Below are 69,551 nucleotides of genomic sequence, written 5' to 3' on the forward strand. Positions count from 1 at the left end.
CGGGTGATGTGGAACATTGCACAATTATCAGTGAAAATGCCAATTCTGACATTATGGTTGAGGGAACGTCATTGGTGAAGCACCTGAAGGCGGTTGGACTGAGACCAATACAGTGAGACTCTCCTACAGTGAAGCACCGGGTCGCAGAGGTTTGATGTCCAACCACTGCCACCATTTTCCTTTGTAACAGGTCCAACTGGGAGTTTGTTGTTTCTCGTAACCCTCATTGACTTCAGGTTTGCTCGGGCTCCTTGATGCCACATATGGTCAAACACTGCCTTGAGATCAGCTGAGAATCAGGGAGGAAGTTATTGCTGTGTAAGTGCCTTATTGTGGCACTATCGATGACACATTCCATCACTTAACTGATGATCGCGAGTAGAGTGATGAGGCGTAATTAGCCTGCTTGGATTTTATCCAGTTTCTGTGGACTGTGCATAACTGGGCAATTTCCCAAACTGCTCGGCAGATGTCAGGGTTGTCGCGTGAGAAACGTGACTAGTGGTGCGACTAGTTCTGGAGACCAAGAATTGCGCAGAATAGTGTCAGGGCCCGTAACTTTTGCAGTATCCCTTGATTGGATATCACACAGAGTGAATCAAATGGGCTGTGGACTGGCATCTGTGATTAAGGGGACCCCCGGAGGAGGTCGAATCGGATTATTCACATGAAACCTTTGTTTGATTTTTTTTTGCAAAGGGTTCAGTACCGTCTTTTGCAATGACTGGCTCTGACATCACAGCGCATGGGGATATTGTCGATGCCTCCTCCTCCAGTTCAGTGTTTAATTGTCCACCGCCATTCAAGACTTGATCTTGAATTTAAATCTCAACCATCGTTTGTGGACTGGTTCATCTTTGGACAGTCCATGGTTAGGGTCTGAAATGAACTGCCTGAAAGGGTGGAGAATCCAGGCTTAATCAGGAGAGAACTGGATAAGCAACTGACGAGAAAATAAAACAAGGAGATTATGAGGAGACTTGAAAATGAGAGGTGGTGTTCGTGCAGCGCGCCGATACGGACAGACGAGTCCCAATACCCAACTGCTGGATTGCAACCATTCTATGATATTTTGGTCTCACTGATGTTTCCCAACAAATTACCATGGTGAAAGAGAGCAATCATGTCCATGAGTATGACTGAACATCACCAATATCAGTAAGACTAGGAACTTAATTTCTGAGGAACATGAAGCCATTCACTGGACCAATATGAGAACCAGGGATGGGATGTCTAATGTTTGAAGGAAGACTTCCTTGGTTGTTTAGCACATCTTCCAATGATGATTTGCTATTCTGCAAAATCAGACTTGTCCTGACTTGAGGTTCCAATTAACTCTCAGCTTTGATTACATTTCAACCACAGGGAATTAACATAGTTGTCGTCATCTGTTTAAGCAAACTTCAAAAAACACATTTGGAATAATTCTTCAACCTCAATATCCCCGTGGGGATCGTCGGGGTATAAAGTAAGTGGACTTGTAATGCCTAACCTGAGTTTATTTCAGAGATATTGTCTCCTGCACGGAAGAGAAGATTTCCTACGCACAGGAAAATGCACCGTATAATGATACCGGTCAGGAAAATATACTATACGATTCTTGCGATAATTGGTGTACCTGGTAAGTGTCTCTAAATAATAATAATTAAATAAACAAATTGCATTCACCTGAGGAAGAAGCTGTGCTCCAAAAACTCGTGATTCGAAACAAACCTGTTGGACTCTAACCTGGTGTTGTCAGACTTCTTACTGTGCTGGCCCCAGTCCAACGCCGGCATCTCCACATTATAAATAATGAAGTTGTGTAAACCTTTGTTTGAAATGATTTCTGTTATTACGCTGTGAATGATAATGTCCCAGCGGATTAAATTCTCACAGTTATACAGGCACACACTCAGTAATATAATAACGTTAATTAAATGACCTGAATTACCTGAGCTGTTTTATTCTGTTGTCTCAATTGTTTCTAGTTCACAGGCACTCCACAGTATAAAGTAACTGCATTCAGTGAAATATTCTTTAATGTTGAAACAAATTTAAAGCAGGTAACCCTGTGAGTTGTAAGTATTACTGGGATTATTTATAGTTGTTGAATTGTGGATTCAGTGGGTGAATTATTGCAGTGGAACATTTCACCCTTGTAAACGTGTTATACTGAGAGGATCTTTGAATGCAGAATTATACTGATTTCTGTCACTAACCAGGGGCGTCATTCTCCGACCCCCCAGCGGGTCGGAGAATGGCCGCTGGCCGCCGTGAATCCCGCCCCCGCCGGTTGCCTAAGTCTCCGGTATCGGATATTCGGCGGGGGCGGGAATCGGGCCGCGCCGGTTGGCGGGCCCCCCCGCTCGAGTCTCCGGCCCGGATGGGCCGAAGTCCCGCCGATAAATTGCCTGTCCCGCCGGCGTAAATTAGAGTAGCTATTTACCGGCGGGGCAAGGCGGTGTGGGCGGGCTCCGGGGTCCTGGGGGGGGGGGGCGGGGTGATCTGACCCCGGGTGGTGCCCCCACGGTGGCCTAGCCCGCGATTGGGGCCCACCGATCCGCGGGCGGGCCTGTGCCGTGGGGGCACACTTTCCCTTCCGCCTCCGCAACGGTCTCCACCATGGCGGAGGCGGAAGAGACTCTCCCCACTGCGCATGCGCGGGAAACTGTCAGCCCCTGATCTCAATGACCCTGTGTTACTGTGGCCATTTTTGGGAGCAGAATTGTACAGATTGCGGGTCACTAACAACTGTGCCTCCCTGACCCCATATGTTTCTGGGTTCACCTGTCAGTGTAGAATTGTACTCAGTGTGGGTCACGAACAAGAGTGGATTACATGACCCCGGTTGCCATGTGTTACTGGGAGCAGCTGTCAGTGTAGAATTGTACCCAGTGTGAGACACGAACTATAGTGTAATACCGGTCCCCAGTTAGCATGTGTTACTGGGAGCACCTAAATTTTGCTGACTGTAAGGCACTAATACAAGTGGAATACGGTGACCCTATTTTGAAATGACACTTTATTTGGAGAATATCTCTCCAATTAATGGAGCTCCATCTGTGTTTCACCAATACAATAGTTTAAAAACAGGAAGAGCTTTTCTGTTGGCTCGTGATGTGTGGCAGTGCACGTATAAAGAGAAATGTCTTGATATTTTCCTATTTCCCATTGTTGATGTAGAATTGTCTTGACTGTGAATCATGAGTAATAGTGGAAGACCTGACCCTACTGATGATGTATTACTGAGGTTTACTGTCTGTCTAGAATGTGGGCCACTAATCAGAATGAATACCTGACAGTAGTGACCCTTTATTACTGGGAGTTCCTGTCAGGGAATAATTCAACTGTGTTTGTCGCTATTCAGAGTGGAATACCTGACTCCAGTGAAGATGTATCATTGGGACTATCTGTCCGTGTAGAATTGGACTGTGTGTGGATCATTAACCAGAGTGGAATATCTGACCGCAGTTAGTGTATGCTACCGGGAGTATCTGTCAATGTTACAAAGCACAGAGTGTGGATCACTAACTGGTGTGTAACACCTCACCATGGTTAGGATATTGTTCCTGCAGAATCTTCCTTTGTTCAATTACGTTCGGTGTGGGGAACCATCTTATTCTTACTCTGGGTAGGGGTAATAGAACATAGAACATAGAACAATACAGCGCAGTACAGGCCCTTCGGCCCACGATGTTGCACCGAAACAAAAGCCATCTAACCTACACTATGCCATTATCATCCATATGTTTATCCAATAAACTTTTAAATGCCCTCAATGTTGGCGAGTTCACTACTGTAGCAAGTAGGGCATTCCACGGCCTCACTACTCTTTGCGTGAAGAACCTACCTCTGACCTCTGTCCTATATCTATACCCCTCAGTTTAAAGTTATGTCCCCTCGTGCCAGCCATATCCATCCGCGGGAGAAGGCTCTCACTGTCCACCCTATCCAACCCCCTGATCATTTTGTATGCCTCTATTAAGTCTCCTCTTAACCTTCTTCTCTCCAACGAAAACAACCTCAAGTCCGTCAGCCTTTCCTCATAAGATTTTCCCTCCATACCAGGCAACATCCTGGTAAATCTCCTCTGCACCCGCTCCAAAGCCTCCACGTCCTTCCTATAATGCGGTGACCAGAACTGTACGCAATACTCCAAATGCGGCCGGACCAGAGTTCTGTACAGCTGCAACATGACCTCCCGACTCCGGAACTCAATCCCTCTACCAATAAAGGCCAACACTCCATAGGCCTTCTTCACAACCCTATCAACCTGGGTGGCAACTTTCAGGGATCTATGTACATGGACACCTAGATCCCTCTGCTCAGCCACACTTTCAAGAACTTTACCATTAGCCAAATATTCCGCATTCCTGTTATTCCTTCCAAAGTGAATCACCTCACACTTCTCTACATTAAACTCCATTTGCCACCTCTCAGCCCAGCTCTGCAGCTTATCTATATCCCTCTGTAACCTGCTACATCCTTCCACACTATCGACAACACCACCGACTTTAGTATCGTCTGCAAATTTACTCACCCACCCTTCTGCGCCTTCCTCTAGGTCATTGATAAAAATGACAAACAGCAACGGCCCCAGAACAGATCCTTGTGGTACTCCACTTGTGACTGTACTCCATTCTGAACATTTCCTATCAATCACCACCCTCTGTCTTCTTTCAGCTAACCAATTTCTGATCCACATCTCTAAATCACCCTCAATCCCCAGCCTCCGTATTTTTTGCAATAGCCTACCGTGGGGAACCTTATCAAACGCTTTGCTGAAATCCATAATGACAGCACCTTTTGCAACTGAATAATTGCCTTCTTCAGTCCCGAGAGTGGCTGAGTCAGGAATGAACTGAATTAAATTTTAAATGACTTCAATATTATGAAGTTAAAACTCTGATGATTATGAAGTTACAGATGTTACAGCAGAGAAACGTGGCATTTGTGCCAACTGAGTTCCATCTGACTTTGTGCTGCGCACCTGCCTCCTCTGTTCCAGCTCATCGAATCCCATCAGAATGCATTTCCATCCCTGTCTCCTTCATGCACTGAGCTCACGTCCTTTAAATGTTTCGATTCTGAACTATTCCGTTTCCCAAGAATTCCCCATTCTCACCACTCGGAACAAACAGTTCCGCCTTTACTTTCTAAATAGACACGCTCACATGTGGAAATAACTTCTACATATGCCCCTCTCAAATCAGTCTATAATTTTAGGGTAATCTATTGGGTCATCACGCAGTCTTCTCCCATCCTTAGAATAGTGCCTCAGTCGGTTCAATATTTCACCACACCTATCATTTCCAATGGTGGCATTATTACTGAAAATACCGTGTGCACCTACTTCAATGCCTCAACATGATTTGTAGGCTAGAACCGTATATACTGTGCTAAATGTGCTATAACCTTGGTTTTACATAAGCTAATATGACCTTGTTTCTTTTAATGGTCTTCTTGTAGGCATGCACCCAGTGCTTTGAGCATATTAACATAATCAAAATAAACTCGCTTTCATTTCAATAATTGATGCATTTGCAACCCCGGTATCCTAATAATAGTCAGTGATTCAAATGAGAGTCCACTGTCTAACTGAATGATTTGAGCCAGGGAGGAATGTCTCCTATTCCGGGGACTGATCCGAATCCTGGATGGGTTACAACCTCGGGAGTGACCGAAGTCCAGAGAAGGGTTTGCCAACCGATCAAGTTTCTTTGTTTCATGATTAGAATATTAAACATGCCTCACAGAATCACAGAAAAATACAGTGTAGAAAAGGCCCTTCGGCCCATCGAGTCTGCACCGCCGCATGGTCTGCCCATCCTAATCCCATTTACCAGCACTTGGCTCATAGCCTCGAATGTTAAGAGATGCCAAGTGCTCATCCCGGTAGTTTTGAAGGATGTGAGGCAACCTGCCTCTACTACTCTCCCAGGCAGTGCATTCCAGACCGTCATCACCCTCTGGGTAAAAAGTTTTTTCCTCAAACCCTCCCTGAACCATCTGCTCCTCACCTTGAACTTGCGTCCCCTCGTAACCAAGCCTTCAGCTACGGGGAACAGCTGTTCTCCATCCACCCTGTCCATGCGCCTCATAATCTTGTACACCTTGATTAGGTCACCCCTCAGTATTCTCTGCTCTAGTGAACACAATCCAACCTATCCAACCTCTCTTCATGACTAAAATGTCCCATCCCAGGCAACATCTGTTGAAACGCCTCTTCAGGCGCTCCAGTGCAAACACATACTTACTATAATGCGATGACTAGAACTGCACACAGTATTCCAGCTGTGGCATCACCAATGCTCTACATAACTCCAACATGACTTCCGTGCCTTTACTATCTATGCCTCGATTGATAATTGCAAGTGTACCATATGCCTTTTTCACCACCCTATTAACCTGCCCTTCTGCCTTCAGAGATCTAATTACAAACACGCCAAGGTCTCCTTGTTCCACAGGACTTCCCAGTGTGGTGTCATTCATTGAATATTTCCTTGTCAATTTGCTCCTTCCAAAATGTAACGCCTCACACTTTCCGATAACATTCCCTCCCTGTGACAACTTGCTCAATAACCTCACAATCTCTCTCCCAGAGTTCCATAGCTGCCTCCTCATTCTCCTGGGTGAAGATAAATGTGAAATATTAATTTAACACACTACCAATCCCTCTGGCTCCACCACAGATTCCCCCCTTGGTCCCGAATGGACCCTACTGTTTCTCTAGTTATCCTCTTCCCATTGATATACTGAGAGAATATCCTCGGATTTTCCCTACTTTTACCAGCTAGAGATTTCTCATATCCCCTCTTTGCTTTCTCAAGCTCAATCCTGCCCTTTCTGTACTCCACGAATGTGTATGTTGATTTGTTTCCCTTGTACTTATGAAGGGCCTCTCTCTTCCTTCTCATTGTATCCTGAATATCTCTGGCCATCCATGCTTCTCTGGGCGTGTTACTCCTTCCTGTTACCCTAAAGGGAACATGTTGGGCCTGTACCCTCCCCATTTCCTCTTTGAACCCACCAGCCCCCCCCCCCCCCCCCCCCACTGCTCTTCCGTAGATCTCCCCGCCAGTAACTTTTCCCAATCTAACTTGGCCAGATCCGGCCTTATTTTATTAAAGTCTGCTCTTCCCCAATCCAACAAAACTTTCTGCAATTTGCTAATTTCCTTGTACATAATAAATTGACATTGCACCATGTTGAGGTCGCTATCACTAAAATGCTCCCCCGCCATCACGTCTACCACTCTGTCTGGCTTCATTCCCCAGCATTAGGTCCAGCACTGCAACATCACTTGTTGGACCCTCCACACATAAGTTTTATGAACTCTGCTCCATCTAAGCCCTTAACACAATGACTACGCCAGTTAATATTGGGAAAGTTGAATTCACCCCCGTATAATTACTCTGTTATTTTTACATCTGCAAATTACGCCCATATTTGCTTCTCAATTTCCCTCTGGCTATTCGGGGGTCTATAATAAACACCTAGCAATGTGGCTGTCCCTTTTTTATTCTAAGCTCTTCCCACAAAGCTTCAATTAATGCAACCCCCAAGATGCAACACTAGGCAGCACGGTATCAGAAGTGGATAGCTCTGTGGCTTCACAGCACCAGTGTCCCAGATTCGATTCCCCACTGGGTCACTTTCTGTATGGAGTCTGCACCTTCTTCCCGTGTCCGTGTGGGTTTGCTCCGGTTTCCTCCCACAGTCCGAAGACATGCAGCTTGGATGGATTGGCCATGATAAATTGCCCTTAGTGACCAAAAAAGGTTCGGGAGGTTATTGGGTTACGGGGATAGGGTGGAAGTGAGGGCTTACGTGGGTCAGTGCAGACTCGATGGGCCGAATGGCCTCCTTCTGCACTGTATGTTCTCTCTCATCTCTCCTTACTGCAGTAATTGTCTTCGTAACTAATAGTGCAATTCCTCCCCCTCTTTTGCCCCCTCCCCTGTCCGTCCTGAAGATTCTGTATCCCGGGGAGGTTAAGCTGCCAATCCTGCTCCTCTCTCAACCACGTGTCCGCGATGGCTACTATATCATAATTCCACGTGTCAATCCTCGCCCTTAACTCATCCGTTTTACCTGTAATACTCCGTTAATAAAGCAGAGGCCATTCAGCCTCCTCTTACTCTCCTGCAACTTACTGCCACTGTATTCTCTCTGACTTGATTGTTTTTCTGTGATACACTCTGTCCCTATTCTGGTAACAGTCTGCGTCCCCTTCCCCTGCCACCTGCAAGTGATCTGCTGCATGTCCCAGCTGCTTATCTGTTAAGCCTGGAGGTTTAGATCGGAGACAAGGTGAGGTCATTATTGCGATTTTTTTACCTCTTAAGCAATCCCAAATCCAATGTTTGCGTGACAAAAGCAGTCCTTACTACATGGGCTCAGAAACCAGGAATGTTTATTGGTAATTTTCAGTCTTCCCTCTTTCTCTGACAGCGAATTTAATGGTAATTGTGGTCGTGTCGCAGGGAAAGTGTGGCCTCTCCGCTGGTACCGTTCGTTACCTGGTAGCCACGGCAATGGCAGATCTCCTGTCAATTATCGCTGAGGTCATACTCAACCGAATCAATAATTATTATTTCCCAATGGTTTTAATGGAATTCACCCCTGCGTGTCGAGTTCGATATGTCCTGCTCCGTATAGGCATCGACTGTTCTGTATGGTTCACCGTCACCTTCACTTTTGATCGATTTGTCCTTATTTGTTGTCAGAAGCTGAAATCTAAATATTGCACCAAGACAACTGCGGAGGTGATACTAGCAACAACCGGCATTTTTCTCTGTTTAAAAAACATTCCCCTGTACTTCAGATTTGAACCCAGCAGGATAGTTAACAATGTTGAAATCAGATGTTCTAATAAGCCAAGCTACTTTACTGACCCGGTTTGGATTGGATTCAGAATGTTTGATAAGGTTTTAACTCCTTTGCTGCCATTCGGTTTAATTCTGCTGCTCAACGCTCTGACAGTCAGACACATTTTAGTGGCCAGTCGAGCCCGGAAGGCACTAAGGGGTCAGAGGAAGAGAGAGAATGTCAGTGACCCAGAGATGGAGAGCAGAAGGAAATCTATGATTTTACTCTTCACTCTATCGGGCAGCTTCATACTCCTGTGGTTTATGTATATTTTATCTTTTTTTGATGTCGATGGATATTTAGATAATAGTTCTTCTTATATCTTTGAAAAAGTCTCATACATGCTGCGGAATTTAAATTGCTGCACCAATGCGTTTATTTATGTGGTGACTCAGTCCAAATTTAGAGAACAGGTTGTGAAGTTCGTGAGATATCCGGCTGTGTCAATTATTAAATTAATGAAGAAACAGAAACACTGAGAGGAGCTCAATGGCCCAGTGCTCAAGGGTAACAGAGGAATGCAGGAGGACTGGAAGGAAACCCCCCGAGGAGGGAATACGACAGATCGGGCCACGATGGATAAGCGCTGACATTCAGAGGAGTGGCTGTAAAGGGGCCAGGAGGACAGGCAGCACAGTCTCTGAATATCAGGAAATACTGATGTGGAGATGCTGGCGTTGGACTGGGGTGGGCACAGTAAGAAGTCTGACAACACCAGGTTAAATCCAACAGGTTTGTTTCGAATCACTAGCTTTCAGAGCACTGCTCCTTCAGCAGGTGAGTGAAGAGGTGGGTTCCACAACCCATACATTGACAAAATCACTCGACACCAGCATCCCCCATGACGACGGCATTGCTGCAACAGCCTCAGTCCTCAACACCAACAACTGCCAATCTCCAGACGCAATTCTGCAACTCATCCGCTTCATCCTGGATCACAACGTCTTCACCATCGACAACAAGTTCTTCGTCCAGACTCACGGAACAGCCATGGGGATCAGATTTGCATCCCAATACGCCAACATCATCACGCACAAGTTCGAACAAGACCTCCTCACTGCACAGGACCTTCAACACCAGACACATTGATGACATTTTTTTCCTTTGGACCCACAGCGATGAATCACTGAAATGACAACACAATGACATTAATAAGTTCCATCCCACCATCAGACTCATCATGGACTACTCTCCAGAATCAGTTGCATTCTTGGACACATGCATCTCCATCAAGGACGGTCACCTCAGCACTTCCCGCAAGCCCAAGGACAATCTCACGATGCTCCACTTCTCCAGCTTCCACCCTAAACACATTAAAGAAGCCATCCCCGATGGACAAGCCCTCCATATGTACAGTATCTGTTCAGTAAAGGAGGAACGTAACAGACATCTATAGACACTGAAAGACGCACTCGTAAGAACAGGATATGGTGCACGACTCATCGATCAACAGTTCCAACGTGCCACAGCAAAAAACCGCACCAAGCTCCACAGAAGACAAACATGGGACACAACCGACAGAGTACCGTTCGCCGTCCAGTACTTCCCCAGGGCAGAGAAACTACGACATATTCTTCGCAGCCTTTAACATGCCATCAATGGAGACGAACATCTTGACAAGGCCATCCCCACACCCCACTGCTTGCCTTCAGACAAGCACACAGCCTCAAACAGGCCAACGTTGTCTACCTCGTACGCTGCAGGAAAGGATGTCCCGAAGCGTGGCACATTGGCGAGACCATGCAGACGCTGCGACAACGAATGATCGGACATCGTGCGACAATCGCCAGGCAGAAATGTTCCCTTCCAGTCGGGGAACACTTCAGCAGTCAAGGGTATTTAACCTTTGATCTTCGGGTAAGCGTTCTCCAAGGCGGTCTTCAGGATGCACGACAATGCAGAATCGCCGAGCAGAAACTGATAGCCAGGTTCTGCACTACAGCCTCAACCGAAACCTTGGACTCATGTTGCATTACATTCATCCCCCACCATCTGGCCTGGGCTTGCAAACTCCTACCAACTGTCCTGGCTTGAGACAATTGACACCTGTTTAACCTGCGATGATACTTCTCTCCAGTTGCTCCGTCTGAACCTGTAAAGACATAATTACCTGCAAAGACTCGCATTCAAAGTATCGTCTTGCATCATTGACTTTGTCTGTATATGTGGATGTGGAACTCACCTCTTCATTCACCTGAGGAATGCGCTGCGCTCCGAAAGCTACTGATTTGAAACAAACCTGTTGGGCTTTAACCTGGACTTCTTGATGCATCAGGAAATACAACAGCAGGCCCGTGCCTCCTCCACCTCCTCTGTCTCGATTCTCAACACCTTCAGTCGTCTCAGAAGAAAGAATAGAGCTTTCACAAATACAACAGGCTGCCCATTGTGGAAACCTTGTGTGAATACATTTTATTTATTTATTATTCTATTTATTTATATGTGCCACTTTCATTCGCCCGCCTGATCATTGCGAACTCTCTCTCTCTCTTTCTATCCCTCCTCTCCCCTGGATAGACAGACAGTGGGTGGAGGGGGGGTGTGGTTATAAGGACCTCAGTGGGGAGCTGAGAACAGTAAGGGATGCGAGGGCAGTGAATGGATTGGCAAACGGTACTGACAACCCTTAGACTTAGCTTGGGGCTTTCTTGACGACTCCATCCCTCTTCCAGGGAACTGTCTGCAGCTGGCGCTGCCTGTTTGCAGACTGTTCATATCTGACATCAGACAAGTTTCTAACCAGATATCCACCACTCTCCTTCTCACTGCCAACACCAATATGTCTCTTCACAGTCCATTGTTCCCACCTTCAACCCTCAGGCTCCACTTTTGCTTTCTGCCTCCTGCTCAATACTCACTCTCCTACTTTATCTCTCACTCAACATCACACTGAATTCCTCTCCCACTACCTTTCCTCACTCTCCAGCATAATCAGTCCCTCTCGCCTCCCTATAATCATTTCCACACATTTTATTTTATTTCGCTCTCCCACTCTCTATTTATCAACCATACTGCTTGCTCCCCTTTCTCTCAGTCTCACCCTCTGTCTCTCCCCTTCCTTGCAATCTGTCCACACCCATTGCGTTTCTTCCAATGCAGGCCCCTGAATGGGTCTAACGAAAACGTGTAGAGACCCTTATTTTGCATCTAATGGGCACTTTAATTGCCCTGGAAATGTTGATGGGACAATCTAAAGGGGCATTTACTCTTCAATTACCTCTTGATATACCTGCCCAGGACGTCGTTTTTGGACAGTTTCGGGGACTGCAATCTCGAGAGAACCATTTGATGGAAGTGCTTGACAGGGACAATATCGAGGGAGCTTTGGATGTATCTAGCTCCATGTTCCCTGGGAGGGACATTGTAGAGCTAGCTTTACTTTGTATCGAACCCTGTGTTTGGGGGCATTTGATAAGTGCGGTGCAGAAGGAGATTTATTCTGTGGATAATCGAGTGTAAATACATCCCGTGAGTATTCAATGTCAACACTGCGGACATATTTGTACTCAGCGTTCCATCCAAATTCTTCCCCTTCCAATAAATAACAATAAAAGCTAAGGAGCATTCTCTGACCTGTGATATATTTAGTCATGGCTTACTTTTCTGCATGTTATTTTTATCACAATCTCAGCTGGGACAGCACGTGACACGTGAACAGGAGAACACATGAACATGATATTTGAGGCATGCACTTTCAGCCACACTCGAGCCTGGTTCAGGGGAACCACCTGTGCAAAGTAAAGCTCGCTGAGGACCCCTAGATGTGGGACGAGGAACAACAAATATCTGTACAGAGTGGAGGGGCGACAGGGAAGGTCATGATGAGGAGGAGAATACACCAAATCCTACAGAATCTTACATACAGGGTCACAGAGTTGCTCACTTGGACAGGGATTGCAGAAGAGCAGAACTAGATTGACATGGGTGAGCAGTATGTTTGCAGTGTACATGACTCACAAAATGCAAATCGGATGCTCAACTTTATTACAAGTATAAAAGATGAGATTCCTTGATGTACATGGCATTGGAGAGAACACAGTGTTGGTCAGCTCCAATTAGATGACACTCAGAATCGTTTCACTTGGCTTTTTCCTGTTATGAAGGTGTTGGTTAGGAGGAGAATTTGCCCATGTTGGGCAATACTCATTAAATCTTTGAAGAATGAGAGGTGCTCCTAGTGAAACATGTCCCATTCCGAGGAGGCGTGGCAGGCAAGATTAGGAGAAGATGTTCCTCTCATTTCAGTAATCTGGAGCTTCGTGAACATTAAAAGTGGGGCGAGGTTAAATTTAAGATGGAGCGGAGCGGGAATTGGTTCAACCTGAGGGTCGCTGGTATTTCCATTCCCTTTCCCAGCCAGCAGTGGAAGCTCTGACCAGAGGGACTGTCAGGAAAGTGGAACTAAGATCACAATCAGGCCATCCACGGTTTCGCTGCTCGATGGGCCGAATCGCCTATTGCTGATCCTGTGTATTACTATATTCATGATTCCAATTATTCTGAATTTATTTTAATTTATTCAAGATAATATTCGAGGTTGGAGTACATACTCCCAGTTCAGCCATTTTAACCATTGTGTTATTCCAATCAATCTGCACATCACAGCCCGTTTCTAGCATCAGAACCGTGTGAGTTCAAGTCAGCATTGAAGAGCGGCCGCATTGTCAGATCGTAAGACTTGGGATAGTTCCACATAACAAGAGGTTTAGTGCTGTGAATAACAACTCACAGTCTGAGGCTCAGTGCTGGGGACAGGGCCACACAGACAGAGGCTCAGTACTGGGGATAGTGTCACACAGTCAGAGGCTCAGTACTGAGGATAGTGCCTCACAGTCAGAGACACAGTGCTGGGGTCAGGGCCACACAGACAGAGGCTCAGTACTGGGGATAGTGCCACACAGTCAGAGGTTCAGTACTGGGGATAGTGTCACACAGTCAGAGGTTCAGTACTGGGGATAGTGCCACACAGTCAGAGGCTCAGTACTGGGGATAGGGCCACACAGTCAGAGGCTCAGTACTGGGGATAGTGCCACACAGTCAGAGGTTCAGTACTGGGGATAGTGCCACACAGTCAGAGGTTCAGTACTGGGGATAGTGTCACACAGTCAGAGGCTCAGTACTGGGGATAGTGCCACACAGTCAGAGCCTCAGTACTGGGGACAGTGCCACACAGTCAGAGGATCAGTACTGGGGATAGTGTCACACAGACAGAGGTTCAGTACTGGGGATAGTGCCACACAGACAGAGGTTCAGTATTGGGGATAGTGTCACACAGACAGAGGCTCAGTACTGGGGATACTGCCACACAGTCAGAGGCTCAGTACTGGGGATAGTGCCACACAGTCAGAGGCTCAGTACTGAGGATAGTGCCACACAGTCAGAGGCTCAGTCCTGGGGATAGTGCGACACTGTCAGAGGCTCAGTACTGGGGATAGTGCCACACAGTCAGAGGCTCAGTACTGGGGAGAGTACCACACAGTCAGAGGCTCAGTACTGGGGATAGTGCCACACTGTCAGAGGCTCAGTACTGGGGATCGTGCCACACAGTCAGAGGCTCAGTACTGGGGATAGTGCCACACAGTCAGAGGCTCAGCACTGGGGATAGTGCCACACAGTCAGAGGCTCAGTACTGGGGATAGTGCCACTCTGTCAGAGGCTCAGTACTAGGGATAGCGTCACACAGTCAGAGGCTCAGTACTGGGGATAGTGCCACACAGTCAGAGGCTCAGTACTGGGGATAGAGCCACACAGTCAGAGCCTCAGTACTGGGGACAGTGCCACACAGTCAGAGGATCAGTACTGGGGATAGTGTCACACTGACAGAGGTTCAGTACTGGGGATAGTGCCACACAGACAGAGGTTCAGTATTGGGGATAGTGTCACACAGACAGAGGCTCAGAACTGGGGATAGTGCCACACAGTCAGAGGCTTGTACTGGGGATAGTGCCACAGTCAGAGGCTCAGTACTAGGGATAGTGCCACACAGCCAGAGGCTCAGTACTGGTGTTAGTGCCACACAGTCAGAGGCTCAGTACTGACAATAGTGCCAGACAATCAGAGGTTCAGTACTAGGGTTAGTGCCACACAGTCAGAGGCTCAGTACTGAGGATAGTGCCACACAGTCAGAGGCTCAGTACTGGGGATAGTGCCACACAGTCAGAGGCTCAGTACTGGGGATAGTGCCACACAGTCAGAGGCTCAGTACTGGTGTTAGTGCCACACAGTCAGAGGCTCAGTACTGGGGATAGTGCCACACAGTCAGAGGCTCAGTCCTGGGGTTAGTGCCACACAGTCAGAGGCTCAGTACTGGGGATAGTTCCACACAGTCAGAGGCTCAGTACTGGTGTTAGTGCCACACAGTCAGAGGCTCAGTACTGGGGATAGTGCCACACAGTCAGAGGCTCAGTGCTGGGTATAGTGCCACACAGTCAGAGGCTCAGTACTGATAATAATGCCAGACAGTCAGAGGCTCAGTACTAGGGATAGTGCCACACAGTCAGAGGCTCAGTACTGGGGGATAGTGCCACACATTCAGAGGCTCAGGACTGGGGATAGTGCCACACATTCAGAGGCTCAGTACTGGGGATAGTGCCACACAGCCAGAGGCTCAGTACAGGGGATAGGTCCACACAGTCAGAGGCTCAGGACTGGGGATAGTGCCACACAGTCAGAGGCTCAGTACTGGCGATAGTGCCACACAGTCAGGCTCAGCACTGGGGATAGTTCCACACATTCAGTGGCTCAGTACTGGGGATAGTGCCACACAGTCAGGCTCAGTACTGAGGATAGTTCCACACATTCAGAGGCTCAGTACTGGGGATAGTGCCACACAGTCAGAGACTCAGTACTGAGGATAGTGCCACACAGTCAGAGGCTCAGGACTGTGGATAGTTCCACACTGTCAGAGGCTCAGTACTGGGGATAGTGCCACACAGTCAGAGGCTCAGAACTGGGGATAGTGACACACAGTCAGAGGCTCAGTACTGGGGATAGTGCCACACAGTCAGAGGCTCAGTACTAGGGATAGTGCCACACAGTCAGAGGCTCAGTACTGGGGATAGTGCCACACAGTCAGAGGCTCAGTACTGGGGATAGTGACACACAGTCAGAGGCTCAGTACTGGGGATAGAGCCACACAGTCAGAGGCTCAGTACTGGGGAGAGAGCCACACAGTCAGAGGCTCAGTACTAGGGTTAGTGCCACACAGTCAGATGCTCAGTACTGGGGATAGTGCCACACAGACAGAGGCTCAGTACTGGGGATAGTGCCACACAGTCAGAGGCTCAGTACTGGGGATAGTGCCACACAGTCAGAGGATCAGTACTGGTGTTAGTGCCACACAGTCAGAGGCTCAGTACTGGGGATAGTGCCACACAGTCAGAGGCTCAGTGCTGGGTATAGTGCCACACAGTCAGAGGCTCAGTACTGATAATAGTGCCAGACAGTCAGAGGTTCAGTACTAGGGATAGTGCCACACAGTCAGATGCTCAGTACTGGGGATAGTGCACACAGTCAGAGGCTCAGTACTAGGGATAGTGTCACACAGTCAGAGGCTCAGTACTGAGGATAGTGCCACACAGTCAGAGGCTCAGTACTGGGGATAGTGTCACACAGTCAGATGCTCAGTACTGAGGATAGTGCCACACAGTCAGAGGCTCAGTACTGGGGGATAGTGCCACACAGTCAGATGCTCAGTACTGGGGATAGTGCCACACAGTCAGAGGCTCAGTACTGGGAACATTGCCACACAGTCAGAGGCTCAGTACTGGGGATAGTGCCACACAGTCAGAGGCTCAGTGCTGGGGATAGTGCCACACAGTCAGAGGCTCAGTACTGGGGTTAGTGCCAGTCAGAGGCTCAGTACTGGGGTTAGTGCCACACAGTCAGAGGCTCAGCACTGGGGACAGTGCCACACAGTCAGAGGCTCAGTACTGGGGATAGGGCCACACAGTCAGAGGCTCAGTACTGGGGATAGTGCCACACAGTCAGAGGCTCAGTACTGGGGATAGTGCCACACAGTCAGAGGCTCAGTACTGGGGATAGTGCCACAGTCAGAGGCTCAGTACTGGGGATAGTGCCACACAGTCAGAGGCTCAGTACTGGGGATAGAGCCACACAGTCAGAGGCTCAGTACTGGGGATAGTGCCACACAGTCAGAGGCTCAGTACTGACAATAGTGCCAGACAATCAGAGGTTCAGTACTAGGGTTAGTGCCACACAGTCAGAGGCTCAGTACTGAGGATAGTGCCACACAGTCAGAGGCTCAGTACTGGGGATAGTGCCACACAGTCAGAGGCTCAGTACTGGGGATAGTGCCACACAGTCAGAGGCTCAGTACTGGTGTTAGTGCCACACAGTCAGAGGCTCAGTACTGGGGATAGTGCCACACAGTCAGAGGCTCAGTCCTGGGGTTAGTGCCACACAGTCAGAGGCTCAGTACTGGGGATAGTGCCTCACAGTCAGAGACACAGTGCTGGGGTCAGGGCCACACAGACAGAGGCTCAGTACTGGGGATAGTGCCACACAGTCAGAGGTTCAGTACTGGGGATAGTGTCACACAGTCAGAGGCTCAGTACTGGGGATAGTGCCACACAGTCAGAGGCTCAGTACTAGGGATAGTGTCACACAGACAGAGGCTCAGTACTGGGGATAGTGCCACACAGTCAGAGGTTCAGTACTGGGGATAGTGTCACACAGTCAGAGGTTCAGTACTGGGGATAGTGCCACACAGTCAGAGGCTCAGTACTGGGGATAGGGCCACACAGTCAGAGGCTCAGTACTGGGGATAGTGCCACACAGTCAGAGGTTCAGTACTGGGGATAGTGCCACACAGTCAGAGGTTCAGTACTGGGGATAGTGTCACACAGTCAGAGGCTCAGTACTGGGGATAGTGCCACACAGTCAGAGCCTCAGTACTGGGGACAGTGCCACACAGTCAGAGGATCAGTACTGGGGATAGTGTCACACAGACAGAGGTTCAGTACTGGGGATAGTGCCACACAGACAGAGGTTCAGTATTGGGGATAGTGTCACACAGACAGAGGCTCAGTACTGGGGATACTGCCACACAGTCAGAGGCTCAGTACTGGGGATAGTGCCACACAGTCAGAGGCTCAGTACTGAGGATAGTGCCACACAGTCAGAGGCTCAGTCCTGGGGATAGTGCGACACTGTCAGAGGCTCAGTACTGGGGATAGTGCCACACAGTCAGAGGCTCAGTACTGGGGAGAGTACCACACAGTCAGAGGCTCAGTACTGGGGATAGTGCCACACTGTCAGAGGCTCAGTACTGGGGATCGTGCCACACAGTCAGAGGCTCAGTACTGGGGATAGTGCCACACAGTCAGAGGCTCAGCACTGGGGATAGTGCCACACAGTCAGAGGCTCAGTACTGGGGATAGTGCCACTCTGTCAGAGGCTCAGTACTAGGGATAGCGTCACACAGTCAGAGGCTCAGTACTGGGGATAGTGCCACACAGTCAGAGGCTCAGTACTGGGGATAGAGCCACACAGTCAGAGCCTCAGTACTGGGGACAGTGCCACACAGTCAGAGGATCAGTACTGGGGATAGTGTCACACTGACAGAGGTTCAGTACTGGGGATAGTGCCACACAGACAGAGGTTCAGTATTGGGGATAGTGTCACACAGACAGAGGCTCAGAACTGGGGATAGTGCCACACAGTCAGAGGCTTGTACTGGGGATAGTGCCACAGTCAGAGGCTCAGTACTAGGGATAGTGCCACACAGCCAGAGGCTCAGTACTGGTGTTAGTGCCACACAGTCAGAGGCCCAGTACTGACAATAGTGCCAGACAATCAGAGGTTCAGTACTAGGGTTAGTGCCACACAGTCAGAGGCTCAGTACTGAGGATAGTGCCACACAGTCAGAGGCTCAGTACTGGGGATAGTGCCACACAGTCAGAGGCTCAGTACTGGGGATAGTGCCACACAGTCAGAGGCTCAGTACTGGTGTTAGTGCCACACAGTCAGAGGCTCAGTACTGGGGATAGTGCCACACAGTCAGAGGCTCAGTCCTGGGGTTAGTGCCACACAGTCAGAGGCTCAGTACTGGGGATAGTTCCACACAGTCAGAGGCTCAGTACTGGTGTTAGTGCCACACAGTCAGAGGCTCAGTACTGGGGATAGTGCCACACAGTCAGAGGCTCAGTGCTGGGTATAGTGCCACACAGTCAGAGGCTCAGTACTGATAATAATGCCAGACAGTCAGAGGCTCAGTACTAGGGATAGTGCCACACAGTCAGAGGCTCAGTACTGGGGGATAGTGCCACACATTCAGAGGCTCAGGACTGGGGATAGTGCCACACATTCAGAGGCTCAGTACTGGGGATAGTGCCACACAGCCAGAGGCTCAGTACAGGGGATAGGTCCACACAGTCAGAGGCTCAGGACTGGGGATAGTGCCACACAGTCAGAGGCTCAGTACTGGCGATAGTGCCACACAGTCAGGCTCAGCACTGGGGATAGTTCCACACATTCAGTGGCTCAGTACTGGGGATAGTGCCACACAGTCAGGCTCAGTACTGAGGATAGTTCCACACATTCAGAGGCTCAGTACTGGGGATAGTGCCACACAGTCAGAGACTCAGTACTGAGGATAGTGCCACACAGTCAGAGGCTCAGGACTGTGGATAGTTCCACACTGTCAGAGGCTCAGTACTGGGGATAGTGCCACACAGTCAGAGGCTCAGAACTGGGGATAGTGACACACAGTCAGAGGCTCAGTACTGGGGATAGTGCCACACAGTCAGAGGCTCAGTACTAGGGATAGTGCCACACAGTCAGAGGCTCAGTACTGGGGATAGTGCCACACAGTCAGAGGCTCAGTACTGGGGATAGTGACACACAGTCAGAGGCTCAGTACTGGGGATAGAGCCACACAGTCAGAGGCTCAGTACTGGGGAGAGAGCCACACAGTCAGAGGCTCAGTACTAGGGTTAGTGCCACACAGTCAGATGCTCAGTACTGGGGATAGTGCCACACAGACAGAGGCTCAGTACTGGGGATAGTGCCACACAGTCAGAGGCTCAGTACTGGGGATAGTGCCACACAGTCAGAGGATCAGTACTGGTGTTAGTGCCACACAGTCAGAGGCTCAGTACTGGGGATAGTGCCACACAGTCAGAGGCTCAGTGCTGGGTATAGTGCCACACAGTCAGAGGCTCAGTACTGATAATAGTGCCAGACAGTCAGAGGTTCAGTACTAGGGATAGTGCCACACAGTCAGATGCTCAGTACTGGGGATAGTGCACACAGTCAGAGGCTCAGTACTAGGGATAGTGTCACACAGTCAGAGGCTCAGTACTGAGGATAGTGCCACACAGTCAGAGGCTCAGTACTGGGGATAGTGTCACACAGTCAGATGCTCAGTACTGAGGATAGTGCCACACAGTCAGAGGCTCAGTACTGGGGGATAGTGCCACACAGTCAGATGCTCAGTACTGGGGATAGTGCCACACAGTCAGAGGCTCAGTACTGGGAACATTGCCACACAGTCAGAGGCTCAGTACTGGGGATAGTGCCACACAGTCAGAGGCTCAGTGCTGGGGATAGTGCCACACAGTCAGAGGCTCAGTACTGGGGTTAGTGCCAGTCAGAGGCTCAGTACTGGGGTTAGTGCCACACAGTCAGAGGCTCAGCACTGGGGACAGTGCCACACAGTCAGAGGCTCAGTACTGGGGATAGGGCCACACAGTCAGAGGCTCAGTACTGGGGATAGTGCCACACAGTCAGAGGCTCAGTACTGGGGATAGTGCCACACAGTCAGAGGCTCAGTACTGGGGATAGTGCCACAGTCAGAGGCTCAGTACTGGGGATAGTGCCACACAGTCAGAGGCTCAGTACTGGGGATAGAGCCACACAGTCAGAGGCTCAGTACTGGGGATAGTGCCACACAGTCAGATGCTCAGTACTGACAATAGTGCCAGACAATCAGAGGTTCAGTACTAGGGTTAGTGCCACACAGTCAGAGGCTCAGTACTGAGGATAGTGCCACACAGTCAGAGGCTCAGTACTGGGGATAGTGCCACACAGTCAGAGGCTCAGTACTGGGGATAGTGCCACACAGTCAGAGGCTCAGTACTGGTGTTAGTGCCACACAGTCAGAGGCTCAGTACTGGGGATAGTGCCACACAGTCAGAGGCTCAGTCCTGGGGTTAGTGCCACACAGTCAGAGGCTCAGTACTGGGGATAGTTCCACACAGTCAGAGGCTCAGTACTGGTGTTAGTGCCACACAGTCAGAGGCTCAGTACTGGGGATAGTGCCACACAGTCAGAGGCTCAGTGCTGGGTATAGTGCCACACAGTCAGAGGCTCAGTACTGATAATAATGCCAGACAGTCAGAGGCTCAGTAGTAGGGATAGTGCCACACAGTCAGAGGCTCAGTACTGGGGGATAGTGCCACACATTCAGAGGCTCAGGACTGGGGATAGTGCCACACATTCAGAGGCTCAGTACTGGGGATAGTGCCACACAGCCAGAGGCTCAGTACAGGGGATAGGTCCACACAGTCAGAGGCTCAGGACTGGGGATAGTGCCACACAGTCAGAGGCTCAGTACTGGCGATAGTGCCACACAGTCAGGCTCAGCACTGGGGATAGTTCCACACATTCAGTGGCTCAGTACTGGGGATAGTGCCACACAGTCAGGCTCAGTACTGAGGATAGTTCCACACAGTCAGAGGCTCAGTACTGGTGTTAGTGCCACACAGTCAGAGGCTCAGTACTGGGGATAGTGCCACACAGTCAGAGGCTCAGTCCTGGGGTTAGTGCCACACAGTCAGAGGCTCAGTACTGGGGATAGTTCCACACAGTCAGAGGCTCAGTACTGGTGTTAGTGCCACACAGTCAGAGGCTCAGTACTGGGGATAGTGCCACACAGTCAGAGGCTCAGTGCTGGGTATAGTGCCACACAGTCAGAGGCTCAGTACTGATAATAATGCCAGACAGTCAGAGGCTCAGTACTAGGGATAGTGCCACACAGTCAGAGGCTCAGTACTGGGGGATAGTGCCACACATTCAGAGGCTCAGGACTGGGGATAGTGCCACACATTCAGAGGCTCAGTACTGGGGATAGTGCCACACAGCCAGAGGCTCAGTACAGGGGATAGGTCCACACAGTCAGAGGCTCAGGACTGGGGATAGTGCCACACAGTCAGAGGCTCAGTACTGGCGATAGTGCCACACAGTCAGGCTCAGCACTGGGGATAGTTCCACACATTCAGTGGCTCAGTACTGGGGATAGTGCCACACAGTCAGGCTCAGTACTGAGGATAGTTCCACACATTCAGAGGCTCAGTACTGGGGATAGTGCCACACAGTCAGAGACTCAGTACTGAGGATAGTGCCACACAGTCAGAGGCTCAGGACTGTGGATAGTTCCACACTGTCAGAGGCTCAGTACTGGGGATAGTGCCACACAGTCAGAGGCTCAGAACTGGGGATAGTGACACACAGTCAGAGGCTCAGTACTGGGGATAGTGCCACACAGTCAGAGGCTCAGTACTAGGGATAGTGCCACACAGTCAGAGGCTCAGTACTGGGGATAGTGCCACACAGTCAGAGGCTCAGTACTGGGGATAGTGACACACAGTCAGAGGCTCAGTACTGGGGATAGAGCCACACAGTCAGAGGCTCAGTACTGGGGAGAGAGCCACACAGTCAGAGGCTCAGTACTAGGGTTAGTGCCACACAGTCAGATGCTCAGTACTGGGGATAGTGCCACACAGACAGAGGCTCAGTACTGGGGATAGTGCCACACAGTCAGAGGCTCAGTACTGGGGATAGTGCCACACAGTCAGAGGCTCAGTACTGGTGTTAGTGCCACACAGTCAGAGGCTCAGTACTGGGGATAGTGCCACACAGTCAGAGGCTCAGTGCTGGGTATAGTGCCACACAGTCAGAGGCTCAGTACTGATAATAGTGCCAGACAGTCAGAGGTTCAGTACTAGGGATAGTGCCACACAGTCAGATGCTCAGTACTGGGGATAGTGCACACAGTCAGAGGCTCAGTACTAGGGATAGTGTCACACAGTCAGAGGCTCAGTACTGAGGATAGTGCCACACAGTCAGAGGCTCAGTACTGGGGATAGTGTCACACAGTCAGATGCTCAGTACTGAGGATAGTGCCACACAGTCAGAGGCTCAGTACTGGGGGATAGTGCCACACAGTCAGATGCTCAGTACTGGGGATAGTGCCACACAGTCAGAGGCTCAGTACTGGGAACATTGCCACACAGTCAGAGGCTCAGTACTGGGGATAGTGCCACACAGTCAGAGGCTCAGTGCTGGGGATAGTGCCACACAGTCAGAGGCTCAGTACTGGGGTTAGTGCCAGTCAGAGGCTCAGTACTGGGGTTAGTGCCACACAGTCAGAGGCTCAGCACTGGGGACAGTGCCACACAGTCAGAGGCTCAGTACTGGGGATAGGGCCACACAGTCAGAGGCTCAGTACTGGGGATAGTGCCACACAGTCAGAGGCTCAGTACTGGGGATAGTGCCACACAGTCAGAGGCTCAGTACTGGGGATAGTGCCACAGTCAGAGGCTCAGTACTGGGGATAGTGCCACACAGTCAGAGGCTCAGTACTGGGGATAGAGCCACACAGTCAGAGGCTCAGTACTGGGGATAGTGCCACACAGTCAGAGGCTCAGTACTGACAATAGTGCCAGACAATCAGAGGTTCAGTACGAGGGTTAGTGCCACACAGTCAGAGGCTCAGTACTGAGGATAGTGCCACACAGTCAGAGGCTCAGTACTGGGGATAGTGCCACACAGTCAGAGGCTCAGTACTGGGTATAGTGCCACACAGTCAGAGGCTCAGTACTGGTGTTAGTGCCACACAGTCAGAGGCTCAGTACTGGGGATAGTGCCACACAGTCAGAGGCTCAGTCCTGGGGTTAGTGCCACACAGTCAGAGGCTCAGTACTGGGGATAGTTCCACACAGTCAGAGGCTCAGTACTGGTGTTAGTGCCACACAGTCAGAGGCTCAGTACTGGGGATAGTGCCACACAGTCAGAGGCTCAGTGCTGGGTATAGTGCCACACAGTCAGAGGCTCAGTACTGATAATAATGCCAGACAGTCAGAGGCTCAGTACTAGGGATAGTGCCACACAGTCAGAGGCTCAGTACTGGGGGATAGTGCCACACATTCAGAGGCTCAGGACTGGGGATAGTGCCACACATTCAGAGGCTCAGTACTGGGGATAGTGCCACACAGCCAGAGGCTCAGTACAGGGGATAGGTCCACACAGTCAGAGGCTCAGGACTGGGGATAGTGCCACACAGTCAGAGGCTCAGTACTGGCGATAGTGCCACACAGTCAGGCTCAGCACTGGGGATAGTTCCACACATTCAGTGGCTCAGTACTGGGGATAGTGCCACACAGTCAGGCTCAGTACTGAGGATAGTTCCACACATTCAGAGGCTCAGTACTGGGGATAGTGCCACACAGTCAGAGACTCAGTACTGAGGATAGTGCCACACAGTCAGAGGCTCAGGACTGTGGATAGTTCCACACTGTCAGAGGCTCAGTACTGGGGATAGTGCCACACAGTCAGAGGCTCAGAACTGGGGATAGTGACACACAGTCAGAGGCTCAGTACTGGGGATAGTGCCACACAGTCAGAGGCTCAGTACTAGGGATAGTGCCACACAGTCAGAGGCTCAGTACTGGGGATAGTGCCACACAGTCAGAGGCTCAGTACTGGGGATAGTGACACACAGTCAGAGGCTCAGTACTGGGGATAGAGCCACACAGTCAGAGGCTCAGTACTGGGGAGAGAGCCACACAGTCAGAGGCTCAGTACTAGGGTTAGTGCCACACAGTCAGATGCTCAGTACTGGGGATAGTGCCACACAGACAGAGGCTCAGTACTGGGGATAGTGCCACACAGTCAGAGGCTCAGTACTGGGGATAGTGCCACACAGTCAGAGGCTCAGTACTGGTGTTAGTGCCACACAGTCAGAGGCTCAGTACTGGGGATAGTGCCACACAGTCAGAGGCTCAGTGCTGGGTATAGTGCCACACAGTCAGAGGCTCAGTACTGATAATAGTGCCAGACAGTCAGAGGTTCAGTACTAGGGATAGTGCCACACAGTCAGATGCTCAGTACTGGGGATAGTGCACACAGTCAGAGGCTCAGTACTAGGGATAGTGTCACACAGTCAGAGGCTCAGTACTGAGGATAGTGCCACACAGTCAGAGGCTCAGTACTGGGGATAGAGTCACACAGTCAGATGCTCAGTACTGAGGATAGTGCCACACAGTCAGAGGCTCAGTACTGGGGGATAGTGCCACACAGTCAGATGCTCAGTACTGGGGATAGTGCCACACAGTCAGAGGCTCAGTACTGGGAACATTGCCACACAGTCAGAGGCTCAGTACTGGGGATAGTGCCACACAGTCAGAGGCTCAGTGCTGGGGATAGTGCCACACAGTCAGAGGCTCAGTACTGGGGTTAGTGCCAGTCAGAGGCTCAGTACTGGGGTTAGTGCCACACAGTCAGAGGCTCAGCACTGGGGACAGTGCCACACAGTCAGAGGCTCAGTACTGGGGATAGGGCCACACAGTCAGAGGCTCAGTACTGGGGATAGTGCCACACAGTCAGAGGCTCAGTACTGGGGATAGTGCCACACAGTCAGAGGCTCAGTACTGGGGATAGTGCCACAGTCAGAGGCTCAGTACTGGGGATAGTGCCACACAGTCAGAGGCTCAGTACTGGGGATAGAGCCACACAGTCAGAGGCTCAGTACTGGGGATAGAGCCACACAGTCAGAGGCTCAGTACTGGGGATAGAGCCACACAGTCAGAGGCTCAGTACTGGGGATAGAGCCACACAGTCAGAGGCTCAGTACTGAGGATAGGGCCACACAGTTAGAGGCTCAGTACTGGGGATAGAGCCACACAGTCAGAGGCTCAGTACTGGGGATAGTGCCACACAGTCAGAGGCTCACTACTGGGGATAGAGCCACACAGTCAGAGGCTCAGTACTGGGGATAGTGCCACACAGTCAGAGGCTCAGTACTGGGGATAGTTACACACAGTCAGAGGCTCAGTACTGGTTTTATTGAAATTTTTTTTCCCTGAGCAACATTTTTCCCGCTTACAAAACAAACGAAACGATAACAATAACAAAACAGAATTTTTAAAAACTTTTTAACAATAATAATAATAATAATATACAAGTAACAAAACCTCGTACTCTATTGACCTATACTCAACTAAGCCTCCTCCCCCCATCCCCCCCCCCCCTCCCTCCTGGGTTGCTGCTGCTGGCCATCTGTCTTCCCTCTAACATTCCCCTCGGTAGTCGAGAAATGGCTGTCACCGCCTGGTGAACCCGTGAGCCGATCCTCTCAGGGCAAACTTTATCTGCTCCAGTTTAATAAACCCCGCCATATCGTTTACCCAGGCCTCCAGTCCGGGGGGTTTCGCCTCCTTCCACATGAGTAGGATCCTGCGCCAGGCTACGAGGGACGCAAAGGCCACGACATCGGCCTCTTTCGCCTCCTGCACTCCCGTCTCTTCCGCAACTCCAAATAGAGCTAACCCCCAGCCTGGTTTGACCCGGGCCTTCACCACCTGCGAAACACGCCCGTCACTCCCTTCCAGTACCCTTCCAGTGCCGGGCACGCCCAAAACATATGTGCGTGGTTTGCCGGGCTCCCGCCACACCTCCCACATTTGTCCTCCATTCCAAAGAACCTGCTCAATCTTGCCCCCGTTATGTGTGCTCTATGTAGCACCTTAAATTGAATCAGGCTAAGCCTGGCGCATGAGGAAGAGGAATTTACCCTGCTTAGGGCATCAGCCCACATACCCTCCTCCATCTCCTCCCTTAATTCTTCTTCCCACTTTCTTTTTAGTTCGCCCACCGACTCCTCCCCCTCTTCCCTCATCTCTCTATAAATCTCTGACACCTTGCCCTCTCCGACCCACACCCCTGAAAGCACCCTGTCCTGTATCCCCTGTGTCGGGAGCCGCGGAAATTCCCTCACCTGTTGTCTAGTAAACGCCCTCACCTGCATATATCTCAAGAAATTCCCCCGGGGTAACTTATACTTTTCCTCCAGTGCTCCCAAGCTCGCAAAAGTCCCATCTATGAATAAATCTCCCACCTTCCTAATTACCAACTGGTACCAGCTCTGAAATCCTCAGTCCATTCTTCCTGGGGCGAACCTATGGTTGTTCCTGATAGGGGACCCCACCAGGGCTCCCCGCACCCCTCTCTGTCGCCTCCACTGTCCCCATATGTTCAGTGTTGCCGCCACCACCGGGTTCGTGGTGTACCTTTTCGGTGAGAACGGTAGCGGCGCCGTCACCAGCGCCTCGAGACTCGTCCCTTCACAGGACCTTCTCTCCAGCCTTTTCCATGCCGCTCCCTCACCCTCCATCATCCATCTACGTATCATTGCCACATTGGCGGCCCAATAATAATCTCCCAAGTTCGGTAGTGCCAGTCCTCCTCTGTCCCTACTGCGCTGCAGGAACCCCCTCCTTACTCTCGGAACTTTCCCTGCCCACACAAAGCTCGTAATGCTCCTATCTATTTTATTAAAAAAGGTCCTGGTGATTAAAATAGGGAGACATTGAAATACAAATAAGAACCTCGGGAGGACCATCATCTTAATTGCCTGCACCCTGCCCGCCAGCGATAAAGGCTGCATGTCCCACCTCTTAAAGTCCTCCTCCATTTGTCCTACTAGCCGTGTCAGATTAAGTCTGTGCAAGGTTCCCCAGCTCCTAGCGATCTGAATCCCCAAGTATCGGAAGTTTCTTTCCACTTTCCTTAGCGGCAAGCCTTCTATCTCTCTACTCTGGTCCCCTGGATTTATCACATATAATTCACTCTTCCCCATGTTTAACCTATACCCCGAAAATTCCCCGAACCTCCTCAAGATTCGCATAACCTCTATCATCCCCCCCGCTGGGTCCGACACGTATAACAATAGGTCATCCGCGTATAACGAGACTCGGTGTTCTTCTCCCCCTCTAGTCACCCCTCTCCATTTCCTGGAGTCTCTCAGCGCCATGGCCAGAGGTTCAATTGCCAGCGCAAACAACAATTGAGACAGCGGGCATCCCTGTCTTGTTCCCCTATATAATCGGAAATACTCCGATCTATGTCGACCTGTAACTACGCTTGCCGTTGGTGCCCCATAAAGTAGTCTAACCCAGCGAATAAATCCGTTCCCAAACCCAAACCTCCTTAACACTTCCCATAAATACTCCCACTCCACCCTATCAAATGCCTTCTCTGCGTCCATTGCCGCCACTATCTCTGCCTCCCCCTCCACTGGGGGCATCATTATCACCCCTAATAGCCGTCGCACGTTAACATTCAATTGTCTCCCTTTTACGAACCCTGTCTGGTCTTCGTGCACCACCCCTGGGACACAGTCCTCTATCCTCGATGCCAGCACCTTTGCTAGCAGTTTGGCGTCCACGTTCAATAGTGAAATAGGTCTATAGGACCCACACTGCATCGGATCTTTGTCCCTCTTCAAAATTAGCGATATCGTCGCCTCCGACATTGTCGGGGGTAGTGTCCCCCCTTCCCTGGCCTCATTGAACGTCCTCGCCAACAACAGGGCCAACAAGTCAACATATTTTCTGTAGAATTCCACCGGGAACCCGTCCGGCCCCGGGGCCTTCCCTGCTTGCATGCTTCCCAGTCCCTTAATAACCTCGTCCACCTCAATCGGCGCCCCCAGGCCTGCCACCGCCTGCTCCTCCACTTTCGGGAACCTCAACTGGTCCAGGAACTGCCGCATCCCCTCCTCTCTCTCTGGGGGCTGAGACCTATACAGTTCTTCATAAAAGGTCTTAAACACCTCATTTATCTTTCCTGCCCTTCGCACAGTGTCTCCCCTTTCATCCCTAATTCCTCCTATCTCCCTCGCTGCTGCCCTCTTTCGCAGTTGGTGCACCAACAGGCGACTAGCCTTTTCCCCATATTCATACCTCCTCCCCTGTGCCTTCCTCCACAGTACCTCCGCCTTTCTGGTGGTCAGAAGGTCAAACTCGGTCTGGAGTCGTCTCCTCTCCCTGTGTAGCTCCTCCTCCGGGGTCTCTGCAAATTCCCTGTCCACCCTTAAAATCTCCCCCAGTAATCTATCCCTTTCCTTGGCCTCTGTTTTCCTTTTGTGGGCCCCAATAGAAATCAGCTCTCCTCTGACCACCGCTTTTAGTGCTTCCCAGACCACACCCACAGGGACCTCGCCGTCGTCATTGACCTCCAGGTATCTCTCGATACACCCCCTCACACTTGCACACACTCCCTCATCCGCCAACAGTCCCACATCTAATCGCCAGAGTGTTCTCTGCTCCCTGTCCCCTCCTACTTCCAGGTCCACCCAATGTGGGGCATGATCCGAAACCGCTATGGCTGAGTATTCATCTTCTTCCACCCTAGAGATCAACGACCTTCCTAAAACAAAAAAATCTATCCGGGAGTACACTTTATGGATGTGGGAGAAGAAGGAATACTCCCTAGCCCTGAGTCTAAGAAATCGCCATGGATTCACTCCCCCCATTTGGTCCATAAACCCCTTAAGTACCTTGGCCGCTGCCGGCCTTCTTCCAGTCCTTGAGCTGGATCTATCTAGCCCCGGGTCCAGCACCATATTAAAGTCCCCTCCTAAAATCAAATTTCCTACCTCCAGGTCCGGTATACGCCACAGCATCCATCTCATGAACCCCGCATCGTCCCAATTTGGGGCATGCACATTAACCAACACGACCTCCATTCCCTCCAGCATACCACTCACCATTACATATCTACCTCCACTATCTGCTACGATGTTCTTTGCTTCAAATGCTACCCGTTTCCCCACCAAAATGGCCACCCCTCTGTTCTTTGCGTCCAGTCCTGAGTGGAACACCTGTCCCACCCATCCTTTCCTTAGCCTAACTTGGTCTGCCACCTTGAGGTGCGTCTCTTGGAGCATAGCCACGTCTGCCCTCAGTCCTTTCAAATGCGCGAGCACTCGGGCCCTTTTTATCGGTCCATTCAGGCCTCTCACGTTCCACGTGATCAGCCTCACTGGGGGGCTACCTGCCTCCCTCCCGTGTCGACTAGCCATTACCTTCTCTAGGCCAGTCCCATATCCCGCCTCCGCGCTCCCGCTCGCTCCCCCAGCGTCGCATTCCGCCCCCGACCACCCTCTCTTTAGCCATTTCCTTTTGGATTTCACAGCAGCAACCCGGTTGTCCCCTCCCACACCCCCCCCCCCCCCTGCCCCGCTAGATCCCTATCTAGCTTGATTGCTCCCCTCATATCACTTCCGTAAGTCAGCTGACTTCAACTGACCCCGGCTACTCCTGCTCGCTCCTCGACCCCCCCCCGGTGTGAGGGAACTCCCATCCGCCTTGCGCCTATTTTCCCGCCTTATTCTTTCTGGCGATACTCACCTTCTGGGAGGTGAGTAGTGTATTTAAAACCACTTGCCTTTCCAGGAGCAGCCCTTTGGATTTCGGCGGCAGCGGTGCGCAGGGGCCTTCTGGGAGGTGAGTAGTTAGTTTAAAAAGCCTTGCCTGGTCCCGTGTCTGTTCTTCTTTTCAGTTTTATTTGTTTTTATATAAGGCGGGAACCGGAAGTTCTACCTCTGGCAAGTCCCCCCCCCCCAACCAATAAATTCTGGTGGAGAGGAAACCCGAGACACTACACGTGTAGTGTCTCCCACCCGCCCTCCTCCTCTAACCTAATAATAAGACCCATTGGTGTAAGGTAAGTGCCATATTATATTATTATATTATTAGCATTGTGCAGGTCAAGGATCAGAGGTGGAGGAGCAGTCTCTGTCAGCGAGAGAACCTGAGAACATCTCAGACACTCAGAAGGCAAGTAAGTGATTTTTACTTTTATACCTTTTTTCAAATTGTGTGTGTCGGGGGGAAACTGAAGCGACATCACAGAAAAGCTGTGACCTGAGTGGCTGGTTGGGATTCTAACCTAAATTTAAAAAAAAAAATTTGAGTATTTGGGAACTAATTAAACATAATAACTTAATTATAATTTAGAGGATATCTAAGCCAGAGATCGGAGAGTATTATAGTTAGCTATCGCATTTCTATTAGAAATCTAGTGCTAGGAAACAGATAGTTGACAGTAACTTTGCAATTTAAAAAAAAAGTATTAAAAAAAAAAAAAAGACAAATTTTAATTTTAATTAATTGACGCAATGTCAGTTAGAGGGGTGCTGTGCTCTGACTGTGAGATGTGGCAGGTCCGGGAGGCTTCCAGCGTCCCGGATGGCTTCATCTGCAGAAAGTGCACCCAACTGCAGCTCCTCACAGACCGCATGGTTCGGTTGGAGCAGCAATTGGATGCACTTAGGAGCATGCAGGTGGCGGAAAGCGTCATAGATCGCAGTTATGTAAATGTGGTCACACCCAAGGTGCAGGCAGAGAAATGGGTGACCACCAGAAAGGGCAGGCAGTCAGTGCAGGAATCCCCTGTGGTTGTCCCCCTCTCGAACAGATATACCCCTTTGGATACTGTCGGGGGGGATAGCCTATCAGGGGAAAACAGCAGCAGCCAGAGCAGTGGCACCACGGCTGGCTCTGATGTTCAGAAGGGAGGGTCAAAGCGCAGAAGAGTAATAGTAATAGGGGACTTTATAGTCAGGGGCACAGATAGGCGCTTCTGTGGACGTGAAAGAGACTCCAGGATGGTATGTTGCCTCCCTGGTGCCAGGGTCCAGGATGTCTCCGAATGGGTAGAGGGAATCCTGAAGGGGGAGGGCAAACAGGCAGAGGTCGTTCTACATATTGGTACTAACGACATAGGCAGGAAGGGGCATGTGGTCCTGCAGCAGGAGTTCAGGGAGCTAGGCAGAAAGTTAAAAGACAGGACCTCGAGGGTTGTAATCTCGGGATTACTCCCTGTGCCACGTGCCAGTGAGGCTAGAAATAGGAAGATAGAGCAGACACACACGTGGCTAAACAGCTGGTGTAGGAGGGAGGGTTTCCGTTTTCTGGACCACTGGGAGCTCTTCCGGGGCAGGTGTGACCTGTATAAGATGGACGGGTTGCATCTAAACCGGAGAGGCATAAATATCCTGGCCGCGAGGTTTGCTAGTGTCACACGGGAGGGTTTAAACTAGTATGGCAGGGGGGTGGGTACGGGAGCAATAGGTCAGAAGGTGAGAGCATTGAGGGAGAACTAGGGAATAGGGACAGTGTGGCTCTGAGGCAGAGCAGACGGGGAAAAGTTGCTGAACACAGCGGGTCTGGTGGCCTGAAGTGCATATGTTTTAATGCAAAGAGCATTACGGGTAAGGCAGATGAACTTAGAGCTTGGATTACTACTTGGAACTATGATGTTATTGCCATTACAGAGACCTGGTTGAGGGAAGGGCAGGCTTGGCAGCTAAACGTTCCAGGATTTAGATGTTTCAGGCGGGATAGAGGATGATGTAAAAGGGGAGGCGGAGTTGCGCTACTTGTTCCCACAGCTATACTGCGAGAGGACACCTCAGAGGGCAGTGAGGCTATATGGGTAGAGATCAGGAATAAGAAGGGTGCAGTCACAATGTTGGGGGTATACTACAGGCCTCCCAACAGCCAGCGGGAGATAGAGGAGCAGATAGGTAGACAGATTTTGGAAAACAGTAAAAACAACAGGGTTGTGGTGATGGGAGACTTCAACTTCCCCAATATTGACTGGGACTCACTTAGTGCCAGGGGCTTAGACGGGGCGGAGTTTGTAAGGAGCATCCAGGAGGGCTTCTTAAAACAATATGTAAACAGTCCAACTAGGGAAGGGGCAGTACTGGACCTGGTATTGGGGAATGAGCCCGGCCAGGTGGTAGATGTTTCAGTAGGGGAGCATTTTGGTAACAATGACCACAATTCAGTAAGTTTTAAAGTACTGGTGGACAAGGATAAGAGTGGTCCGAGGATGAATGTGCTAAATTGGGGGAAGGCTAATTATAACAATATTAGGCGGGAACTGAAGAACATAGATTGGGGGCGGATGTTTGAGGGCAAATCAACATCTGACATGTGGGAGGCTTTCAAGTGTCAGTTGAAAGGAATACAGGACAGGCATGTTCCTGTGAGGAAGAAAGATAAATACGGCAATTTTCGGGAACCTTGGATGACGAGTGATATTGTAGGCCTCGTCAAAAAGAAAAAGGAGGCATTTGTCAGGGCTAAAAGGCTGGGAACAGACGAAGCCTGTGTGGCATATAAGGAAAGTAGGAAGGAACTTAAGCAAGGAGTCAGGAGGGCTAGAAGGGGTCACGAAAAGTCATTGGCAAATAGGGTTAAGGAAAATCCCAAGGCTTTTTACACGTACATAAAAAGCAAGAGGGTAGCCAGGGAAAGGGTTGGCCCACTGAAGGATAGGCAAGGGAATCTATGTGTGGAGCCAGAGGAAATGGGCGAGGTACTAAATGAATACTTTGCATCAGTATTCACCAAAGAGAAGGAATTGGTAGATGTTGAGTCTGGAGAAGGGGGTGTAGATAGCCTGGGTCACATTGTCATCCAAAAAGACGAGGTGTTGGGTGTCTTAAAAAATATTAAGGTAGATAAGTCCCCAGGGCCTGATGGGATCTACCCCAGAATACTGAAGGAGGCTGGAGAGGAAATTGCTGAGGCCTTGACAGAAATCTTTGGATCCTCGCTGTCTTCAGGGGATGTCCCGGAGGACTGGAGAATAGCCAATGTTGTTCCTCTGTTTAAGAAGGGTAGCAAGGATAATCCCGGGAACTACAGGCCGGTGAGCCTTACTTCAGTGGTAGGGAAATTACTGGAGAGAATTCTTCGAGACAGGATCTACTCCCATTTGGAAGCAAATGGACGTATTAGTGAGAGGCAGCACGGTTTTGTGAAGGGGAGGTCGTGTCTCACTAACTTGATAGAGTTTTTCGAGGAGGTCACTAAGATGATTGATGCAGGTAGGGCAGTAGATGTTGTCTATATGGACTTCAGTAAGGCCTTTGACAAGGTCCCTCATGGTAGACTAGTACAAAAGGTGAAGTCACACGGGATCAGGGGTGAACCGGCAAGGTGGATACAGAACTGGCTAGGCCATAGAAGGCAGAGGGTAGCAATGGAGGGATGCTTTTCTAATTGGAGGGCTGTGACCAGTGGTGTTCCACAGAGATCAGTGCTGGGACCTTTGCTCTTTGTAGTATATATAAATGATTTGGAGGAAAATGTAACTGGTCTGATTAGTAAGTTTGCAGACGACACAAAGGTTGGTGGAATTGCGGATAGCGATGAGGACTGTCTGAGGATACAGCAGGATTTAGATTGTCTGGAGACTTGGGCGGAGAGATGGCAGATGGAGTTTAATCCGGACAAATGTGAGGTAATGCATTTTGGAAGGGCTAATGCAGGTAGGGAATATACAGTGAATGGTAGAACCCTCAAGAGTATTGAAAGTCAAAGAGATCTAGGAGTACAGGTCCACAGGTCATTGAAAGGGGCAACACAGGTGGAGAAGGTAGTCAAGAAGGCATACGGCATGCTTGCCTTCATTGGCCGGGGCATTGAGTATAAGAATTGGCAAGTCATGTTGCAGCTGTATAGAACCTTAGTTAGGCCACACTTGGAGTATAGTGTTCAATTCTGGTCACCACACTACCAGAAGGATGTGGAGGCTTTAGAGAGGGTGCAGAAGAGATTTACCAGAATGTTGCCTGGTATGGAGGGCATAAGCTATGAGGAGCGATTGAATAAACTCGGTTTGTTCTCACTGGAACGAAGGAGGTTGAGGGGCGACCTGATAGAGGTATACAAAATTATGAGGGGCATAGACAGAGTGGATAGTCAGAGGCTTTTCCCCAGGGTAGAGGGGTCAATTACTAGGGGGCATAGGTTTAAGGTGAGAGGGGCAAGGTTTAGAGTAGATGTACGAGGCAAGTTTTTTACGCAGAGGGTAGTGGGTGCCTGGAACTCACTACCGGAGGAGGTAGTGGAAGCAGGGACGATAGGGACATTTAAGGGGCATCTTGACAAATATATGAATAGGATGGGAATAGAAGGATACGGACCCAGGAAGTGTAGAAGATTGTAGTTTAGTCGGGCAGTATGGTCGGCACGGGCTTGGAGGGCCGAAGGGCCTGTTCCTGTGCTGTACATTTCTTTGTTCTTTGTTCTTTATTCACTCAGGAAAAAGATAATGTTGTGGAGGAGAATGCTGAGACCCAGGCTAATAGAATAGATGGCATTGAGGTACGTAGGGAAGAGGTGTTGGCAATTCTGGACAGGCTGAAAATAGATAAGTCCCCGGGTCCTGATGGGATTTATCCTAGGATTCTCTGGGAGGCCAGGGAAGAGATTGCTGGACCTTTGGCTTTGATTTTTATATCATCATTGGCTACAGGAATAGTGCCAGAGGACTGGAGGACAGCAAATGTGGTCCCTTTGTTCAAAAAGGGGAGCAGAGACAACCCCGGCAACTATAGACCAGTGAGCCTCACGTCTGTAGTGGGTAAAGTCTTGGAGGGGATTATAAGAGACAAGATTTATAATCATCTAGATAGGAATAATATGATCAGGGATAGTCAGCATGGCTTTGTGAAGGGTAGGTCATGCCTCACAAACCTTATTGAGTTCTTTGAGAAGGTGACTGAACAGGTAGACGAGGGTAGAGCAGTTGATGTGGTGTATATGGATTTCAGCAAAGCGTTTGATAATGTTCCCCACGGTAGGCTCTTGCAGAAAATACAGAGGCTGGGGATTGAGGGTGATTTAGAGATGTGGATCAGAAATTGGCTAGCTGAAAGAAGACAGACGGTGGTGGTTGATGGGAAATGTTCAGAATGGAGTTCAGTTACAAGTGGAGTACCACAAGGATCTGTTCTGGGGCCGTTGCTGTTTGTCATTTTTATCAATGACCTCGAGGAAGGCGCAGAAGGGTGGGTGAGTAAATTTGCAGACGATACTAAAGTTGGTGGTGTTGTCGATAGTGTGGAAGGATGTAGCAGGTTACAGAAGGATTTAAATAAACTGCAGAGCTGGGCTGAGAGGTGGCAAATGGAGTTTAATGTAGAGGAGTATGAGGTGATTCACTTTGGAAGGAATAACAGGAATGCGGAATATTTGGCTAATGGTAAAGTTCTTGGAAGTGTGGATGAGCAGAGGGATCTAGGTGTCCATGTACATAGATCCCTGAAAGTTGCCACCCAGGTTGATAGGGTTGTGAAGAAGGCCTATGGAGTGTTGGCCTTTATTGGTAGAGGGATTGAGTTCCGGAGTCAGGAGGTCATGTTGCAGCTGTACAGAACTCTGATACGGCCGCATTTGGAGTATTGCGTACAGTTCTGGTCACCGCATTATAGGAAGGACGTGGAGGCTTTGGAGCGGGTGCAGAGGAGATTTACCAGGATGTTGCCTGGTATGGAGGGAAAATCTTATGAGGAAAGGCTGATGGACTTGAGGTTGTTTTCGTTGGAGAGAAGAAGGTTAAGAGGAGACTTAATAGAGGCATACAAAATGATCAGGGGGTTAGATAGGGTGGACAGTGAGAGCCTTCTCCCGCGGATGGAAATGGCTGGCACGAGGGGACATAGCTTTACACTGAGGGGTAATAGATATAGGACAGAGGTCAGAGGTAGGTTCTTTACGCAAAGAGTAGTGAGGCCGTGGAATGCCCTACCTGCTACAGTAGTGAACTCGCCAACATTGAGGGCATTTAAAAGTTTATTGGATAAACATATGGATGATAATGGCATAGTGTAGGTTAGATGGCTTTTGTTTAGGTGCAACATCGTGGGCCGAAGGGCCTGTACTGCGCTGTATCGTTCTATGTTCTATGTTCGATGTAATCATTCAATCTTTGCTCACAGACATCGCTGACAAACATTCAAAATGTTCCTACTGGATTTCCTGAGGTCAAACCTGTCGTGCATTCAAAGGAAAATACTGCACATGTTGTGAATCTGCATGAGAAACTAAAAATGATTGGATTAAAGCTCATTAAATTTGAGGATGTCTGTGGAGCCAGACACAAAGCTAATGTTTCAAATCCGTGTGATCCTTATTCCGAGCTGAAGCGAGGTTACATGCAATGGAGTCGATGAGGAAAATGGAAGTTGCGTGAAAAGTGGGAGATATGGAAGTTTGAATCAAGTTCGACATAAATCAAGGGAAAGCAATCTTGAAGGTCAGTACCACAGAAATTTTGCCAACGTTTTCAGTGTTCACCATTAAATGAGGAGCATTCTTCACAGGCTACATGCTTTGACCTGAATGTATAAAGGTCCTGCTGAGATTTGAACTCAGGATCTCCTGTTTACAAGACAGGCGCTTTAACCATCTAAGCCACAGCACCAATCTGTAAGACAATTTTGCAAATGTAGAACCGATTTCAATTGTTTTGATTAAACATCAGTATTGTTGATTTCTCCTGCTGACTTTGAGAGTGCAAATTAAAATATTCATCGCCACTGGGCTTTTGACACTGTAAAAATTGCAGTTATTCTGAAAGTTAATAATTTAAAAGCAGTTCTGCAGGAAAGGAGCATACAAACAGGAAATATTTTGCGAATTGGTAAATGATTAAACATGGCCAGAAAACTATAGTGGTATAATGCAGGACAAGACCAGGAGAGAGTTTAAACGTCAACTGAAAATCTAGCAAAAATCCTTGAAAATTCTGGACGGCTGTTGCAATTTGGCAAACACGACGTTGTCACGGTTCTTCCACTTTCCATAAAGCATCCTGCATTCTTTATTTTTATTTCCGACCGTTCATTGGGAAGCAAACGCCTTGAGCCAAAATCAAAGCCCTGATATGGACTTGAACCCTGGACCATCAGATTAAAAGTCTGATACTCTACCAACTGAGCTACCAGGGCCCAATGTAAAAATGTTCTCATAGCTCACTTCAAAGTCTCATATTGTATCTTTTGAATTTCCTTCACTGGTCATTCAGCCTCTCCAGCTCATTTCCCTCGCAAGCAGACTGGCAGCCTCCCTTTGGTTTCCTTTCTCAAATTCTTCAACTTGGACTCGCATTTTACCAATGATCTGTGATGTGACAACTGTTGTTACCGAGGGACATGCACTGGGACTTCAAGACATTGAAGATTACGGTTAGTTCGCTGAGATATGAGTGGGAAGCTACAGAGCTACAGATTGTATTTTAAGAGGGGGAATAAAGGGTGTCATCTGTTGTTTGTTGTGGCAGAGTGTGAACGCAAGTAAGCTCATCTAGAAAACTAACAAATTATGCAAATCGCAAATTTCAGGGTGTCAATAGATCTGTCAACACCACATCTTCATGGAAAATGCCCAACAATTTATCCCGCCCGAATCGTTCTTGCTAACATGCAGCAACATATATCGTCCAATAAAAAAGCAAATTACTGCGGATGTGAAATCTGAATTAAAACAGGAAATGATGGAAAATCTCAGTGGGTCTGGCAGCATCTGTGAAGAGAGAACCGAGCTAACGTTTCGAAGTTGGGTCACTCTTCATCTGAGTAAATCATTTAATCATTCAATCTTTGCTCACAGACATCGCTGACAAACATTCAAAATGTTCCTACTGGATTTCCTGAGGTCAATCCTGTCGTGCATTCAAAGGAAAATACTGCACATATTGTGAATCTGCATGAGAAACTAAAAATGCTTGGGTGAAAGCTCATAAAATTTGAGGATGTCTGTGGAGCCAAACACAAAGTTAATGTTTCAAATCCGTGTGATCCTTATTTAGAGCTGAAGCGAGGTTACATGCAATGGAGTAGATGAGGAAAATGGAAGTTGCGTGAAAAATGGGAGATAGAACATAGAACATAGAAAATACAGCACAGAACAGGCCCTTCGGCCCACGATGTTGTGCCGAACCTTTGTCCTAGATTAATCATAGATTATCATTGAATTTACAGTGCAGAAGGAGGCCATTCGGCCCTTTGAGTCTGCACCAGCTCTTGGAAAGAGCACCCTACCCAAACTCAACACTTTCACCCAACACCAAGGTCAATTTGGACATTAAGGGCAATTTATCATTGGCCAATTCACCTAACCTGCACATCTTTGGATTGTGGGAGGAAACCGGAGCACCCGGAGGAAACCCACGCAGACACGGGGAGGACGTGCAGACTCGGCACAGTCAGTGACCCAAGCCGGAATCGAACCTGGGACCCAGGAGCTGTGAAGCAATTGTGCTATCCACAATGCTACCGTGCTGCCCTTGAGAACAAATAAATCTACACTATATCATTTAACCGTAATCCATGTACCTATCCAATAGCTGCTTGAAGGTCCCTAATGTTTCCGACTCAACTACTTCCACAGGCAGTGCATTCCATGCCCCCACTACTCTCTGGGTAAAGAACCTACCTCTGATATCCCTCCTATATCTTCCACCTTTCACCTTAAATTTATGTCCCCTTGTAATGGTTTGTTCCACCCGGGGAAAAAGTCTCTGACTGTCTACTCTATCTATTCCCCTGATCATCTTATAAACCTCTATCAAGTCGCCCCTCATCCTTCTCCGTTCTAATGAGAAAAGGCCTAGCACCCTCAACCTTTCCTCGTAAGACCTACTCTCCATTCCAGGCAACATCCTGGTAAATCTTCTTTGCACCTTTTCCAAAGCTTCCACATCCTTCCTAAAATGAGGCGATCAGAACTGTACACAGTACTCCAAATGTGGCCTTACCAAAGTTTTGTACAGCTGCATCATCACCTCACGGCTCTTAAATTCAATCCCTCTGTTAATGAACGCGAGCACACCATAGGCCTTCTTCACAGCTCTATCCACTTGAGTGGCAACTTTCAAAGATGTATGAACATAGACCCCAAGATCTCTCTGCTCCTCCACATTGCCAAGAACTCTACCATTAACCCTGTATTCCGCATTCATATTTGTCCTTCCAAAATGGACAACCTCACACTTTTCAGGGTTAAACTCCATCTGCCACTTCTCAGCCCAGCTCTGCATCCTATCTATGTCTCTTTGCAGCCGACAACAGCCCTCCTTACTATCCACAACTCCACCAATCTTCGTATCATCTGCAAATTTACTGACCCACCCTTCAACTCCCTCATCCAAGTCATTAATGAAAATCACAAACAGCAGAGGACCCAGAACTGATCCCTGTGGTACGCCACTGGTAACTGGGATCCAGGCTGAATATTTGCCATCCACCACCACTCTCTGACTTCTATCGGTTAGCCAGTTCGTTATCCAACTGGCCAAATTTCCCACTATCCCATGCCTCCTTACTTTCTGCATAAGCCTACCATGGGGAACTTTATCAAATGCCTTACTAAAATCCATGTACACTACATCCACTGCTTTACCTTCATCCACATGCTTGGTCACCTCCTCAAAGAATTCAATAAGATTTGTAAGGCAAGACCTACCCCTCACAAATCCGTGCTGACTATCCCTAATCAAGCAGTGTCTTTCCAGATGCTCAGAAATCCTATCCTTCAGTACCCTTTCCATTACTTTGCCTACCACCGAAGTAAGACTAACTGGCCTGTAATTCCCAGGGTTGTCCCTAGTCCCTTTTTTGAACAGGGGCACGACATTCGCCACTCTCCAATCCCCTGGTACCACCCCTGTTGACAGTGAGGACGAAAAGATCATTGCCAACGGCTCTGCAATTTCATCTCTTGCTTCCCATAGAATCCTTGGATATATCCCGTCAGGCCCGGGGGACTTGTCTATCCTCAAGTTTTTCAAAATGCCCAACACATCTTCCTTCCTAACAAGTATTTCCTCGAGCTTACCAATCTGTTTCACACTGTCCTCTCCAACAATATCGCCCCTCTCATTTGTAAATACAGAAGAAAAGTACTCGTTCAAGACCTCTCCTATCTCTTCAGACTCAATACACAATCTCCCGCTACTGTTCTTGATCGGACCTACCCTCGCTCTAGTCATTCTCATATTTCTCACATATGTGTAAAAGGCCTTGGGGTTTTCCTTGATCCTACCCGCCAAAGATTGTTCATGCCCTCTCTTAGCTCTCCTAATCCCTTTCTTCAGTTCCCTCCTGGCTATCTTGTATCCCTCCAATGCCCTGTCTGAACCTTGTTTCCTCAGCCTTACATAAGTCACCTTTTTCCTCTTAACAAGACATTCAACCTCTCTTGTCAACCATGGTTCCCTCACTCGACCATCTCTTCCCTGCCTGACAGGGACATACATATCAAGGACACGTAGCACCTGTTCCTTGAACAAGTTCCACATTTCATTTGTGTCCTTCCCTGCCAGCCTATGTTCCCAACTTATGCACTTCAATTCTTGTCTGACAACATCGTATTTACCCTTCCCCCAATTGTAAACCTTGCCCTGTTGCACGTACCTATCCCTCTCCATTACTAAAGTGAAAGTCACAGAATTGTGGTCACTATCTCCAAAATGCTCCCCCACTAACAAATCTATCACTTGCCCTGGCTCATTACCCAGTACTAAATCCAATATTGCCCCTCCTCTGGTCGGACAATCTACATACTGCGTTAGAAAAGCTTCCTGGACACACTGCACAAACACCACCCCATCCAAACTATTTGATCTAAAGAGTTTCCACTCAATATTTGGGAAGTTAAAGTCGCCCATGACTACTACCCTATGACTTCTGCACCTTTCCAAAATCTGTTTCCCAATCTGTTCCTCCACATCTCTGCTACTATTGGGGGGCCTATAGAAAACTCCTAACAAGGTGACTGCTCCTTTCCTATTTCTGACTTCAACCCATACTACCTCAGTAGGCTGATACTCCTCGAACTGCCTTTCTGCAGCTGTTATACTATCTCTAATTAATAATGCCACCCCCCCACCTCTTTTACCACCCTCCCTAATCTTATTGAAACATCTATAACCAGGGACCTCCAACAACCATTTCTGCCCCTCTTCTATCCAAGTTTCCGTGATGGCCACCACATCGTAGTCCCAAGTACCGATCCATGCCTTAAGTTCACCCACCTTATTCCTGATGCTTCTTGCGTTGAAGTATACACACTTCAACCCCTCTCCGTGCCTGCAAGTACTCTCCTTTGTCAGTGTTCCCTTCCCCACTGCCTCATTACACGCTTTGGCGTCCTGAATATCGGCTACCTTAGTTGCTGGACTACAAATCCGGTTCCCATTCCCCTGCCAAATTAGTTTAAACCCTCCCGAAGAGTACTAGAAAACCTCCCTCCCAGGATATTGGTGCCTCTCTGGTTCAGATGCAACCCGTCCTGCTTGTACAGGTCCCACCTTCCCCAGAATGCGCTCCAATTATCCAAATACCTGAAGCCCTCCCTCCTACACCATTCCTGCAGCCACGTGTTCAACTGCACTCTCTCCCTATTTCTAGCCTCGCTATCACGTGGCACCGGCAACAAACCAGAGATGACAACTCTGTCTGTCCTGGCTTTTAACTTCCAGCCTAACTCCCTAAACTTGTTTATTACCTCCGCACCCCTTTTCCTACCTATGTCGTTGGTACCAATGTGCACCACGACTTCTGGCTGCTCACCCTCCCCCTTAAGGATCCTGAAGACACGATCCGAGACATCCCTGGCCCTGGCACCCGGGAGGCAACATACCTTCCGGGAGTCTCGCTCGCGACCACAGAATCTCCTATCTATTCCCCTAACCATTGAATCTCCTACAACTATTGCTTTACTATTCTCCCCCCTTCCCTTCTGAGCCCCAGAGCCAGACTCAGTGCCAGAGACCTGGCCGCTAGGGCCTTCCCCCGGTAGGTCATCCCCCCCAACAGCATCCAAAATGGTATACTTGTTTTGAAGGGGAACGGCCACGAGGGATCCCTGCACTGTCTGCCTGTTTGTTTGTTTGTTTTTTCCCCCTGACTGTAACCCAGCTATTCTTGTCCTGTACCTTGGGTGTGGTTACCTCCTTGTAACTCTTCTCAATCACCCCCTCTGCCTCCCGGATGATCCGAAGTTCATCCAGCTTCAGCTCCAGTTCCCTAACACGGTCTTTGAGGAGCTGAAGTTGGGTGCACTTCCCGCAGGTATAGTCAGTGGGGACACCGGTGGTATCCCTCACCACCCACATCCTACAGGAGGAGATATGGAAGTTAGAATCAAGTTTGACATGAAACAGGGGAAAGCAATCTTGAAGGTCAGTACCACAGAAATGTTGTCAACATTTTCTGTGTTCACCATTAAATGAGGAGAATTCTTCACAGGCTACATGCTTTAACCTGAATGTATAAAGGTACTGCTGAGATTTGAACTCAGGATCTCCTGTTTACAAAACAGGCACTTTCACCATCTAAGTCACAGCACCAATCTGCAAGACAGGCTTGCAAGTGTGGAACAGATTTCAATTGTTTTGATTAAACATCAGTATTGTTGATTTCTCCTGCTGACTTTGAGAGTGCAAATTAAAATATTCATCGGCACTGGGCTTTTGACACTGTAAAAATTGCAGTTATTCTGAAAGTTATTAATTTAAAAGCAGTTCTGCAAGAAAGAAGTATACAAATAGGAAATATTTGGCGAATTGGTAAGTGATTAAACATGGCCAGAAAACTATAGTGATATCATGCAGGACAAGTCCAGGAGAGAGTTTAAACATCAACTGAAAATCTAGCAAAAATTCTTGAAAATTCTGGACGGCTGTTGCAATTTGGCAAACACGACGTTGTCACGGTTCTTCCACTTTCCATAAAACATCCTGCATTCTTTATTTTTATTTCTGACCGTTCATTGGGAAGCAAACGCCTTGAGCCAAAATCAAACCCCTTACCGGGACTTGAACCCTGGACCCTCAGATTAAAAGTCTGATGCTCTACCGACTGAGCTACCAGGGCCCATTATGAAAATATTCTAATAGCTGACTTCAAAGTCTCATATTGTATCTTTTGAATTTCCTTCACTGGTCATTCAGCCTCTCCAGCTCATTTCCCTCGCAAGCAGACCGGCAGCCTCCCTTCGGCTTTCTTTCTCAAATTCTTCAACTTGGACTCGCATTTTACCAATGACCTGTGATGTGACAACTGTTGTGACCCAGGGACATGCACTGGGACTTCAAGACATTGAAGATTATGTTTAGTTCGCTGAGATGTGAGTGGGAAGCTGCAGAGATACAGGTTGTATTTTGAGAGAGGGAATAAAGCGTGTCATCTGTTGTCTGTTGTGGCAGAGTGTGAACGCAAGTAAGCTCATCTAGTAAAGTAGCAAATTATGCAAATCGCAAATTTTCAGGGTGTAAATAGATCTGTCAACGCCACATCTTCATGGAAAACGCCCCATCCTTTATCCCGCCCAAATCGTTCTTGCTGACATGCAGCAACATATATCGTCCAATAAAAAGGCAAATTACTGCAGATGTGAAATCTGAAAAAAAACAGGAAATGATGGAAAATCTCAGTGGGTCTGGCAGCATCTGTGAAGAGAGAACCGAGCTAACGCTTCGAGGCTGGGTCACTCTTCATCAGAGTAAATCATTTAATCATTCAATCTTTGCTCACAGACATCGCTGACAGACATTCAACATGTTCCTACTGGATTTCCTGAGGTCAATCCTGTCGTGCATTCAAAGGAAAATACTGCACATGTTGTGAATGTGCATGAGAAACTAAAAATGATTGGATTAAAGCACATAAAATTTGAGGATGTCTGTGGAGCCAAACACAAAGTTAATGTTTCAAATCCGTGTGATCCTTATTCAGAGCTGAAGCGAGGTTACATACAATGGAGTAGATGAGGATAATGGAAGTTGCGTGAAAAATGGGAGATATGGAAGTTGGACGTAAAACAGGGGAAAGCAACCTTGAAGGTCAGTACCACAGAAATGTTGTCAACATTTTCTGTGTTCACCATTAAATGAGAAGCATTCTTCACAGGCTACATGCTTTGACCTGAATGTACAACGGTACTGCTGAGATTTTAACTCAGGATCGCCTGTTTACAAGACAGGCGCTTTAACCATCTAAGCCACAGCACCAATCTGCCAGACAGTTTTGCAAGTGTAGAACAGATTTCAATTGTTTTGATTAAACATCAGTATTGTTGATTTCTCCTGCTGACTTTGAGAGTGCAAATTAAAATATTCATTGTCACTGGGCTTTTGAAACTGTAAAGATTGCAGTTATTTCTGAAAGTTATTAATTTAAAAGCAGTTCTGCAGGAAAGGAGCATACAAACAGGAAATATTTTGCGAATTGGTAAGTGATTAAACATGGACTGAAAACGAGAGTGGTATAATGCAGGACAAGACCAGGAGAGAGTTTAAACATCAACTGAAAATCTAGCAAAAATTCTTGAAAATTCTGGACGGCTGTTGCAATTTGGCAAACACGACGTTGTCACGGTTCTTCCACTTTCCATAAAGCATCCTGCATTCTTTATTTTTATTTCCTACCGTTCATTGGGAAGCAAACGCCTTGAGCCAAAATCAAAACCCTGACAGGGACCTGAACCCTGGACCATTAGATTAATAGCCTGATGCTCTACCAACTGAGCTACCAGGGCCCAAGATAAAAATGTTCTCATAGCTCACTTCAAAGTCTCATATTGTATCTTTTGAATTTCCTTCACTGGTAATTCAGCCTCTCCAGCTCATTTCCCTCGCAAGCAGACCGGCAGCCTCCCTTCGGCTTTCTTTCTCAAATTCTTCAACTTGGACTCGCATTTTACCAATGACTTGAGATGTGGCAACTGTTGATGCCCACGGACATGCACTGGGACTTCAAGACATTGAAGATTACGGTTAGTTCGCTGAGATATGAGTGGGAAGCGACAGAGCTACAGATTGTATTTTAAGAGGGGGAATAAAGGGTGTCATCTGTTGTTTGTTGTGGCAGAGTGTGAACGCAAGTAAGCTCATCTAGAAAACTAACAAATTATGCAAATCGCAAATTTCAGGGTGTCAATAGATCTGTCAACACCACATCTTCATGGAAAATGCCCAACAATTTATCCCGCCCGAATCGTTCTTGCTAACATGCAGCAACATATATCGTCCAATAAAAAAGCAAATTACTGCGGATGTGAAATCTGAATTAAAACAGGAAATGATGGAAAATCTCAGTGGGTCTGGCAGCATCTGTGAAGAGAGAACCGAGCTAACGTTTCGAGGTTGGGTCACTCTTCATCAGAGTAAATCATTTAATCATTCAATCTTTGCTCACAGACATCGCTGACAAGCATTCAAAATGTTCCTACTGGATTTCCTGAGGTCAATCCTGTCGTGCATTCAAAGGAAAATACTGCACATATTGTGAATCTGCATGAGAAACTAAAAATGCTTGGGTGAAAGCTCATAAAATTTGAGGATGTCTGTGGAGCCAAACACAAAGTTAATGTTTCAAATCCGTGTGATCCTTATTCAGAGCTGAAGCGAGGTTACATGCAATGGAGTAGATGAGGAAAATGGAAGTTGCGTGAAAAATGGGAGATATGGAAGTTTGACATAAAACAGGGGAAAGCAATCTTGAAGGTCAGTACCACAGAAATGTTGTCAACATTTTCTGTGTTTACCGTTGAAGGAGGAGGATTCTTCACAGGTTACATGCTTTGACCTGAATGTATAAAGGTACTGCTGAGATTTGAATTCAGAATCTTCTGTTTACAAGACAGGCACTTTAACCATCTAAGCCACAGCACCAATCTGCAAGACAGGCTTGCAAGTGTGGAACAGATTTCAATTGCTTCAATTAAACATCAGTATTGTTGATTTCTCCTGCTGACTTTGAGAGTGCAAATTAAAATATTCATCGGCACTGGGCTTTTGAAACTGTAAAAATTGCAGTTATTCTGAAAGTTATTAATTTAAAAGCAGTTCTGCAAGAAAGAAGTATACAAACAGGAAATATTTTGCGAATTGTAAGTGATTAAACATGGCCAGAAAACTATAGTGATATCATGCAGGACAAGTCCAGGAGAGAGTTTAAACATCAACTGAAAATCTAGCAAAAATTCTTGAAAATTCTGGACGGCTGTTGCAATTTGGCAAACACGACGTTGTCACGGTTCTTCCACTTTCCATAAAGCATCCTGCATTCTTTATTTTTATTTCCAACCGTTCATTGGGAAGCAAACGCCTTGAGCCAAAATCCAAACGCTGACAGGGACTTGAACCCTGGACCCTCAGATTAAAAGTCTGATGCTCTACCGACTGAGCTACCAGGGCCCATTCTGAAAATGTTCTCATAGCTCACTTCAAAGTCTCATATTGTATCTTTTGAATTTCCTTCACTGGTCATTCAGCCTCTCCAGCTCATTTCCCTCGCAAGCAGACCGGCAGCCTCCCTTCGGCTTTCTTTCTCAAATTCTTCAACTTGGACTCGCATGTTACAAGTGACTTGTGATGTGACAACTGTTGTTACCCAGGGACATGCACTGGGACTTCAAGTCATTGAAGATTATGTTTAGTTCGCTGAGATGTGAGTGGGAAGCTGCAGAGATACAGGTTGTATTTTGAGAGAGGTAATAAAGCGTGTCATCTGTTGTTTGTTGTGGCAGAGTGTGAACGCAAGTAAGCTCATCTAGTAAAGTAGCAAATTATGCAAATCGCAAATTTTCAGGGTGTAAATAGATTTGCAAATGCCACATCTTCATGGATAACGCCCCATCCTTTATCCCGCCCAAATCGTTCTTGCTGACATGCAGCAACATATATCGTCCAATAAAAAGGCAAATTACTGCAGATGTGAAATCTGAAAAAAAACAGGAAATGATGGAAAATCTCAGTGGGACTGGCAGCATCTGTGAAGAGAGAACCGAGCGAACGTTTCGAGGCTGCGTCACTCTTCATCAGAGTAAATCATTTAACCATTCAATCTTTGCTGACAGACATTCAACATGTTCCTACTGGATTTCCTGAGGTCAATCCTGTCGTGCATTCAAAGGAAAATACTGCACATGTTGTGAATGTGCATGAGAAACTAAAAATGATTGGATTAAAGCTCATAAAATTTGAGGATGTCTGTGGAGCCAAACACAAAGTTAATGTTTCAAATCCGTGTGATCCTTATTCAGAGCTGAAGCGAGGTTACATGCAATGGAGTAGATGAGGATAATGGAAGTTGCGTGAAAAATGGGAGATATGGAAGTTTGACGTAAAACAGGGGAAAGCAACCTTGAAGGTCAGTACCACAGAAATGTTGTCAACATTTTCTGTGTTCACAATTAAATGAGAAGCATTCGTCACAGGTTACATGCTTCGACCTGTATGTACAATGGTACTGCTGAGATTTGAACTCAGGATCTCCTGTTTACAAGACAGGCGTTTTAACCATCTAAGCCACAGCAACAATCTGCCAGACAGTTTTGCAAGTGTAGAACAGATTTCAATTGTTTTGATTAAACATCAGTATTGTTGATTTCTCCTGCTGACTTTGAGAGTGCAAATTAAAATATTCATCGTCACTGGGCTTTTGAAACTGTAAAGATTGCAGTTATTTCTGAAAGTTATTAATTTAAAAGCAGTTCTGCAGGAAAGGAGCATACAAACAGGAAATATTTTGCGAATTGGTAAGTGATTAAACATGGCCAGAAAACTACAGTGGTATAATGCAGGACAAGACCAGGAGAGAGTTTAAACATCAACTGAAAATCTAGCAAAAATTCTTGAAAATTCTGGACGGCTGTTGCAATTTGGCAATCACGACGTTGTCACGGTTCTTCCACTTTCCATAAAGCATCCTGCATTCTTTATTTTTATTTCCGACCGTTCATTGGGAAGCAAACGCCTTGAGCCAAAATCAAAACCCTGAGAGGGACTTGAACCCTGGACCCTCAGATTAAAAGTCTGACGCTCTTCCGACTGAGGTACCAGAACCCAGTATAAAAACGTTCTTATAGCTCACTTCAAAGTCTCATATTGTATCTTTTGAATTTCCTTCACTGGTCATTCAGCCTCTCCAGCTCATTTCCCTCGCAAGCAGACCGGCAGCCTCCCTTCGGCTTTCTTTCTCAAATTCTTCAACTTGGACTCGCATGTTACAAGTGACTTGTGATGTGACAACTGTTGTTACCCAGGGACATGCACTGGGACTTCAAGACATTGAAGATTATGTTTAGTTCGCAGAGATGTGAGTGGGAAGCTGCAGAGATACAGGTTGTATTTTGAGAGAGGTAATAAAGCGTGTCATCTGTTGTTTGTTGTGGCAGAGTGTGAACGCAAGTAAGCTCATCTAGTAAAGTAGCAAATTATGCAAATCGCAAATTTTCAGGGTGTAAATAGATCTGTCAACGCCACATCTTCATGGAAAACGCCCCATCCTTTATCCCACCCAAATCGTTCTTGCTGACATGCAGCAACATATATCGTCCAATAAAAAGGCAAATTACTGCAGATGTGAAATCTGAAAAAAAACAGGAAATGATGGAAAATCTCAGTGGGTCTGGCAGCATCTGTGAAGAGAGAACCGAGCTAACGTTTCGAGGCAGGGTCATTCTTCATCAGAGTAAATCATTTAATCATTCAATCTTTGCTCACAGACATCGCTGACAGACATTCAACATGTTCCTACTGGATTTCCTGAGGTCAATCCTGTTGTGCATTCAAAGGAAAATACTGCACATGTTGTGAATGTGCATGAGAAACTAAAAATGATTGGATTAAAGCACATAAAATTTGAGGATGTCTGTGGAGCCAAACACAAAGTTAATGTTTCAAATCCGTGTGATCCTTATTCAGAGCTGAAGCGAGGTTAGATGCAATGGAGTAGATGAGGATAATGGAAGTTGCGTGAAAAATGGGAGATATGGAAGTTTGACGTAAAACAGGGGAAAGCAACCTTGAAGGTCAGTACCACAGAAATGTTGTCAACATTTTCTGTGTTCACCATTAAATGAGAAGCATTCTTCACAGGCTTCGACCTGAATGTACAATGGTACTGCTGAGATTTGAACTCAGGATCTCCTGTTTACAAGACAGGCACTTTAACCATCTAAGCCACAGCACCAATCTGCCAGACAGTTTTGCAAGTGTAGAACAGATTTCAATTGTTTTGATTAAACATCAGTATTGTTGATTTCTCCTGCTGACTTTGAGAGTGCAAATTAAAATATTCATTGTCACTGGGCTTTTGAAACTGTAAAGATTGCAGTTATTTCTGAAAGTTATTAATTTAAAAGCAGTTCTGCAGGAAAGGAGCATACAAACAGGAAATATTTTGCGAATTGGGAAGTGATTAAACATGGCCAGAAAACTACAGTGGTATAATGCAGGACAAGACCAGGAGAGAGTTTAAACATCAACTGAAAATCTAGCAAAAATTCTTGAAAATTCTGGACGGCTGTTGCAATTTGGCAAACACGACGTTGTCACGGTTCTTCCACTTTCCATAAAGCATCCTGCATTCTTTATTTTTATTTCCAACCGTTCATTGGGAAGCAAACGCCTTGAGCCAAAATCAAAACCCTGACAGGGACCTGAACCCTAGACCATCAGATTAAAAGCCTGATGCGCTACCAACTGAGCTACCAGGGCCCAATGTAAAAATGTTCTCATAGCTCACTTCAAAGTCTCATATTGTATCTTTTGAATTTCCTTCACTGGTCATTCAGCCTCTCCAGCTCATTTCCCTCGCAAGCAGACTGGCAGCCTCCCTTTGGTTTCCTTTCTCAAATTCTTCAACTTGGACTCGCATTTTACCAATGACTTGAGATGTGGCAACTGGTGATGCCCACGGACATGCACTGGGACTTCAAGACATTGAAGATTACGGTTAGTTCGCTGAGATATGAGTGGGAAGCGACAGAGCTACAGATTGTATTTTAAGAGGGGGAATAAAGGATGCCATCTGTTGTTTGTTGTGGCAGAGTGTGAACGCAAGTAAGCTCATCTAGAAAACTAACAAATTATGCAAATCGCAAATTTCAGGGTGTCAATAGATCTGTCAACACCACATCTTCATGGAAAATGCCCAACAATTTATCCCGCCCGAATCATTCTTGCTAACATGCAGCAGCATATATCGTCCAATAAAAAAGCAAATTACTGCGGATGTGAAATCTGAATTAAAACAGGAAATGATGGAAATTCTCAGTGGGTCTGGCAGCATCTGTGAAGAGAGAACCGAGCTAACGTTTCGAAGTTGGGTCACTCTTCATCAGAGTAAATCATTTAATCATTCAATCTTTGCTCACAGACATCGCTGACAGACATTCAAAATGTTCCTACTGGATTTCCTGAGGTCAATCCTGTCGTGCATTCAAAGGAAAATACTGCACATATTGTGAATCTGCATGAGAAACTAAAAATGATTGGGTGAAAGCTCATAAAATTTGAGGATGTCTGTGGAGCCAAACACAAAGTTAATGTTTCAAATCCGTGTGATCCTTATTCAGAGCTGAAGCGAGGTTACATGCAATGGAGTAGATGAGGAAAATGGAAGTTGCGTGAAAAATGGGCGATAGGGAAGTTTGAATCAAGTTTGACATAAAACAAGGGAAAGCATTCTTGAAGGTCAGTACCACAGAAATGTTGTCAACATTTTCTGTGTTCACCATTAAATGAGGAGAATTCTTCACAGGCTACATGCTTTGACCTGAATGTATAAATGTACTGCTGAGATTTAACTCAGGATCTACTGTTTAGAAGACAGGCACTTTAACCATCTAAGCCACAGCACCAATCTGCAAGACAGCTTCGCAAGTGTGGAACAGATTTCAATTGTTTTGATTAAACATCAGTATTGTTGATTTCTCCTGCTGACTTTGAGAGTGCAAATTAAAATATTCATCGGCACTGGGTTTTGAAACTGTAAAGATTGCAGTTATTTCTGAAAGTAATTAATTTAAAAGCAGTTCTGCAAGAAAGAAGTATACAAACAGGAAATATTTTGCGAATTGGTAAGTGATTAAACATGGCCAGAAAACTATAGTGATATAATGCAGGACAAGTCCAGGAGAGAGTTTAAACATCAACTGAAAATCTAGCAACAATTCTTGAAAATTCTGGACGGCTGTTGCAATTTGGCAAACACGACGTTGTCACGGTTCTTCCACTTGCCATAAAGCATCCTGCATTCTTTATCTTTCATTTCCTACCGTTCATTGGGAAGCAAACGCCTTGAGCCAAAATCAAAACCCTGACAGTGACTTGAACCCTCGACCCTCAGATTAAAAGTCTGATGCTCTACCGACTGAGCTACCAAAGACCATTCCAAAAACTTTCTCACAGCTCACTTCAAAGTCTCATATTGTATCTTTTGAATTTCCTTCACTGGTCATTCAGCCTCTCCAGCTCATTTCCCTCGCAAGCAGACCGACAGCCTCCCTTCGGCTTTCTTTCTCAAATTCTTCAACTTGGACTCGCATTTTTCCAATGACCTGTGATGTGACAACTGTTGTTACCCAGGGACATGCACTGGGACTTCAAGACATTGAAGATTACGGTTAGTTCGCTGAGATATCAGTGGGAAGCTGCAGAGATACGGATTGTATTTTTAGAGAGGTAATAAAGCATGTCATCTGTTGTTTGTTGTGGCAGGGAGTGAACGCAAGTAAGCTCATCTAGTAAAGTAGCAAATTATGCAAATCGCAAAGTTTCAGGGTGCAAATAGATCTGTCAACGCCACATCTTCAGAGAAAACAACCCATCCTTTATGCCGCCCAAATCGTTCTTGCTGACATGCAGCAACATATATCGTCCAATAAAAAGGCAAATTACTGCAGTTATGAAATTTGAAAAAAAACAGGAAATTATGGAAAATCTCAGTGGGTCTGGCAGCATCTGTGAAGAGAGAACCGAGCTAACATTTCGAGGCTGTGTCACTCTTCATCAGAGTAAATCATTTAATCATTCAATCTTTGCTCACAGACATCGCTGACAGACATTCAAAATGTTCCTTCTGGATTTCCTGAGGTCAATCCTGTCGTGCATTCAAAGGAAAATACTGCACATGTTGTGAATCTGCATGAGAAACTAAAAATGATTAGATTAAAGCTCATAAAATTTGAGGATGTCTGTGAAGCCAGACACAAAGTTAATGTTTCAAATCCGTGTGATCCTTATTCAGAGCTGAAGCGAGGTTACATGCAATGGAGTAGATGAGGAAAATGGAAGTTGCGTGAAAAGTGGGAGATATGGGAGTTTGAATCAAGTTTGACATAAATCAAGGAAAAGCAATCTTGAAGGTCAGTACCACAGAAATGTTGTCAACATTTTCTGTGTTCACCATTAAATGACAAGCATTTTTCACAGGCTACACACTTTGACCTGAAAGTGTAAATGTATTGTTGAGATTTGATCTCAGGATCACCTGTTTACAAGACAGGCACTTTAACCATCTAAACCACAGCACCAACCTGCATAGCATGTTTGCAAGTGTAGAACAGATTTCAATTGTTTTGAATAACCATCAGTATTGTTGATTTTTCCTGCTGATTTTGAGAGTGCAAACTAAAATATTCATCGGCACTGGGCTTTTGAAACTGTAAAAATTGCAGTTATTTCTGAAAGTTATTAATTTAAAAGCAGTTCTGCAGGAAAGAAGTATACAAACAGGAAATATTTTGTGAATTGGGAAGTGATTAAACATGGCCAGAAAACTATGTGGTATAATGCTGGATAAGACCAGGAGAGAGTTTTTACATTCACTGAAAATCTAGCAAAAATTCTTCAAAATTCTGGACGGCTGTTGCAATTTGGCCAACACGACGTTGTCATGGTTCTTCCACTTTCCATAAAACATCCTGCATTCTTTATTTTTATTCCCAACCGTTCATTCGGAAGCAAACGACTTGAACCAAAATCAATGCCCTGACAGGGACTTGAATCCTGGACCCTCAGATTAAAAGTCTGATGCTCTCCCGACTGAGCTATCAAGGCCCATTTCAACAGTTCTCTCATAGCTCACGTCAAAGTCTCATATTGTATCTTTTGAATTTCCTTCACTGGCAATTCAGCCTCTCCAGCTCATTTCCCTCGCAAATGTTGAATCCCAAATTTCTTTATCCGTCAGTCTGGCCTCAATAAAAGTCGAGATGGATTTGCAGGTATAACATTAGTTATTTTATTCAGCTTGCAAGCTACCTAGTCCACAGTGATACAGATAACATGTTGCTCTCTGCAGCCCCGGGAACTAAGTGAATGTCCCAGACAAAGAGATCAGTACTGATACATTCAAATGGCATCAAGTTTCACATACTCGACCCCATAGGTCATCCTATGTCCCTCCTGACTTGTTTGATCTATTCTGATTGGCTCACTTCCAATCCCTTTCTCCGGCCCCTATCAATTCAACATCACTCTCATAGACACACCTCTTCCTGCTTTTTTCCATGCGGTCTAAAATCCTTTGTCTCTACTTGCCAGAATCAAAGTGGCTTATTTCTACATTACATTAGCTAATATCTCTAAAGTAACTATTTTATATCACATTCGTCATTCCCTCCTTTTATCATTCCATGATAACCGAACTATCCAATCCATAGCTACGGTTCCTCATCTAAAAAGACCTGTCGCTGCATTTCCAATTCCTGTCTTAGCCCCCCTTCATCTGCTTCACCCTCATGGATTTTAACAGTTAAATTTTTTGGGGCGGTGATCTGATCCAGTGCACCCCGCATTCTACCCATCACACATTTAAGGATGGCCAGGCCCACAAAGATGCAGCCGATAGCTACCACTCGATACATGGCCATATTTATCAACCAGTCCTTCCAACCTCCAAATCCCCAGTTACCCCAAGAGCCAGGATCCTGCATCCCGTCCAAGTGATCCCGTATGCGATCCATAAATTTAGTGATGTTAGCGGTCAAGTCTTGAACTCCCACGATACACTTGCCCTGCACTATGGCGCATACCCCACCCTCACGGGCCAGAAGATAGTCAAGTGCATACCGGTTCTGCATTGCAAACAACCGTAGCTGAGACAACTCCTTGGTTATTGCCCCGAGGGCTCCCAAGGTTTCATTTCCCAAGATGGTAAGGCCGCAAATAAAATAATTCCGATCACTGACAGCCAAGGAACCCCCCACACCTCCCAGTGTCAATACGCTCAGAATGCCCCACCCGGCTGAGTGGCCCCGGTTGGGTGCAAGAACCTGAGGTTTTTTCCAGTTCTCGCAAAATTCAGCAGAGACTGCCCGGCGTGCTAACTGATTATGCAGGTTCCACGCCGAAGGTCAGTGGACTGTGGTGGGGACTAGAGTCCCTATAGCAATTCGGCGGGGAAATGGGGGTGACAAAACGTTGGTCGCTGTACCATTAAACAAAAAGTAGTATCCTTGTTCCGTGTGGAGGCTAGCATCACAATCAGCATGTCGGTTGCGTAAGGACCTCCCAGTAGCCCAGTTTATCCAACTTTGAAATGCCCATTCGGGCCGCCCAGCAATGCGGAAAGCCCTAGTCCCAACAGTGATATGAGAGACATTTGCACAGCCACAGAGGAGCTGGAGGCCGGCGTTCAATGGAACGCAAGTGGTGTTGTAACAAACGCATTGGCCAGACGCCTGGGTGATATGGCACCTCCTGTCCGTACAGGTGGGAACCAGACATGTTATATTTGTGTCCACCTCTACCAGCAAACAGCCATATCCTTCACTGCTGAAGCAATTCTCGAACGACCGTGAATCCCTATTGGGAGTGAAGTGGCTAGGTATGTACGCCCTCCACCGTCGCAGCCTATCGTACTGTGAATGGGAATTATCCCGAGGAAGGGGAAGGCAAATAGCCGGTGGTGCTGAACCCGGATCGTAAGGAAGAGTGACCTGATCGGGCAGTGGTTCGGAATGCTGACAATGAACCACCGTTTGGGGAGTGCCCCAAAGCGGTGAAACAGAAAATAACCTAGACACCGCTGCGGGGTTTGGGTAGCAGACAACCCGTCCCTGGCCATACAGACGGTGGTAAATCTGGTAGAAGAGATTCATACTACCCGGGTTTACCTCAGTTTGGCCTTTAATTAACTTAAGTGTATCTCCCGGTAACCTACGTTCTAGCTGTACTTCCCTTCTCATACGCCCCGTCCTCTCTCTAGTCCCTTTCTCTTTCTCATAGCCTCTTCCTACACTCTTCTGACAGCCTGATTTTACCTTTATTGTACCACTCTTAACACATCCAAAATCAAATTTACATGTATTCCAAAAACAAGGCAATGTCCATATAATGTTCCCTTCACATCGCCGGGACCGGTGCAACTGCTTCATGACTCCTGCATTCTCCTTAACTTTGATGACCTTCCGTGAGTCTATACCATGTCCTCGTATATGGGGGCAGCGAAGAACATCACCTTTCCATAGGTGATGTATCCTTGTAGATTGGTTGGGGCTACACAGATACATAATATTCCCCTTTTCCATGTCCATCGCCAATAACACGCCAAACGAAGTGAGGCCAAATATCAGACAGACGATGCGTAGCCACTCCATCATGCTCCACACCTGTAAAATAGCACTGGAGAAGGGAGGCAGTTTAGTATCCGATCTTTTACAGTAGTGGAGATGGACTCAATTTACAGTGATGTAGGTGGACCCAAGCACTTCGCCCCTCCACTTTAACTGCTGTGGGGGTGGTAAGGAGAACTTGGAAGGGCCTGTCCCATCGCGGCTCCGACCCCTTCCTAGTCCAATTTTTGACCATGACATAACTACCGGGCTGGACTGAAAGTGAGCTAGGTACTGGGGGCGATGGCTTGTGAGCCGCGTGGACCTGGCCATGGAGTTCCTTGAGCACTTGCGTGAGGGCTAGAACATAGGTGGTCATCTCTTCAGTCATCTGATGAAACTGAACCAGTCTGGGAACCTGCAGGCTCCAGGGAGTTCTAAGAGGCCTGCCATAAAGAATCTCAGCGGGAGAGAGCCGGGCCGGTCCCGCAGGTGTAACCCGCAGCTGGAAGAGGGCAACGGGGAGCAACTTAAGCCATGTCAGTCCCCTGTCTGCTCTTAATTTAGCCAATTTAGTTTTGAGGGTCTGATTGTGTCTCTCAACCAACCCGGCCGCCTGCGGTCTATAAGCACAGTGTAACTGCTGGCGTATGCCCAACTGTGAGCAAAACTCCTTGTTAATTTGTCCAATTAAATGAGGCCCATTATCAGAACTTAACTGAGCTGGTATACCGTACCGGGGAATGAATTCCCTCATCAAGACTTTAACCACAGTAGCAACTTTATTATCGATAGTCGGATACGCCTCGACCCATCTGCTGAACACATCCACAATGACCAAAACATATTTATAACATTGACACCTTTCCAACTCAATGTAATCCATTTGGAGCGTCTCAAAGGGACCACTGGGCAACGGGGTTTGCCCCATCCCACAAGAGATACCTTTTCCGGTGTTATATTGCTGACAAATCAAACACCGATTACTGATACTTTGGGCCAACCCCTGCATTTTAGGGTGCCACCAAGTGTCCAGCAACAAATCACTAGTCCCTTGAGCCCCACAATGAGTGCAAAGTGTACACATTCAATTACCCATAAAGCCAGCACATGAGACATATAAGTCTGATGTGCAGGCGTGGTCCATAAAGAGGAAACAGAATCATATGTACAACCTAACCGTTTCCACATTTGTTTATCACTCTCAGGAGCGTCTTCCTGTAATCTTATGACGTCTTGGATGGTTGGCATTGACTTGTCAGAAGCAGACATATTTATAGTAGATCGTTTAGTCTGACTTAACATCTTAGGCATCTTAACATCTGAAGGAATCTTTAATTTATAGGATCTTAACCTGTCAAACCACGCCAAGTTTGGGGGAAGCTTAGTTGATGAATCAAGTCCTGGCGCAATACGACAAGTTGTAAGATTTATAATATTTGTAGACTGTGTTAAGTTGATCGATTCCTTGTATTATTCGACTGTGTATAGTTGAAGGAATTTATATCATCTCTGCTATTCGGTTATCAGTAGCACTTTGCGAATACTGGAACTCAGCAGAAATTTGCAGTCTCAACTCCTCAGGTGCCAAAAAGAATTGTTTTATTTGTCGTCGCTTGATTACAATTTGAAAGTCATTTAAAAGGCAATTCGTAGACAATTCGAAGCTTTCAGAGAATTACAGACATTATCTTTCTTTGCTTAGGCAGACAGCTCGAAAGTAACTTTTTAAAGGCCAAAGTCTGGCAATGAAACATGAAGAGAGAGAGAGAGCTAATCTTCAGCTAAACTCAAACTCAAAGTCAAAAGTGGACTAACATCACTGACACAGACTGTTTGACTGACAGAACGCTCAAAAGACATCTCTAAAATGGAGACTATAAAGGACAAAACTGACTAAACTAAACACTAAAACCAAACCTAACCTAAAATGGCCGGGAGAAACTTTTCAGTTATACACTTTCATATCTGTCTTAAGTCGTCTAATTACACCCCAATATAATCCTAATTGGTTTGGGTTAGACTCAAACACATTTGATTTGATGGCAAGCCGTCCATCTTCAATGTGCAACATCAGCTTTTCTGACCTAACTGTTATCGGCATTGTGAACAATGGTGCTGTGTATTCAGTCCCTGTCCTTGACAATTAGCACAAGCAGTGTCAAATTATCTTGCTGTTTTAATGTCACACTGTCTTTGAAAATATGCATTTGCCAGAACAACGGACTTCAGTAAAAGTGAATTATGCTGTATAAATGGGTATTAAAACTGGGGCTCAACATTTATGCTTAAACAGCTATCTTTTACCTATACTAGTTGTATTCGAAATACCTGGCTTCTACAGTCGGCCCTTTGATAAATCGAAAAATTGAGATATATCAGAAAAGATTAAAATACATCATTAATGCGATAGGATAGGTAAAAGCGCAAAGAATCATTGTAGTTTTAAACAATAAAATTGACACTTAAAATACAACAGACATTTCAAAATAATTATTATAATTAATAGATTAATCAAATTTGACCCTACTGATTCAGTATTAATAAATTATACAATGTTAATAATACAGTCAAAATAATTATTATAATTAATGAATTAATCAAATTTGATCCTACTGATTCAGTATTAATAAATGATACAATATGTTAATAATAGTCAAATAGTTGATTGATCAGTAATATTTCAATAATAGTATTTCAGCTCAAGTTCATCAATTACGAGTACCGTTGGGTTAGTTTGAATCATTCTGATAGTTGGTCCCCTGCGTTTAGCGAATAGGTTTTTTATGCACTTAGCACATTGGTATGTTATGTAAATGGTGAATACAGCTACACAGGAGAATGAGATTATTCTTATTGTGGACATTCCAGTGGGTCCAAGCCACCCACAAATTTTATCCCAGAGAGAGATAAATTGGGGTGGATCAAGTTTTTTGATTTCGTTTTGGATATGTAATGCCAAATCTTTAACTTCTTTCGAGTTATCGGGAATGAAAGTGCAACATTCTGCACCAATCAGGGCGCAGGTGCCACCTTTTTCAGCTAGCACATAGTCAAGTGCCATTCGATTTTGTAACACCATGGTTCGAATTGCTCGCATTTCGTCAGAAATTTTATCTAGGGCAGTGGCGGTGTAATCTGCTACGTTTTGTATGATGGTTGTTATTTTATTCAATTTATTCTCCATCCTCATTTCCTGATAGAAAGGAATCATTCTATCAAAAATTGCATCTTTTAAGAAAATGGAACGTTTGTTCCTTCGAGCAACTGCTTCTGAAGCATGAGGAAGATTAATCACATGACGAATGGCCGGTACAATGTATCCTAAATAGCAAGATCCTGACCAGGATGTTGGGAGCCAGGGATATGCTTTGTTACCACAAATAAAATAAGTTCCATTATAAGCAGAATATAAGTAAATATTTTCTAAGAACCATCGGTCTTCGAATGTTTTATTATTTTTGAGATTAGGTATGCCTGTTATCTTTGAGGACAGCAGAACTCTTTGTAAGAGATCGTTTGTACATTTATAAGCTGTGTTAACATCTACATAATTAGTACAAATACTATTACCCATTTGTATCCCTTTAGGGTTCTTACTCATGAAGCAAATTGATCCGTTTTGTTTACCATTAGTTGGGAGGTTGAGATATTGAGGTTTTTGGTTAGGGTTATATTTAAGTTGGTGCCATCCTAAAAAGGTATTTAGTGGATAACCTGCAGATTTCCATAGTTTAATATATTTTTGGATGCGAACCTGGAACCTTCCTTTTTCACATGAATATGCTCCAGAACGGATCACCACAGAGTGAGGGACACTTTGATAGATGTACCATTCTGCCGTTTCTGAAGCATTAAAGGGAATAGTTAGAAAGGGAATACCCTCCCCTGAGTTAGTAGGGGTTGCAATGCATACCCAACAGTTGGAAATATTAAAGTTTTTAGCATATATCGTAGATGTGTAAAGGAATGTGTTCTTATTCAGTTCTGATACAACGTTCACAAAGCCAATCACAGAACTGAAAATTAAAATTGCGGCAAACATTTTACTTGTATGCGCGCTTCACGTGTGATGCGTGAATCCAACTTTTCTTTCCTTTTAACTTCACAGTGGATTGGGTGGTGAGAAGGATTACGAAAGGACCTTCCCACTTTGATCCTAAGGGTTCCTTTTGCAGCTTTTTAACGTACACTTCTTCACCAGGCACCAGGTCGTGCCCACCTTCTGGAGGATCTCCCCAAGCAGCTAACACCTGTTGAGAAGCAGAGCTAACTGCATTTGTTAGATCTTGACAGTAAGACAACAAAGTATCACTCATTAAATGACAGTCTGCTTTCCACAAGTCAATAGTTCCTGGCAGAGACATTGGTCTGCCTGTGATGATTTCAAATGGACTCAGGCCTGTTGTTCTGTTTGGTGTAGCTCTAATACTGCATAACACTATTGGCAAAGCTTGGACCCAATTCATGCCTTCCTGGCTGTATTTAGACAGTCTTTCTTTCAAAGTTCGATTCATAAGTTCCACTTGTCCTGGTGATTGTGGATGTAAGGACAGTGTAAATTCCAGTTAATGTTTAGTAGTTTACAGACTTCCTTACAAACAGCACCTGTGAAGTGGGATCCATTGTCTGAGTCAATGCTAGCTGGAACTCCCCATCGAGGGATAAAGTCTTTGCATAGCACTTTGGCTGTATGGGCAGCTGTCCCTCTTCTAGCTGGAGCAGCTTCCACCCATCTGGAGAATTTATCCACTATTACAAGGACGTCATTGTACTTTTGACATTTAGGAAGGCTGATGTAATCTACCTGTATATCCTGGAATGGACCTGCAGGAGCAGGAGCTCTTAATTGAGGCATTGATGTTATGGGTCCCAAGTTATTCTTTTGACAGGTTACACAGCGGTTTGCTACCAATTGTGCATGTTTTTTGAATCCTTTACCACACCAACTTCTATGGAATCGATCCATCATTTGTTGAGGTGATATGTGTCCCCATGAATGAATTTGTTGAGCTAAAAAAGGCATTAGCGATTGTGGTGCAACTGGTTTACAAGTTTGAACTTCTCTCCAAATGTCATCATCATCACCTGGTTGAATACCTGATTCTAACCATGTCCATTTTTCTTCCTTTGTACAATCATTCTGCATTTCACGTAAATCATGTAATAAGGTAGTTACTCCCAATTTGTAAATGTGACTGGATTCCTGATGCCACTGAGAGGCACAAAGGGAGGCAGCTTCCCTTGCTGCTTGGTCAGCAAGAGCATTTCCTCTTGCTTCCATAGAGTCCCCATGAGTATGGGCTTTGCATTTTAGAACTGATACTTCTTTTGGTAAAACCATTTCGGATAGGTGTACCTGCCGTTGTGAAAAATCCTCTTTTTCTCCACAGATGGCCAAAATCATGTGCTACTCCAAAACCATATCTGGAGTCAGTATAGATGTTAGCAGTTTTATCTCTTGCCACATGACATGCTTCTGTTAGTGCCTTTAATTCGGCCTGCTGAGCTGATGTACCTGGGGGCAAGCTTCCTTCAGCTAATACTTCGTATGGGCTTGTGACTGCCCACCCAGCTTTTCTGATACCCTTGTCAATAAAAGAGGAACCATCAGTGAATAGGATTAAATCTGGGTTCTGTAGTGGCTCTTCTTCTACTAAGCGTACTTCTTCCATTTCCTCTATTATTTTCACACAGTCATGCCCTTCTCCCTCCCCTCCCTTTTGTTCCTCGGGAAGCGGGAGCCAGGATGATGGGTTTATAGGACTAGCTTTGTGAAAATATAGGTTGGGAGCTTCCAGTACTGCTGTCCACCTAGTCCATCTAGCTGATGTAACTTGTGACACTCTGTTCATGGATAGTAGAGAATGGACTGAGTGTGGACATTTAATGGTTAATTTTTGGTCTAGAACAAGGCCTGATGTCATCATTACAGCTCGACATGTGGCTTCCATGGCTCGTAAACAACTGCCAAATGCCAGTGCCTCATTGTCAAGTTTAAGGGAATAGTACCCAACTGGTCTTAACTGATCACCATGTTCTTGAGCTAGAAATGCAGTCATGTAACCATCTCTTTCATGAACAAACATGGTAAAAGGTTTTCCGTTGTTTGGAATACCTAAGGCTGGTGCCGAACACAAGACCTTTTTCAAATTCAGAAATGATTGTTTTTGTTCTGAATTGAGTTTAACTTGATCTTTTGATTTTCTGTTTCCTTTTAAAAGATCATTTAATGGCTGACATAACTGAGTATAAGAATCAATCCAATTTCTGTTAAAATTACAGAGGCCCAAGAAAGATCTGACTTCCTGTACAGTTGAGGGTTCTTTAGCTGCTTTGATGGCAATTGTTCTGTTCTGAGTAAGTTCCCTTTTGCCTTTGGAAATTTTCTGACCCAAGTAAACAACTTCTTCCTGGGCAATTTGTGCTTTGGCAAAGCTCGCTTTGTGACCATTTGTACTGAGGTGGTTCAAGACCACCCGTAAGTCTTTGTCATGATCATCTTTATTGATGGAGGCTATTAGAACATCATCTACATACTGAATAATGGTGGAAGGCAGATCAGGCAGTTGCCTGAGATGATTCTGCAGAGCCATGTGGTAAACAGTTGGGCTATTATGAAAACCTTGCGGTAGTCTAGTCCATGTGTGCTGTTGCTGATTGACTGTAAAAGCAAACCATGGTTGTACATGTTTAGCCAGTGGTACTGACCAGAAGCCATTTGCCATGTCAATAACTGAAAACCATTGAAGGTCAGGAGTTAAAGAGTTAAAGATTGTAGATGGATCTGCCACTAAAGGAGCTTTTCTGACAATGAATTGATTTGCCTTTCTATAGTCAATAGTGAGGCGCCATGTGCCATTAGCCTTTTTTACAGGCCATACAGGGCTGTTTGATGAACTCTGAATGCACATTAAAATACCCCTCTCTTGAAGTTGTTCTATTATAGGTAGAATGCCTTGAATTGAAGTTTTATTAATAGGGTATTGTTTGGTACAAGGTGGAGCGGATCCCATAAAAGTGACTGGTTCCATTTTTAAAAGACCACAATCATTTTTGTCAATTTCCCAAATTGGATGGCTTTTGTATTTCATCTTTTTTGATGTGTCTAATGGACCAGGTGATTTTTCCATTATTGAAATTGAGTGAAGAATTTAGTTGTGATAAGATGTCCATACCTAGAAGTGCTTGTGTTACCGGACCTACCCATATTGATGTCATCAGTTGATGTGGTCCAAATTCTAAAAGCAGTGGTTTAGTCTTCCGAAGAGTGACCGAGCCTCCTCCTGCAGCAAAATCTTCAATTGTTTCTACAGTTAGGGGAAAGAAAGCAGCACTCTGTTCAGTAACACAGGTAAGTTCAGCTCCAGTGTCGAATAAAAAATCGATATAAATGCCTCCCACTCTTAATGAAATATATAGTCCATCATTTTTTTGTTCCACAAGTGCATGTAGAGAGAAATGGAGAGAATCATCAAGAGTGGGTTTTAGTAGTTTTTTGAATTATCATACAGAGAACTTCTTTGAGCTGGAGGACAGCTGTTTAACATTTCATTCATAGCATTATCATCATCGTATAGATTCCTACGTGGGTACAGCTCGTCCCTACGTGGGTACGGTTCCTCCCTACGTGGGTACAGCTCGTCCCTACGTGGGTACGGTTCCTCCCTACATGGGTACAGCTCGTCCCTACGTGGGTACGGTTCCTCCCTACGTGGGTATGGCTGGGAGGGCCTAGAATCCCTGGACGCAAGTCTGGGTGTGTCTTGTTGGAACGTAAACCTAGGTGCGTCTTGTTTGTGTGAGTTACGTAATTGACCACGAGGTGGGTATGTATTGTAATGAATATTTTCTACTTCATTATCATCTCTTGAATCCATCCGTTGTTTTTGATAGCATTTTGCCATCCAGTGTCCTACTCTACCACAGAAAAGACATTGTGATATTTCCTTACGTGATTTTAATGGAGCAAGGGTACATGTTTGCCCTGGCGCCGGTGGTGAAATTGTAGTTACTGCTGATATTCCTGCAGGTGCTGCAACAGCCGCCGCTGGAGCAGCAGGTAACATGGGCTGGATTTGAGCAATAGGCTGCATTTGAGCAGCTGCAGTGTTAAAAGTTGCCTGATTGTACAAACTACGATCTATCTGAATGCATCGGTCAACTATGTCTCGGTATGTGCCAGCTGTGGCCCAAGCTGGTAAAACCAAATTCAAGGCAGCAGAAATTCCAGGTTTAACACCGGCTATAAAAGCCGTTTTTAATGGACTTAAAGTGCTTGCATCCCATGTGTCATTTTCCTGGTCGAGTGTCATCCCTGAATATTCCATCCAAGTATGTAAAAATCTTTCCTCAAAATTCTGAATATCTTCATCATTTTTTTGAATGCAAGCTGTGATCTTAGACCAATTGGTCCTCGGGGGACGGAATTTTAATAGCCAATTCTTGACTGCTTGCCAACCAGCTTCTAAATTTTGCAAATCGTCTCCAAAGGGAACTTCTACTTCATTTTTAAGGGTTAAACTTATACAAGTACCTAGCATGATAGTCAGAATTTGTACTCCATCAAGTGGGTGGAGACTGTAAATGGCTTGTAATCTGTGAATTCCATCCCATGTGGTCATACCACCCTTTTTAGGGTGTGGAAGACCCTTGGACCATTCGTCAATTTTAGAAGGATCAATTTGTTCATGAACCCATTGGTGGTCAAATATGTTTCTAGTGATAGTTTCACCATCTTCTTCTATTTTTTTGCTTCCAACCCTAACCCGTTTGCGTTTTAAAGGGGCTAGTCGAATTGCTTTAGTATTTTGTATTGTAGGAACACTATCTTCGTCTGATTCATCCGACAGAGAAAATGATTTATGTTTAACAATTGATCTCGGCTGTGCAATTGCCGATTGTGCCACTAGGTGGGTGGCTTGGACTGCTTTCTGAGTTTGTTCAATCTTTTGTACAGAAAGCATGTTTGTCAAAGAATTGCAATGTTCAGTCACGCTGGTTATATTCCTTTCTAAAACACATCTTTCTTTCACTAACTTGCAATTTTCAAGTTCAATTCGCTCAGTTTTTAATTGCAATTGTCGGTATTTTGACTCCACTTCAAAGACTTGATTTTGGAATTCTGTTATTTGAAAAGATAACTGCTGGAGTTCAGAGGTTTTGTTTCGCAAATCTGTTTTAATTTCATCATAATGCTCAAGTTTGGATTTTGCAACTTGCAATTCTGTTTTAATTTCATCAGAATGCTCAAGTTTGGATTTTGCATCTTGCAATCCTTCAACAACTGCAATTAGTTGCTTTTTAGTGGACCTATACTCATCATCGCTTCGCTCAGTAGTTCATTGCAACTGTTGGTATTTTGACTCCACTTTAAAAACATGGATTTGAAATTGCTGGAGATCAGAGGTTTTGTTTTGCAAATCTGTTCTAATTTCATCATAATGCTCAAGTTTGGATTTTGCAACTTGCAAATCTGTTTCAAGTTTGGATTTTGCATCTTGCAATTCTGTTTTAATTTCATCATAATGCTCAAGTTTGGATTTTGCAACTTGCAAACCTGTTTTAATTTCATCAGAATGCTCAAGTTTGGATTTTGCATCTTGCAAATCTGTTTCTAGTTTGGATTTTGCATCTTGCAATTCTGTTTTAATTTCATCATAATGCTCAAGTTTGGATTTTGCATCTTGCAATTCTGTTTCAAGTTTGGATTTTGCATCTTGCAATTCTGTTTTAATTTCATCATAATGCTCAAGTTTGGATTTTGCAACTTGCAATTCTGTTTCAAGTTTGGATTTTGCATCTTGCAAATCTGTTTTAATTTCATCATAATGCTCAAGTTTGGATTTTGCAACTTGCAAATCTGTTTTAATTTCATCAGAATGCTCAAGTTTGGATTTTGCATCTTGCAAATCTGTTTCAAGTTTGGATTTTGCATCTTGCAATTCTTCAACAACTGTAATTAGTTGCCTTTTAGTAGACCTATACTCATCATCACTTCGTTCAGTATTTAATTGTAACTGTTGGTATTTTGACTCCACTTTAAAAACTTGATTTTGAAATTCTGCGATTTGAACAGATAACTGCTGGAGTTCAGAGGTTTTATTTTGCAAATCTGTTCTAATTTCATCATAATGCTCAAGTTTGGATTTTGCATCTTGCAAATCTTCAAGAACTGCACTTAGTTGGTCTTTAGTGGACTGAAGCTGATGATCACTTTTATTTTTAACAATGATCTCTTGCTGACTGTGTATCTGTCCCGTAATTACCAAGGACCATTTTACACGTTCTGCACCGTGTAATCGTGTGCATTTTCCCCATGCTCTCTTGATATTATTGAAGGACCACTGTCCTCTGGGGATATCATACTTTGATTCAATTTTCTTTGAGGTTTCACATAGGTTAAAATGTCTACGAGTGAAAGATCTACAATCCCCCAACGTATCTTCAACAGAAACATCTGGTATTCCAGCACCCCCCTTGGATGTAGTGGGGAGTAATTTTCTGCCTTCTAAAGGCTCTGAATCTACACTTTGATTAGGATCATCCATAACTTTTCTTGATCGCTGACTGCCGTTTTATTTTAGTTACTGCAGTGACTCATCTTCCAGTCACGTCTGATAGTCTGACCGACTGGCACTTGATTTATTTAACACAGTTTATAAAAAATGTTCTTTTCAAGGGTCGAAGTACTGATTGATGCGGCTTTAAGACTTTTAATGGGTGAAAAAGATATTTCTTACCCTAGTCTAGCCGTGGGTTCCGGCTGTCTTCTGGGCCTCCTCCGATTATCTCCGAAGCTTCCCGAAGGTTCCCGACCTCCTCCGATTATCTTCGAAGCTTTCCGTCGTCACCTGGGCCTCCGAAGGTCGTCCTCAGTACTCCCACCCACTGCCTGACTACGCCAAAATGAATGACTTGTAATCAGAAGATTCTAGGTTCGACTCCTGGCTGGCTCGCCAATTAAAGGAAACTATAATTTATAGAGATTCTTAACCTGTCGAACTCCCCAAGTTTGGGGGAAGCTTAGTTGATGAATCAAGTCCTGGCGCAATACGACAAGTTGTAAGATTTATAATATTTGTAGACTGTGTTAAGTTGTTCGATTCCTTGTATTATTCGACTGTGTATAGTTGAAGGAATTTATATCATCTCTGCTATTCGGTTATCAGTAGCACTTTGCGAATACTGGAACTCAGCAGAAATTTGCAGTATAAACTCCTCAGGTGCCAAAAAGAATTGTTTTATTTGTAGTCGCTTGATTACAATTTGAAAGTCATTTAAAAGGCAATTCGTAGACAATTCGAAGCTTTCAGAGAATTACAGACATTATCTTTCTTTGCTTAGGCAGACAGCTCGAAGTAACTTTTTAAAGGTCAAAGTCTGGCAATGAAACATGAAGAGAGAGAGAGAGCTAATCTTCAGCTAAACTCAAACTCAAAGTCAAAAGTGGACTAACATCACTGACACAGACTGTTAGACTGACAGAATGCCCAAAAGACATCTCTAAAATGGAGACTATAAAGGACAAAACTGACTAAACTAAACACTAAAACCAAACCTAACCTAAAATGGCCGGGAGAAACTTTTCAGTTATACACTTTCATATCTGTCTTCTACACCATCACTTGCTGAATTTGCGCGGCTGTTCGCGCTGCACAATCTGCTCGTTCATTACCAACGTCAACTGGGGTTGTACCATTCGTGTGGGCAGCGCATTTAATAACGGAAATCTGCGCGGGCATAAGGAGGGCCTGCAGTAGGTCATTAACTAAACCCCGGTTGGATATTTCTGTGCCTGCCGAGGTAAGGAATCCCCTATTCTTCCAGAGTTGTCCGAAGTCATGAACTACCCCGAAAGCATATCGGGAGTCAGTGTAGATATTTACCCGGCGATCTCCCCCAAGTATACATGCACGGGTGAGGGCAAAAAGTTCGACTTGTTGTGCTGAGTAAGCTGCCGCTTCTAGAATCAGACCATCCTGATCAATGATTGCATAACCCGACAATCTCCGGCCAGTGGGGATTACTAATGCACTGCCATCAACATACATAATCATGTCAGGTTGTTCTAATGGAATATCACTCAGATCGTCCCTTATTGTTGTAGTTTCCTGAATCAAGGCTAAACAGTCGTGACCAGGCGCCTCCTCATTGACAGGGGGACCACTAAGAAAACAGGCTGGATTGATAGTGGTACAGTATTTAAATGTCAGACGTGGATTGTTCAAAAGGTATATCTCATACCTATTCTGACGAGCTGCGGTAAGATGCTGAGTCTGCAGTTGCCCCAATAGTGCGATTACCGAGTGGGAGCTATACACCGTAATATCCTGTTGGAGAGTGATGTTGGCAGCAGCCTGCAAACTATTGTATATCGCTGCCAAGATCTGGGTGCAAACAGGGTGGCCCAACGCCACTGGGTCGAGTTTGGAAGAGTAATATGCTACGGGCCGGTGCTTATCCCCATGTTGCTGGGTGAGTACCGCTGTTGAACATCCTTCCAGAACAGTACAGTATATCTGGAATGGTCGGTCGTATAGGGGCCTACCGAGGGCCGGTGCTTGTAGCAAGGCCTGCTTCAGGCAACGGAAGGCCTCGAGTGCCTCGGTGGTGAGAGTAAAATTCCCCCCTTCACTAGTGTAAGGCGTCAGCAGCTTTGTATAGACAGCGATGTTTGGTATCCACTGCCGACAATAATTCATCATACCCAGCCAATGACGAACCTCCTTGGCTATTGTAGGGGCGGGGAATTGGCATATTGGTTCAATCCTACTGGGTTCGAGACTTCTTTCTGTGGCTGTAAGTAAAACTCCTAAGAACTTAACTTTTCTCTGAGCCACCAAGACCTTTGCTTGTGAAACAACATAACCCAACGAGGATAGGTGGTTCAATAATTGGATCACATCATCCCTATTACTGGGCTCGTCAGGACTTGCCACCAATATGTCATCTACATACTGCACCAGAGTGGAACCATGCTCCAATGTCAAGGCCTGGAGTTGGGTCTGCAGACAGCTGGAGAAGAGTGTAGGTGAATTGACGAACCCCTGTGGCAGTCGGGTCCAGGTATACTGCTGTCCATTGGAAGTGAAGGCAAACAAATATTGACTTTCAGTCGCAAGTGGGAGGGCAAAGAAGGCGTGCTGAAGGTCAATTACGGCGAAGACCCGGGCTTGAGCTGGAATTTGAGCCAGTATGTGGGCAGGGTTAGGGACGAGAGGATGTAATGGCTATGCGATGGCATTAATTGAACGTAAATCCTGTACTAATCGGTACTGGTCTGGTTTGGCTGGTTTAGGCACAGCAAGTATGGGGGTGTTACATTCTGATTGGCAAGGGACCAAAATACCCTGTTTCAACAGCTCTTGAATTAATTTATCTATTGATGGAGCAGCTTGAGATTTCAGGGGGTATAGTCGAATGGAAGGTAGCTTTACATGATCCTTAATCATCACCTTAATA

General features: G+C 46.1%; 9 non-coding genes across 9 annotated transcripts; all 9 read right to left on the reverse strand.

Moving 5' to 3' along the window:
- Positions 1-37,087: 37,087 nt before the first annotated feature.
- trnat-ugu (transfer RNA threonine (anticodon UGU)) lies at positions 37,088-37,161 on the reverse strand. Its single transcript has one exon. It is a non-coding gene; the product is annotated as a tRNA-Thr (tRNA).
- A 453-nt stretch (positions 37,162-37,614) lies between these two features.
- trnak-uuu (transfer RNA lysine (anticodon UUU)) lies at positions 37,615-37,687 on the reverse strand. The gene has a single exon. It is a non-coding gene; the product is annotated as a tRNA-Lys (tRNA).
- Positions 37,688-43,015: 5,328 nt separating this feature from the next.
- Positions 43,016-43,089, reverse strand: trnat-ugu (transfer RNA threonine (anticodon UGU)). Its single transcript has one exon. It is a non-coding gene; the product is annotated as a tRNA-Thr (tRNA).
- A 1,588-nt stretch (positions 43,090-44,677) lies between these two features.
- On the reverse strand, positions 44,678-44,751 carry trnat-ugu (transfer RNA threonine (anticodon UGU)). Its single transcript has one exon. It is a non-coding gene; the product is annotated as a tRNA-Thr (tRNA).
- A 454-nt stretch (positions 44,752-45,205) lies between these two features.
- Positions 45,206-45,278, reverse strand: trnan-auu (transfer RNA asparagine (anticodon AUU)). The gene has a single exon. It is a non-coding gene; the product is annotated as a tRNA-Asn (tRNA).
- Positions 45,279-46,865: 1,587 nt separating this feature from the next.
- Positions 46,866-46,938, reverse strand: trnak-uuu (transfer RNA lysine (anticodon UUU)). The gene has a single exon. It is a non-coding gene; the product is annotated as a tRNA-Lys (tRNA).
- A 1,049-nt stretch (positions 46,939-47,987) lies between these two features.
- On the reverse strand, positions 47,988-48,061 carry trnat-ugu (transfer RNA threonine (anticodon UGU)). Its single transcript has one exon. It is a non-coding gene; the product is annotated as a tRNA-Thr (tRNA).
- A 1,582-nt stretch (positions 48,062-49,643) lies between these two features.
- On the reverse strand, positions 49,644-49,717 carry trnat-ugu (transfer RNA threonine (anticodon UGU)). The gene has a single exon. It is a non-coding gene; the product is annotated as a tRNA-Thr (tRNA).
- A 3,799-nt stretch (positions 49,718-53,516) lies between these two features.
- trnak-uuu (transfer RNA lysine (anticodon UUU)) lies at positions 53,517-53,589 on the reverse strand. Its single transcript has one exon. It is a non-coding gene; the product is annotated as a tRNA-Lys (tRNA).
- Between the last annotated feature and the right edge of the window lie 15,962 nt (positions 53,590-69,551).

The sequence above is a fragment of the Scyliorhinus torazame genome, chromosome 4 (assembly GCF_047496885.1).
Source record: "Scyliorhinus torazame isolate Kashiwa2021f chromosome 4, sScyTor2.1, whole genome shotgun sequence".
Lineage (NCBI taxonomy): Eukaryota > Metazoa > Chordata > Chondrichthyes > Carcharhiniformes > Scyliorhinidae > Scyliorhinus > Scyliorhinus torazame.